Below are 72,089 nucleotides of genomic sequence, written 5' to 3'. Positions count from 1 at the left end.
GAACAGAAATTGTGCAGCGGCGGTGCAGTGGCAGCAGGAGGCCCCATTAGCTAAAGTGGTGCTTCAGGTTAAGAACAGTTTCAGGTTAAGAACGGACCTCCAGAACGAATTAAGTACTTAACCCGAGGTACCACTGTAATTATATTGTTGCATGCCACCCCAATCTCTGAGCAGTGCAAGATTCCAGGGGTTCCACGTGGTAACCCAGGGTTTGGTTTCCTCAGAATGAGGGACAGTAGAGAGTGTGGTGCCTTTATGATACACGGTTTATTTGCACATATTTACAACCTGAGCCTACGTTGGAGGGGCTCACAGCATTATCAGCCGAAGAAGATATTGCCACAGCCTTGGATTCCAGCAGAAATCAAGTATGTCTCTCCCTCAGAGGCTTCTCGTTTCTAGCTCTCACACCCATGGACTCTGGCTTTTGTCCTTCTAATTACCAGCTAGTTGAGGGGGGTCCACCCATCTGAACAGAGCCACTTCCTTTGTTACCTGAACAACCCATACATAGTCCATTATCAAGAAGCTGGCCTGGCTATTCCAGTAATTGGAAGGGACCCAGGCAGACAGCCCAACCCCTGTGCTCCCTCTCTTCAAACTCACAACAGTTTGTTTAACTTCTTGCTTTGTAAGTTGCCTTGAGCACAAACTGTGGGAAACTGGGCAAAAAATATTTAACAAGAATAAGTGAATAGATGTTTTGTATGCAGAAAGTCCCAAGATTGATCCTGGATTTCCCTCTTGGAAAAGATCTTATGTAAGGTTGCTTCATGTGGTGTTTCTGCAGATGTTTCTTTGGGCCTAGCCAGAATGAGTGAATATTTTAAAAATGGATTTTGATCAGTTAAAAAAAAAAAGTTGTTTTCTGTGTTTCTATTAAATGTTTTTAATTTTACCAATAAGAAATCTTTAAGGACTGGGTGTGGGGTGTCAGCATAGCCGTTTAGTTTGATAATAATGGACAATACGTTGAATTATTTAGTTTGTTGACTGAAGACACGCCTCTCTTAAATAAAGGATACCACCTTAAAAGAAGATAAAGCTAGTAGCTTTTGTATATGAAGAAAGGCAATTTGGGAGGAAGTAAAGAATCTGGGCCTATGGGATCAAACATATATGACGATGGTTTCCGCTATGCTGTTGATTTTGCCCCCTTTCTGTAGGGCTGATCGAAACATAGAGGTCTTCAAAGGATGCAAGCAGGTCCATGCATTCTGCTGCTAAAGTGCTCCCCTCAAAGGGAATGCTTTGCGGTAGCAAAAAAACTAGTTTGCTTTGTGGTAACAAAAAATAAAGCACATAAAAGATAATGGCAATATCTTCAAAGATGTTTATGGATGTTGAAGTACCCATTTTATCATATCTAGTCTTGCAACTAAAAGCACAAAATATCTTGCTGTAGTCAACAGGTTTTGCAAACGCTCAGTAGCTTGGGAAAGTAGCCATTAAAGATCTTGGACAGAAGATTAAAGATTTTGGGCAGAAGACTGTAGTAAAGACCGCCAAGGCTCTCTGAACCCTTGTAGACACTGTGCTGCCCCTCAGTTCTGCTGAACATGTGCATTTGTTAGAAATTAAGCTTTCGATTCTGCCAAATTATTTGATGTAAATACTGATCTGTCTGTGGTTGAGCATCTAATTGCTGCACTTTCCCTTTAATAATGAATGACTTGCCATGTTGTAATCCAGTTAAGTGTGCTGTTCTTTTACAAATCTGTTTGTGGTGGTGCTCGTTTATGTGTTAAGCCTGCTGTGTATCAGGTTTATGAGTCTCCTCCACAGAACTGCTGCATCAATGCATTCAGCTGGCAAAGGATTCTCTTCTTTTTTAAAAGATAGTGTTTTCTCAATTCTGTCAAAATTAAGGTTTCCATTTTACATGGAGACACATTGTGATTTAGATCCAACAGATTCAAGTTTTCCAATTAAATGAAGAATTTTATTACAGAGAAGATTGATAACTGAATGTTGAAAATTGTGAAATTCCTTTCATTTAATATATGAAGTCCGATCAATTGTCAGAAGGGTGGGGACTTGGTAGAGACTAGTATTTTATTTTATTTTTGAACAAAGCAGCAACCTTCTATGTTCTCCAACAGATTAAAATCCACATGGTTTTGGCAAGAAAGCTGGGGATTTAGTTTCTGTGCATGGGAACTCATTCCTAAACTTGATCCACACAACAGCACAATGAAAGCAATGGGTCCAAGATTTAGGAAGGTGGCAGTCCCCCTGAAAGATCAGGTGCGTGGTCTGTGGTTAATCCTGGATTCCACTCTGAATGCCTAGGTGGCCTCAGTGGCACAATGGACCTTTTCCAAGCTCCATCTCTAGCTGTTTCTAGGCAGGGATAACCTAGCCACAGTGATCACTCATCCACTAGTAAGTAACCTCCCATTTAGACTATTATAATTCTTTGTATGTGAGCTGCCCTTAAAGACAGCCTGGAGACTGCAGCTGTTGCAAAATGCAGCAGCCAGGATTTTAATAACAAGGTCCCATAACACTGGTCCTTAAGCATCTGCACTGGCTCCCTGTTTGTCAGCTTAGCCCGATTCATTATGCTGCTTTTAATATATAAAGCCTTGAATGGTTCAGGATCTGGTTACCTGAATGACCACCTTTCCCCATACTGCCCTGTCTGGGTTTTGAGACTAAGGTATCCCACCTGGTAGTACCATCACTGAAGGAAGTCAGAGGATCTATGTCTCCTATTGATGGAACCCTGTATGTTGGAACACCCTTCCCCCTAGTCTTGCTATGTTCAATGCCAGCTGAACACTTTTTCTTTTTCCTCCAGGCCACCTGAGGATTTTATGTATGTAACTGCCTAGTCATTAGATATCTGAGCCAGACAGCTGAATGGATTGTGTTGGAATGTACTGATAACTGAAACTGTATTATATTGGTTTATTATTTTTTAAAGTGTCGTAGCTCTGATATAATTTTGCTGCAACATTTCACTGAAGAATACTGGGAATTTTAATCAGAGGGTTCGACAAAATCACACAGCTAAAGTTCCCAGGATGTCTCAGGAGAAAGGTAAAGACTTGTGAAGGTTTGTACTGTAGATGTATCTTTGGAGACATCATTTCTGATCTTCCTTGGCTTGATTCCTCAGTTTAAATTTGCATTCTGGATTAGGTTGGTGGTGTGAGAATATATTAGGTGTCAGCTGCACAAAGGATCAACACTGTGGAATCTAGCTGTGGTACAAATTCAATACTGAGAGGCATGATGCTGAGCATGCATGAGTTTCCTAGATTTTAAAAAGATCTTATTGGAAAGGATTAAATGACCCCGAAAAAAGCTGCTTAATAAGAATGGCCTTTGTTTGAAGTGTTTTGGAGAATATCTTAGAAGGTATAATATTCAAATCAACCTGCAAGTGAGAGTAAACATATGAGCAGCAGATAATATCAAATAAAGGAAGATCAGGATATGCAGCTGATCAGGGTTTCCACAGAAATGGATATGTGATGGACAATGTATGATGTATTTAAAACAGTTGTAAAAATGCATTAAAAAAGAGAAAAAAGAATGGCCTTTGTATGTTAGTACTTCCTGCATGCCCCTGCTGCTTTCTATGGACAGCAATTTTTGCTTTCTAAGCTTTAATTCTGCATACTTATTGGTCTGCTTTTGGACTGCTGTATATATTTTCCAGCAAATTTGGATTCTCCAGGTGTGATTCTTATTTTTTAATTTAGTGACAGAGAAGATTCTATGACCAGTCTGTCTATCCCAGAGTCTGTCTCTGGGATAATCTTTCAAAGGCTGCTGCAGAGAACAGAGAAATCTATAACTATTGATGCCTTATTTAGCGGCATTTTAAATCTAGTGCACATGAAAGAGCTGCCGCATGGAGGGCGCCTTATATTGTGGCCCCTGATGCCAAGCCATTCATGTGTGGTGGCTCACCAAATGGACTGGAGAATTTTCTTCAGTTCCCTGACCTGCCTGGCAAGCTGCTGCAAACCAAGCACTTGCCACATGAAGAAAGTCACCACTGGGAGCAACTAAAATGAAACATAGCACAGCAGCCATTTTGTGTGTGCCAGCTCTTACACACTCCAAATTCTTATCACTGGTTAAATTTAACAGATGGAAAAAATGAACTTTTTCACTGTAAGGTAAAAAGGTAAAGGACCCCTGTAGTTGAGGTTGAATGAGCAAGAATGGCAGGGGCTTTCAGTCATGCCTGAGGGCAAAGACTTGAGGATATTTATTGTTACTACTGTATGTCTTGTAGGGACGCAGGTGGCGCTGTGGTCTAAACCACAGAGCCTAGGGCTTGCTAATCAGAAGGTTGGTGGTTCGAATCCCTGCGACGGGGTGAGCTCCTGTTGTTCGTCTCAGCTCCTGCCAACCTAGCATTTCGAAAGCATGTCAAAGTGCAAGTAGATAAATAGGCACCGTTCCGGGAAGATAAACAGCGTTTCCATGCGCTGCTCTGGTTTCGCTGGAAGCGGCTTAGTCATGCTGGCCACATGACCCGGAAAAACTGTCTGCGGACAAATGACGGCTTCCTCGGCCAGTAAAGCGAGATGAGCGCCGCAACTCCGGAGTCGTCTGCGACTGGACCTAAAGGTCAGGGGTACCTTTACCTTTTACTGTATGTCTAGACTCCTATCTCCCCCCTGCCCCTTTAGCTGATCCTGTCCTGGCAATTGATGGGTATATTAATTTTCTAGAGAAACAAAAGTTCACAAAGTCTTTATGCACCAATGTGCAGTTAGTGGCTCACATTATGGACTCAGCTACATTGGCCAAGAAAAATCGATTTATATGTGTTGTTTATGCATTCTAACACTATGACACCAGATGGCGTTGTGGAGTTCTGTGGTTGCCAACCTGATTTCTCATACAAAGTTTGCAACGTGTTGAACTGAAATGCTTTTTTGAGGTGTCTAGATCCAGCCTAAGGCTAGGTAGATTTTTTTATGCTGGAAGAGATGAGGGGTGAGTTTCATCACCCACGTGTACTAAAAAGAAAAGGCAAGCTCATGGGCTCGATCAAATTATAGTGCAGTCTCCTTATTTTCTTTATGATGTCTTCACTAGAAATGCAATATCTTCTCAGTAGTACCCTCGGAAATACTTATCAATAGCTAGTTTGTGGAAAAGTCATTGGCCAAGAGTAACATATTACAGTTCTCATTTGTTGCATTTTCATTTAAATTATGACTGTACTATAAATATATGCAAACAATTGTACCCATGAGCAAATTGGGCAGAGGAATCTTACACCAGCAGAACTCCAGTTGCTCAATTTCCTTCCCATTTTGGCCCCATTCAACACAAATCACAATGCCCAGAAGGTCCCCTTGGCCCTTTGGAGCGGCTTTTCAGCAGTGACATAGGGTGGAAAATGTTCCAAAACTGATTCCCTGCCATTGCTTTACTTTTCTGCAGTTTCTTTTTCCAAATTTCCAAAGTTCATCAGTAAAAACAAATGGATGCCAATCGCAAATACAGTATTAGGCAAGCTTTTTAATGGTTCTTGTATTTGAATTTGTTTAAAAACCAATAAATATTTGTTAAAAAGAAATATTAGGCCAGCTTGGCAGCTTCAACTTTTTTAAAAGCATTGTTTACTAAATACAAGTACAGTGGTACCTTGGGTTACATACGCTTCAGGTTACATACGCTTCAGGTTACAGACTCTGCTAACCCAGAAATAGTGCTTCAGGTTAAGAACTTTGCATCAGGATGAGAACAGAAATCGTGCTCTGGCGGCGCGGCAGCAGCAGGAGGCCCCATTAACTAAAGTGGTGCTTCAGGTTAAGAACAGTTTCAGGTTAAGTACGGACCTCCGGAACGAATTAAGTACTTAACCCGAGGTACCACTGTATAATAAACATGCTAAATTAGATGATACTCCTTGTAAATTATCGCAAATTGCCTAAGAATCTCCCCTCCCCCCCCCCCCCAATCTAAAATTGGTTGGAAAACCTGCATCACTACTTTTTCAGGTTGTGTGGCTTCAGGGTAGGGAGAGGGATGCTAAAGGATCACTTGCACAAGTTGCCTTCTGCTCAAACAGATTTGGATGCAACCCAAAAATGTGAAGATGTGGTTTATGTATAGTGGTGGGTCTTACTTTTTTTACATTACATTTTACATTGCATTTTGAGTTAGAAACAAGAGACTAAAGTGAAAGAGAGATAATAATCCTTTCTTGTACACTCCCTCTTCCCACGTTTCTTTGTCCCAATCAAAGTAAGCTGTTTGGCATATGGTAGCAGCCTTCCGTGTATATATCAGGGTAAACTAGACATGACAAGGCAGCCATGCCGATTATTCATGTGTCTTAACGGGGGATGAAAGTGCTTCAAGCCATGCTTAGTTTATCTAAAGATGTATGACCTTTTAAAAACTTCTTTCAGAGTGCCTTGCTACTTCACTAGTGGGGATTATAGTCTACCAACGCTCTGAGCAGCATTGATTTGGAGGGTGTGTGTGTGTCTCAAATCTGGCTCTGGTGACCCAGCTATTAAGAATTACGGTAAGCCTGCTTCAAACTGCTTCTTGGTCACACTGACACATAGAGTCAAGCTTCCACAGGCTTGGTTCAGAATGAGTTGGTTTCAAACCAACTAATTTGGGCACAACTGGACTGGGCTGAATTAGTTTATTGATGCCTAGCTTCATTTTCTTTGCTCCAGGTCTTGCCGCGCCTTCCTCCCAGTGATGGCATCTGAAACATCAGAAAGTAGGGTGTTCTTGGGCAACTGCAACAGCTGAATATTAAAACAGATACATAACATTGATCCAGTGCTTTTTCCCCCTTAAAAAATGTTTAGGGGTACTCTCATTTTCCTACTTATATTGAAATACTGCCTCACAATGAGGCCAAACTTAGATTCACAAAATGTTTAGGGTTATGCGCCCCCCCAGAAAAAAGCACTGCATTGATCTATATGTGAAGAAGTACATATGATGGATAATATTATCTTGTTACATTTCTGTGTGATGAGAGGTTTTAGGCGTCCCAGCGCATGCTCTGAATTTATGATTCCACTGAATGAATATTTTTCTAATGTTGTCCATTCTCTTTGTTTATAGCTCCTGAGTAAACAGTATTGTATTCTCAAATGTGTAGAGCTAAATGAGTGTTTTGTATCAGTAAGCACCAGGACCTGCCGTCCTCTTCATTTTGATCCACAGAGTGCTTCCAGACATACAAGTGGAACCTGCAATAAAATGTTGCAGTGCACTGCCACACTTAACAGGAGTGCTTCTGTACAGTGTGCTAGTCATTTGCTCTTCCAGGATACTATAGGCTATAATTTCATTTCATTTATTTATTTTATTTCATGAAATTTCTACATCACTTGATTGTAAAAAACAACCCTCAAAGCGCTTTGCAAAAAAAGCGCAAAAAAACAATAATATCAAGAAACATTCCCATAGATATCAAGAAGCATTCCCAATAATATCAAGAAACATAACCATATTTTAAAGCATACAAAAGTTAAAAATCAAAACAGATTAAAACCACCTCAACTTTCGAAAAAGTGTCTGAAGCGCTTCTTCCACTTTTCCTTTTCTAGTTGATATTCATACTTGAGCTTTTACGGGGCAGGATTGTGCTGTTTTTAAAAGTCTTTTTTGTACTTCTCAAAACTTGAGATTCCCTTGAACATGCTAATATCTCCCTCTTGTTTCTCTGGGATCCTGTTTTGGCTCCATTCATGCCAACACTCCACACTCGAGTTCATTATTAGAAGAGATATATAATTCTGTTGTGTCCTTACTTTGAGACTTGTCGTTTATTTGCCTAAGGGGGCTGTTCACCGGCCACAGTAGATGGCTGTTGTGAGCTGCTCCTTAGTTGTCCCTACGACAATAGGCAATCAAGAGAAAATCAGTTCTTTGATGTTCAGTCTCCTTATGCTGACAGTTCCAACATCTGAGCAAATGCATTTAGTACCAGCTGTAAATGTAACACATTAAAATTAAAAGCTATGCTCTGTGGAACATTGACTTTGAGCCATCTTTATAGTTAGGCATGAATGAAAAGAAATTATTCAAAAGCGTGCCCACTTAGGGCTTTCTCATGCAAGTGTGTCGTACCAGCAGACATGTTAATAAAGACATGCTTCCCTGAAATCAGTAGGCAGCACGAATTTCAGCTTTCTCCTTAAATTTTTAGAAATACAAAAGAGCTTGTAACACTGCAATGCCACCCACAAAATGCCGACTTATTCAATCACTTTCTGTGTTTATAATCATTCTTAATACATAATGAATGAAGTAATAAACTTGGCTTCCTTTCCATTTCCATTCTTTTATAAGCATGTTGCCTTGTTAAACTTGCATTCCTCTGCAAGTTCATTCTCCCTTTGTTTTAAGTGTCTTTCCATTAGACGATGACAGGATATGTTGCCATGCGTATATGAAGAAAGCAATAAGTTTTATGGATTCTTTAATTTTCTGCCCTGAATTTCATGTATTGTAATAAATTCTCATCCTAAACAACAGTTCAGGTCTAGGGTTTTATTTTTTTGTCACTCCTGTCTTTCTACTCAATTTTTTTTCTACCACTATGATTTCTGTCAGATATGGTTATATTTTTCTACCTGTAGCAAGTGACAGGTAAAAATGTGCTAGGCTAAAAATGTAAACATATCATATGTAAATATAAAAATATAAAAAATATCCCATTGTAAAGAAATCCCCCCTATCTGGTCCATTTTAAACCAGTTTTTATGGAGTGTTCTGGGCGCGGAAGAAAAGTTCCAGGCCCTGATTGGCTCAGCACTATCTGCTTTTCAGTATCCCGGCCTATGGGTGCTAAGCGCCCATACCTAAATCCAATTACTAGATTTCTCTGGCGGAAGTCAGGCACTTTAAATGTATGCTTTGTACACAGCCAGTTTTGTAACATATAGCTTTCTTGCTTCCTGTTCAGACCAGGAATTCTGATAGTGTTGCTGGTCTGCAATGCTGTAAGATTTAGCTCTTAAACAACAGCTTACTTATAGATTGGTTTGTTCTGTCTTTTGTATTCATAAACATTTAAGCTTCTCTGGCTTTTATACCTTAGAATGTGTGAAATGAAGGGTGCTGGGGGGAAAATAGCACTGCTTTAATTTGCTTTGATTTATGGTTTGAAAACAAAAGTCCCTCTATATAAATACAACTTGAGGTAAAATTATTCTAGCTTGTTCCTGCTGCTTGCAAAGCTCCTTCTATCCCCTCTTGGATCAGCAGGGATTTCCTAGACACATTTACACTCCTTAACTTCATATTGCAGCTCAAGCCTTCTCTTGGTAGATCTCTCAGTGGTGTGTGTGAGTCTGTATCTGTGAAGATGTACGTCTAAACGCATAGGCACACATTAACAGAAATTTGGTAACCTAACTGATACTGGGCTGTACCAGGATGTGAGTGGGAGGTTCACGTGATTGAATGCTCTTTTATACGGCCAAAAATAAAAATAAAATTCCTGCACATCACACATTAGGGAGATAGCTAGGTTAGACCCCCTACCCTTTGGCATCTAGTGGCTTTAATGTTTTTTTAAACAAAAAACGCTCACTGGAAGGACAGATCGTGAAGCTGAGGCTCCAATACTTTGGCCACCTCATGAGAAGAGAAGACTCCCTGGAAAAGACCCTGATGTTGGGAAAGATGGAGGGCACAAGGAGAAGGGGACGACAGAGGACGAGATGGTTGGACAGTGTTCTCGAAGCTACCAGCATGAGTTTGACCAAACTGCGGGAGGCAGTGGAAGATAGGAGTGCCTGGCGTGCTCTGGTCCATGGGGTCACGAAGAGTCGGACACGACTAAACAACTAAACAATAACAAACAAAAAACAAAACGGAGGTGTATTTAATCATGTGACCTCACCTGCACTCTGAACTAGTACAGCCTAGACTCTTCAATAAGGCGTAACTTTTGCCATTAAAAAATTGGAGATTCTCATTGTCCCCCAAGAAGGCCATGCAAAATTCCAAAATAATTCCAAAGACCTGAAAGGAAAGCTCTGGATAGCTATAGTATATGTGCGAGTGTATCTATATGTTGACTATGAAATGTATGAATTGGTCCACAGAGTGCATAAACATTTCATGCATTTCCCTATCATATCTGTGCTTCACAGAGCTGAGCTGGCAGAGGGCTGTTTCTGTTTGTCCTGCTTCAGATGCATTGGTAGAAGCCTCTGTCTTTGCTGCTCCAGCTACAACACTAGGCCCAAACCTCCCTTCATGGTAGTCTTCCCATCCTGAACAGGTGATACGTATTTCCAGGTGGCCTAAATCTCTCTACCTGAAGAGAAAAGGAAGGCTTGGCCTACAAGGGCATTCTCCTACAGGAGCCGCAGTAGAGACTTTGGAGAGACCAGTCACTTTGTCTCAGGGGGACATATGTACTTTCTTTCCGTACTTGCAGGGGTAGGGGAGATATAAAAATGAAGGTGAGCAAAACATCCTCTTCACTTGGCATATTATAAAGGATGCCGAGTGCAGGAGAGACACGAGGACGATAAAGAACTCTCATTTTACCTCCTCAGGGTGCCAGCTTGCCAGTGGTAACCTCGTGATGTGCTGATGTCATCCTCACAAAGCAACTACTTCTGAAGAGTCAGGTTTCCTCAGATTTTTTCTTACCATCTGAGAGAAAAGATAGAGGTGGAAAAGCGTTTGAAATGGAAAAAAATGTTAAGGTGTCTGTGTTTTACCCAAAGCCTTTGTAGAAGGTTATTAACTTCAAAAGAAACTAAATTTATCGTAATGTCTCCCCCCCCCCCCCGTGAGTCTGAAGAGAGCACTTGCTGGGAATGTCTGAGCCATCAAGGGCTTCGAGAAGGGTGTCCAAGTTGTGGGCTCCCATTGCTGCCTGCCGACTGATGTCTAAGACTCAGTAGGAAGAAGGTGAAATATACCCTTTGGTGGCTGATGGGATTCAAAAGCTGAAATATAATTATTATGCAGGCTCTCTGTACATAGGAAACAGGGAGATAATTTCAATTTTAATAACCACACTAACAGGGTTGCCGTACGTCCGGAAATTCCTGGACATATCCGGAATACTGCAGTCGGCAACACTGTCCGGGCGGAAATTGCTTAAATGTCCAGGAAAATCTGGACGTATGGCAGCCCATGTCAGCAGTGCCGTTTTTGCTGATTTCCCATAAAAATAGCTCAAAAATGGCAAAAAGGACAACCCTACACACTAAGCAAACTTGTTTCCACACCATAGCAAAGGCTTCAGTAATCCTCCACTTCTGCTTTCTCATCTAGAACTCTCCCTTAGAATGAAATGGACAAAGGGGCACAGAGGAACAGCTAATTTGTGACTGATATATATAGAATCTTTAGCACAAAGGCTGCCAACAGTCTGCTGTGTTAGAGAGTATAAAAGCTCAGTAGCATGTGTGTTGAAGGCATGTTTCTGTGTTGCCACCCTCTCATGTTAACAGAACAGGAAAGAATACCAAGAGGATAAAAGAACTCCTAGTGCCAGAAAGTTGGTTGTGGTAGTAAAAGGTAAAGGTAAAGGGACCCCTGACCATTAGGCCCAGTCGTGACTGACTCTGGGGTTGCGGCGCTCATCTCGCGTTATTGGCCGAGGGAGCCGGCGTACAGCTTCCAGGTCATGTGGCCAGCATGACTAAGCCACTTCTGGCGAACCAGAGCAGCGCACGTAAACACCGTTTACCTTCCCGCCGGAGCGGTACCTATTTATCTACTTGCACTTTGACGTGTTTTCGAACTGCTAGGTTGGCAGGAGTGGTTGTGGTAGTAGGGATCACCAATAAAGCCGTTTACCTGGTTCAAAGCCTGCTTCAATGATAGCATCTTTTAACTACTTTGCATATTAATTAGTGATTTATTTATGTTAAACATTCATTTTTACAGTGTGTGTATACACACACACACGTGTACAAGTGCATGTATAAGAAAATGACTTATTTCATATTTGCTGTACACATATATAGGCATGGAGTATGCGTTATGTATGTATGTATGTATTTAAAAAGCAGGGGAAATGATCCTGTGAAATAGCATGATATATTACTCAACGTGTAACAACAACAACAACAATTATATCATTTATACCCCTCCCATCTGGCTGGGTTTCCCCAGCCACTCTGGGCGTGGCTTCCAGTACATATAAAAACATAGTAAAATGTCAGACATTAGAAACTACCCGATACAGAGCTGTCTGCTAGCTGAGAATCGCTTTTCATTTGTATCTTAAAAACTCCAGTTACCTTGAAATCTTCTAGTCCTCTTTTCCCTTCTGCATGCTCCCTTCCCACCTGCCTTCAGCAGAGCTGAACATAACATGGCAATGCTGTGTGCGCAGGTGCCCTATTTGCCTAGGGAAGATGGGTGCGTAGACTGAAAATTCTGAAATAGTGGTAGAACTGTTGATGCAGTTTAACGGATATATATTCTGCATGGCTTAATAAAGGATTTTGGTCTTTCCTCCCTCTTCTGGGCTAACACGGCTGCCTTTACTTTTTATGTTCTGTAGTAACTACAATGGCATCATTCCAGGCTGATATTAGTTTAATGGAAAGTATGTTTGGCCTTAACCATACAAGGCATGGTCTTATAAAGTGCATCTGCACGCAGGCTTGACTCTTTTTTTTCCCCGGGTGGAAAAATAAGTCAAGTTAATTAGCATATAGTAGATACTTATTGTTAAGCAAGCATGCTTGTCCCCTCCTGCCGGGATTCGAGTTAAACAGGATGATTGATAAATTGTTATATTCACACAGTGTCATTCAGTAATATAATCATGCCTTTTGTAAATATTTAGTCAAGAGAGCCATCCAGCTGTTCCCAGCTTGGTTTCATCTTCTGTCAGCCAGCGCTGATTTATTTCTTGCGCTTCTTAAGCCTTGAGTAAGATCACATTTTTATGAACCTCTAAACAGCTATAATAATAGCAAAAGAGATATAGCTATAGTAGTAGCAGCAGAAGTAATTGGGCAGGTGGATATCCAAAACAAGAGGGCTGCAAAATGAGAATATGCAGCTGAATCTGTTAGCGTTTATAACAGCTAACAGGTCTGAGACAACACTTACACTGCCATATCTGCAATGGTCACCTGAAAGGGACTGTCACTTAAGCTGCCAAAGATTCATGCCTGTTTGTAAAATATGAGCTGGGGGGAAATAAACAAACCAAACTGGACCATCCACCGCAAGCCGCAAAGAACAAAGAACTGGCCCAGCACTGGTCAACCCACATTCACCAGGCTTGCCCACCCCAGAGCATCATTTGTCAAATTGTTTAGAAGATAAGATAGATTTGTAACATATATCATGAATCCCAGATTGGAGATGGGGGGGGGGGGGGAGAGGGAGGGAATGCCCAACCATGCATAACTGGGTGTATGGTCTCTTTTGCAGGATGTCAAGCCATATGTTTTTGGTATCAGACCAATATTTGGACAAGAAATAAAAAATGGAAATATCACTGTAATCCTATGTGTTCATCATCATCATCATCATCATCATCATCATATTTATTATTTATACCCCGCCCATTTGGCTGGGTTTCCCCAGCCACTCTGGGAGGCTTCCAACAAAAGATTAAAAATACATTAAAACATCCAGTCATTAAAAACTTCCCTAAACAGGGCTGCTTTTCTCAACACCCTAGAATACTTGCCTGTACAATAGAGTCCTTGCTTAGGTGAAGGAACAGGTTTCTAAAAAAATGTTTCTTGCTGCTCTGATGGTATACATTCTCTGTGCCCTAGTGGAGGGAGGGATGGAGGGAGGGGAGAGAGAGAGAGAGAGAGAGAGAGAGAGAGAGAGAGAGAGAGAGAGACTTGATTTGCATTGCGTATTATGGGCATAGGCCCTCTGAGGGAGTTGATGACTGTTTGCGAAGTCTGACTCATTCACAGTAAGGGGTCACCACAGTGACCTAAGCTCACAGCTCTTATTAGATACAGAAGCAAATATGTCATTTTGCTACAACTTAATTCCCAGCCTTTCCCTGCACTCTGGTCATTTCCCCCCGTTTTGTTAACTTCTAGTAAGCAACAGCATATAAATATCACAGTGCGTTATTTTTTTCCAGGAGCATCAATATTTTACAAAGGAAATTGGACACCATGAGATAGCATCGGAAATAGTGGAACAATTTTTTCCTATTCTGACTCATACCGACAATGTCTTCATATTAATTAGTCTGGAGAGTACTTAACCGAGAGATATTTTACAGTGAGCTACTGACCTCATGACTTCAGATTCATACCTTTAAGGGAGAAGTGTGAAGATTCCACTCCCTTTTTTTTGTGTTACCATATGATTTCTTCCCATTGGTAGGTTTTTCACATTTCTACAGCCCCCATTTTGCCATCTTGTCTGCTCAATCCTGTGCATGCCTACTCAGCAGTAAGCCCCATTGAGTTCAGTGAGACTAAACTCTGGTTCAGTGTGTATACAACTGCAGCCTTAATAACATTAAACCATCAATATAAAAATTGTTGGCTCTGGCTTTGGCCACCACTGGCATATGATGCCCCCACTGGATTACTTCCAAGGAAATGGGGCATCACAGCAGATATGGAAGCATAGCACTATTGGATTGTTTTGAAGAATATGCTGGAATGTGTCCAAATAACATGAGGGACAAAGAGCCAAAAGGCAGGGGTCCATGCTATTTTAAAACTAATATTATTGACGCTAATAGTCACTGATCAATGTAAACCAATGCGCTCCCTCTTCTCACCTTCATACATGCTCAATCATTTGGAGACATCAGGCCCCTTTGACCACTGCATTGTCTAGGTAACTATGAACTTTATTCCAAAATGCTACAAAACTTACTTGAGCAGTCTGAAAGAAGTTCAACCAAATCTTCAGTAAGGGAAGGAATAGCAAGGCTTTGATCCTTACTCAGATTACTCTGACTGATTGCTTTGTCAATGGAATATTCCTACTCCTTTCTTAATTCATATTGCTTTCTAAGTACTATGCTAATGTAGCAAAGGGGTGGGGAATCTCCCTTACCCCTGGGCCCACTTTGACAGGTAGGAGGGACTACCAACATCTGATTGACTCCTGTCCAAGTTCAAAGAGCACAGCTCTTCCCAAGTGTCCACCAACAAGCTGGTTGCAAGGCATTTGGAAAGTGCGATGCAAAGCGCTTTGCAAGCTCTGTGTTCAGTGCTTCTCAAAGAGTGAGCATAAAGCTTGCAAGGCGCTTTTTGCAGCACATCTCAAATGCCTGATAATCAGCTGGTTGCTGGCTGTGCAAGGGCCATTGCACACAGTGCCGATCAGCAGCCCCTTTTGGCCAAGCCCTTCCCTTCCCTGCTCCACATGTGATGTCAGGAGTAGGGCAGGTGGGCCAAAATAGCCTCACAAGCCAAATGGGGAGACCTGGGGGGGCATATTTGCCCCCCCGCCAGAGCTGCCCCACCCCTGCTGTACTGCACTTTCCTTTATGTCACTATGTCTTTCTTCAAATTAATTAATATTATTTATTATATGACGATAATATTTTCTGAATGAAGCTTTATATGTTAACTAACAATTGGATTTATTTCTCTTACAGCATGGGTAGGCAAACTAAGGCCTGGGGACTGGATCCGGACCAATCACCTTCTAAATCCGGCCCATGGACGGTCTGGGAATCAGTGAGTTTTTACATGAGTAGAATGTGTCCTTTAATTTAAAATGCATCTCTGGGTTATTTGTGGGGCATAGGAATTCATTCATTTTTTTCTTCTTCAAAATATAGCCCAGCCCCCCACAAGGTCTGAGGAATAGTGGACTGGCCCCCTGCTGAAAAAGTTTGCTGACCCCTGCCTTACAGTCTTCAGGCTATGGTCTTTATCACTGGTTATGCTCTACACCAGTGGCAGGGAACATTAGACCCAGGGGCCAAATATGGAGCTCCATGCCTCTTCCCCTGGCTCTCTATCTCCCCAGGCCCCTCACCAGTCCTTCCTCATATTCTAGTTCCTTGGATGGAGGACAGAGAGCTGTGTGAGAGTACAGGTAGAAACTAGCCTAGTAGAAAATTTACATGAATAGTTTCACTCACTTTGACGCCTGACCCCATCCACCACTGGCATGGGCTCCCCTGAAGGTTGCTGAGATGCCAGTGTGGCCCTCAGCTAACCCCACATCCTAAGCCACTGGGTTGATATAGCACAAATCTGAATCTGGGTTAGATAATCTCATTAAGAAAAAGCATATGAAATGGCAAGCTGACATCTTCAGTCCAAGCTTGTGATATGAAGATGCACTTTAAATTTTTTAAGTATATGCATCCATTCTTTCCTAATTCTCTCTCTTCCCCCATCCCATTTTCTCTGTGTTTTTATTCCTTGCATTTCTTTCTTACTCTCTTTATTCCCCTCCCCCCTTCTTGCTTCCATGTTCAGCTAGGAGACTCTGAGTGCAAGAACCATGGCAGTTGAAGCTGATTCAGTAGATATCAGCCTTTCCTGCAAAAGAATGTCCCCAAATGGTGTTTTCAGCTGATGGTGGAAATTAAAATTCATATAATATCCCCTAAGTCTTCATTAAAGGTCCCTGAGAACTATTGGCAAGAAGGTAGTGGTGGCTATAACCCAGTGTTCTGGCAACATTTCAACCTAGTTCTCTGTATTCTGCCGATTAAAAATTCCCTTGCTTCTGATTTTGGATAAGAGATTCATTTCTTAACTCAGTGGTGTAGCACTTGCTGATAAGCTTTAGCAGCTGCTACATTCCACTCTAGAAATAGCTGCATCTTGGCAGTAAGAGATCCTCAGATGCACATCATATTCAGTTCTTTGGAAACATTTAAGAGTGTTTTTAAAAACACAGAAATCAATTAGTTTTCACTGCTATTTTTAATATGTTTATGAATCTTGTTTTGCATGTTATAATAAATAATGAACACTGCATAAATGCACCAGGGTAATAACGCAACAGTTGCACAGGGAAGTTGCCAGCTAGAAGGAACAAATGCAGCAAGCTGATGGAAAATTTGAGAACTAATATAGGTGAAACATGCAGAAGATGGAACATACTTTACTCTCTGTTGCCCCACAGGGTAGGATCAAACCAAAAGGTGGAAACTGGAAGCAGATTTCAGATACACATTAGCAGAAACTCTCTAATGGCCTGATCTGTAGAACAGACTGATTTGGGAGGGTGTGGTTCCTTGTTTGAAAATCAGGTTGGACTCTGTGGCCCCCAAAGTCCTTTCCAATCCTAAAATTCTAAGGCTTGGAAGCTGAGTTCTTTCATCTCCATGAGTGGAGCTCTTTTCACAAGGCATTTCAGATGACACCAAGCTCAGAGGGGTAGCCAATGCCGCAGAAGACAGAATTGGGATGACCTTAACATATTGAACTGGGCAAAAACTAACAACATGAATTTCAATAGGGACAAATATAAGGTTTCGCACTTAGTCAGGAAGCACCAGATGCACACATATAAGATGGGGGACACCTGGATTGCCAGTAGAACATCTAGGGGTGCTGGTAGACCATAAGCTTAACATGAGCCGCAAAAAAAGTGAATGCTGTTCTAGGCTGCATCAGCAGAAGTGTCCTGATCAAGGGCAATAATGATATCACTCTATTCTGCCTTGGTCACACTATACCTGGAGTCCCGTGTCCAGTTCTGGGTGCCAAAATTTAAAAAGGAACGCATGTAGAGGAGGGTGACCAAGATGATCAAGGGTCTGGAATCCAAGCCTTATGAGGAATGGTTGAGGGAGCTGGATATGTTTAGCCTGGAAAAGAGAATGAGAGGAGATATGTCAGCCATCTTCCGATATCTAAAGGACTGTCACATAGAAGATGGAGCAAGCTTGTTTCCTACTGCTCCAGAGGATAGGAACTTTCTGACAGTAAGAGCTGTTGAACAGTGGAACAGACTCCCTCAGAAGGTGGTGGACTCTCCTTCCTTGGAGGTTTTTAACCAGAGGTTAGATGGCCATCTGTCATGGATGCTTTAGTTGAGATTCCTGCGTCAATCACAGGGGATTTCAACTCTACAATGCTATGATTTTATGACATTCCTGCTGCTGTCCCCTTAAAAACTGGTCTAGTAGGTTGTAGGACCCTTCTGAAGATTTGAGTAGAGACTACAAGAGAGAGTGGAATCAGCAAATGTTCCTGCCCCCACCCTGCCTTCTGCCTTCCTGGAAGGCACTCTGAGGACTAAAATCTCAAGAGAGTTTAGCATTCCAGCAAGGCATACTATACATATGACAATGTATTAATGGTTTCCATACTTTATACTAAGGGAGTACTGTATTGTAGTTAATTTGGGTTCCTTCTGTGATGAAAGACATGTTACCCCTCTTCATCCTGGCAAGATTACTGCAATGTGTCATATGTAGAGCTGCCCTTGAAGATAATTTGACGGCTTCAATTTGTACAGAACACAGTTTCAAAAATATGGTCCATCCACATTATGCTAATTTTAAATGAGCTCCATTGGTTACCTGTTTGTAGTAGTATTAGCTCCCATATCAACCGACCAGAGCTTTTAAGTTCATCTGCTGATGCTCTTCTGCTGATGTGAAATGATGAAATGATTACTAACAAGAGAAAGGGCTTTCTTAGCAGTAGTGCCCTGACTATGGCACCACCACTGCTATCATTTTGATGCTGAGGGAAAACATTTTTTTCTCATCCATGCACTTTAAAAGATTAAGGAGTTATTAATCTTAAGGTTTTATCTGTTGCTTTTACCCGCCCCCCCCGTGTGTCTGTATTGTCCTGTTCTTTTATGCTTTTACACTGCTCTGAAATCTAATATGATGAAGGGCAGTAAAATGTCTGCCAGTCATGTGACCAACTCACAAAATCTGGGTGCCCATCATTGACTCAGCAGCAGATCCCTGCATGATAGTTTTAACAGCATTAATTCAAACAGAGAACCTCATTATTGTGCTACCTCTGTCTTAGCACAGAGGCATTTTTTTAATTACATAAGCTTTTGTTAATTATGTTGGTGTAAATGTATACTTTATATTTGACTTTCTTCAGTAGTGTTTTATTCTGGGTTGTTTTATCTGATGCTTTAATGTGTTGTAAACTGCTTTGAAAATTTTCCTTAAAAATATAAAGTGGTACAGAAATGAAATCAATTACCATTCCCCTCATCCTGGAATTCCATAGCATTAACCTGGGGTGGGGGAGTGAGTCTCATTGTACCCATCTAAGTAGATATGTACAGGATTAAGTTGTATGGATGAATGTTAGTTAGTTACTGTATAAGTAAACCCTGTCCCCTTAATTTTATATCTGTATATAAACTTTTAATGCAAAATTGTGATTTGATTTAGCTTCCATTTCTAGAATTCATTGGGTTTTTGTTGTTGTTGTTGTTTTAAAAACAGCATTTAAATCTTACCTTCTTTTGTAGAGACAAATCTGTTGAAGAATTTAGCAGTAAGAGTTTGCTCCAATCTATAAACACGACAGGAAGACTATTTCCCCTCATTTGCTAAATATACAGCTCCGCACAGCCTGAGACATAAATAAGAATGTTGCCTAAGTAGGTCAGATTTGAGCTAGGGCTTTTCAAAAGACATGAAAGCACACACCATGAATATACACTTCAAAGACAGAGCCCATTTTGTGTGCACATTTTGTTCCAGAGAAGTTTTCCATCTGTTTTAATGTCATGGCTGTGCCACAGTGGCATGTCCTCAGACTCTGGATCTCTGACAACTCCTAGACTTTACTTTTTCATCTGGCAGGTAAAGGAGATAATTGGGAGACCTTTGGTGCAGGGCTGGAGGAGGGGCAAATCCTCCGTACTGAATAAAGATGAAGGACACACTTCCGTAGTACTTTGTTGTTAGATTTAATTTGATTGGACACTAGGAGCTAAAAGGCAGGCGTGTGCTTTTGAAAGGTGCCTTCAATAGCCAGCCTGAAATTAAAAGGCTGATAGTGTTTGGAGAAGTTAGCAAAGTCCTGTTCACCTCATCATCCGTGGCAGTGTAGTTCTGAACGCAGGGTTTTGACAGCTTTAGTTCCCCCTTTCATCAGAAATAGTGCAACATGATCTGTCTGTCACTTTTCCGAACGATGCATTGCTAACTTCTTCATGTCTCTCTGAAAGAGGAGGAAGGTTCCCCACTTAATGTGTCACTCAAGCCTCCCACCCATCCTCCTACATCGAAGCTGGTGTAACGGGGGGCGGGGGGGGGAATTACACAAGCTAAAGACAGTGCTCATTTTGATGTTGCGCTAACTGAGATTTTGTCCAAGGCAAAAGAAAAGAAAAAAAAGATACAAGTGTTGTTTTGTTAAAAAAAATCTGCATTTTACTTTTTTTTGGGGGTGGGGCAATACTCTGATATATATTAATAAGTAACAATAGTGTATGGATGAGTAAGTTACACTTAGGACTTAACATGTTTCACTCCTGTGTGCTTTGATGCAGCTGATGGTAGATGCAATGGCAGGCATGCCGGAATAACAACAGGGAATGATGGACCCATTGCCCTCTCCTCTCTTCCTGTGCACACATGGCTCCATGAAGAAGCATCACACCACGGGCGGCATCTTCAGCCCTCCCATATCCGCAGCTGACCCAATCCCTCCTCTCTGTCAAGGAATGTGATCCAAGAGCTCACATTCATGGACCAACCAAAGGATAGGTCAAAAGAAGACACAAGTGTCCAAACCATTCATTCCTTGCGGTGGCCTTGTGTGGTGTCTGCTCAAAAACTCACTGATGGGAAGAGGGGAAGTTCTGTTTTGCCCCATGGCAGCCTCTTGACCAATGGTCTTTGCGCCCAGGTGGATTAGATAAGACTACAAGTGCTAAACGATTTGTCTGTGACGCTGGCATAACATTTCTGCACAGCTAGCGTAACATCACATTTTGTGATGCTGTTCTTTTTGTGCCTGTGCCGTGAGTTAAGCATTTATAGGCTAGCGCCGCCAGCTGATCATGAACTGAGCCTTTTCAGTGGAACTTACTCTGAGGTAAGTCCATCTGATGCTCTTCCTCTTGTCCTTCAGGAAACTTTTTCCAGTTTCAAAAAACTTTAGATGGAGATGGAAGGTGAATATTTTGTACTGCTGCATGTTCTTTTAACCCACCCCCCTTGCTGTGATTATGTTCATTTATGTAAGATAAGATTGCATTGGCTTTGATTTTATGGCTTGCTGCAATTGAGAGGTAGAAAGACAGAGCATGTGTAGAAACAAAATAGACGAATACCAATATTATACTATGCTAATAAATAAAATGCAAGACACTTTAATGTTTCTTCTGTCTAGGTATGGAATTTTCTGAACATCTTGATATTGAGCTCATTTACACATATATTTTCTAATCCCTGCCTTGATAATATTGATGAGAAACAAGTTATTTTCTACAGGTTGCACTTAAATATGAATAATGTAAACTTATGATTATTATTGTTTGCCGTGCTATTTTTCTAGAAAAAGAGGTGCTGGAACTCACCATGAACACCTCCTTTGTCCTTTTATAATGACAATGGTGCCCACGTGAGAAGTGCCAGAACTGAGTTCCGGTGAGTTCCAGATTAAAAAAGCCCGGGTTGTTGGCATCCATCTGCTTTGAGAGACAACAAAATGCGCCTTTAAAGGTGAAGTCAAACTGTGACCTCCCCGGGGTTCAGTGTGTATGGAGGTTCTGAGCTGTTCAGATGACAACGCCGTCCCCAGCCTCACTAATGTGGTCGAAAGGAGAACAGAACAATATGTTTGGCACCAACCTGGCTGCAGGAGTTGCCAGAAGGAGGTGTACAAGGTGCCATCCAACTGTCTTAGGGACTCCACCCCAGATTTGTGTAGGGCTTACTCCTAAGCCTTTTCTTCTCCCAAAGATATCATGCAAGGCAGCAGAAGTTTAGGATTAGAGTTACCTTCTCCTATAAGGGCTACCTTCCCAGGTTGATGAGCCCCATCAGCCCCTCACTTCTTTCTACAGCAAATGAAGAGAACTGCCTTCTTGACCGTTGGATCCACTATAGGTCTTGTCTGCTCAATCTGCCAGAGCCTTTCTTCTCATGCAGGAGAAATCTCTAACTCACAAAGGGCTTGAGACCCATTGGGGCTCTAACTTAAAGGGTTTGAGACCCCACTGAGACCTAGTTTAGCCGGCCAATCAAAGCCATTTCCTAGGGTGTGGCCACTGTTGCATGCTGACAGCTTCTAGGAGCCACAGGTGAGACCTGAGTGCAGAGTGGGAACCAAAGATGGACAAACAACCTCAGAAGGAGCATGAAGTGTCCCTCACCAGAGGTATTATCCCCCCCCCAACATCCTATACACCTCACCCTTATGATACACTTCAGGTTTGCTACAGTAAATGCATACATACAACAATACATATAATGTATACAAATACTTGACTAACCGTGCATGTAAATTTCAAGGGAAATTACAATTACATAATAAAACAACTCAAATAGGTATAATAATACAAATAAACACCCAAGGCAGAGACCTAAGATACATATTTTCCCCATCCAGTTAAAAAAGCTTGTTGAAACAAAAATGTCTTCAACTGTTTCCTGAAAGTACAAATTGTGGGCAATTGTCATATCTCAATAGTGATGCTGTTTCATAAAATTGGCAGATACTCATGCTTATACTATTATGGTGTGGAAATATGGTACCACATGGGGCTTGTCTCTTTTATGCACATTAAACATACAATATGCATATTTTTGAAGAATTTTGCATGTAATATTGCTTTTAAATAGTTGCATTTTTTAAAAAATTAAAATTTTTAAATTGAGGATGCCCTGGGAGCTATTATGGTACAAAGTCTGAATCACAAACTAAACCAATGTCATTATCCAAAGTTTCTTTCCAAGGAGAAAGCTTGTATGTATGAATGAATAAAAATGGCATCTCTCATCCAGTTTATTACATTAAACCGAGTCCATCAGAATATTTTTCATGTTCCAGAGAAAGTCAGACTCATACACACACACACACACACACACACACACACAGAGATTCTTGTGGGCACTCTTTTAGTCTACTGCACATTTTAAAAATGATTAATCATATTGACCTATTGATTAATTACTGAAGTTCTTATTCTTACTGCAAAACTTCTATATCATAGAACCAAAGATATGTAGAGTTGGGTCATCTAGTCCAACCCCCTGCAATGCAGGAATCTTTTGCCCTACATGGGGCTCAGACTCATGGCCCTGAGATTAAGATGAACGTCTGTCTTCCAGTTCCCTTTCATATTGCCTGAGCACATGGACTCTCTCTGTGAAATCTTTATTGCTAGACAACGTGCCGCTTTTATTACAAAGCCTGACCCTGCTGTATGTAGAAAGCACACACAAGAACTTTTGTGTCTCTGAAGTTATGCTTAAGCTTTGAATCTCACCTAAAGGAATGGAGATTGAGAGAATGGCATTGTCTATATAGAAATAGTTCACTTGTTCTCTAGGAAGAATGGCTGTTGTGTCATAATGGAATCCTAGTGGCTTAAGTGGATGCCTCAGTTCTCAACATATTTAAATAAAATGTGGTGCTTTCCTCTATCTTACTGTACAACAAAGCAGAATGCCCTGTTTTTATTACTTTCAGGAATGCCTGAAGAATCATCTGTAAAAAGAGCAGAGCCAACAAAGCCAAGTGCCTGAGGGCCGAGACATCCCCACTTGACTCTCCTGAAGTAATTGTCTGCAAAGTAAGATATCCGAATGCCATGTTCCTGCTTCAGGTACAAATCTTTTCTTTGCTTTCCATTCCCTATCTACTTTAGTAATTGGAATGGGAAAGAAATAAGCTTCTTGTGTTCAAACAATACATCAATTGCATCACCACAACTATCAAAGGGTTTGAGTTTTGAGAGAGTCGGCTGATCACTTCTAGTTTCCATTCATTTCTACAGGAACAGAATCAGCACCTCACAGTATCAAACCAGGCATCTTATATCCTGATTTATACACATCAAAGACTGGAGGGGGAGGGAACCTTGCACACTGCTGCCATTATAAAATGTTTTCAAGTTCTCTGGGACAGCTAGGCTCTTTAAATCAAAAAGATAAATGCATGGCCCGTCCAACTTAAATTTAGGAACAACACAACAAAGCGAGGTCATAAATAAGTGCAATGCAAGGAAATGATGATTTAAGATGCTGAAATGCTAAGATGCTTACTTATGTCATACAGTTTTACCTTGATGGTTTAGGTAACTGCATTTTATGGTTGTGCAAGCATGTTTGGTTTAATAAGTGTAATTATGAAATCGGAAATACAGCAAACCTGATTAATGATCAATTTTTGTTATATTGGGTCTGGAAGCACACTTGCAGTCCAATCCTCGGGATATTTCCTCAAAACTAAGTCCCACTGAGTGCCTATGTCCCGGACAAGTGCATATTTACACACTTACCTCAGTGTAAGTCTAACTGAACTTAACAGGACTTTCTTCTGTGTAGACGTGTCCAGAGTGGCACAAATTGGTTTCATGGGTAGATTAAGTCACACCAAAGCCCTGGTTGCCTAAATAGCAGGTCAAATTCTAATCACTGTAAGACTGTAAATTAGCAGCACACAGCCAGTGCTTTAAGTTCTTCTGCAGAGATTCTTTTTTGTTCCACTGTTGGAGGATGCTCGCTATGTGGGATAGAGCCTTCTCTGTGGTGGTGCCCTGATTGTGGAATGCCTTCCAAATCACAAGTACAAGTAGTGTGAATTTTGTTATCCAGAACGGCATTTTAAATACATGCTCTGTTGTACTGTATTTAGAATTGCATATTTATTATTGCATATTTGATTTATGCTCTGTATCTGCCCTGTTGGTTGAATAGATTTAAGGGAGGGATAAGTATTTTAAATAAATAAATAAATATGATAAAATCAAATATTTGTCGCATCTCTTGGGGTTTGAGTATGTTACTGTAGCATAGTATGGAAACATTGAAGATGTCTTCTAACAATTGGTGGTACCCTTTGTTTATAGAGATGAAAACCCCAAACTACTAATTCTGTTTGGCCCAATCATTTTGAAATTTTGGTTTTTGTTTGAGGCAAATAATTCCCACCTACCTCCTGGTGCATTTAGTCACCTGCAAATAGAATCGCATATGCATATAGCTTGAGCAACAATTCTGCCCAGAAGCATTTATTCTTTTTGGCAGGAGCACAGTGGCATCCAGATGTTTATTCAGTTCACTGCCTTAGGAAGCAGAAGTTGCACCTGGGAGAAACTGAAAGGCAACCTCAAAAAAAAAAAAAAAAAAAGTATTGGGCAGGAGAAAAGAAAAATAATTTCACTTGTATGCCCTTGGTTGGACTCCAGTTGTTTAGTTGAGGGGTTTCCAAATGCTGCAGTGGCAACTTCATCTTCCCAAGACAACTTTAACTTTATCAGTTCCATTAATATAAGACCCAATGCACATGGGGGTCATATCCATTGCCGCTGTTTCACTAGCACGGTAGACATCCACTTGAAAAACAGAACTTCCCCTTCCTCTTCAGTCCCCTAGACAGCCTCAAAATCTGCTCCAGAATGTTGGAGGACTCTCTGGAGCAGATTCTGAGGGCACACGAGGAGAAAGTGGAAGGGGAAATCTGATTGCACAAGTGGAACTCTATGTGTACAGCATGGGCTACAGTCCGTGATGTTATAAGTGTGGTTACTAGTACGGGAGTGCAGAGTTTTAGGACTAGGGTTGGCTTTTAGTTTCATAGCTTCCGAGCATAGCACACATTGAAGTCATTTCTGCAGAGCGAAACTTCTACCTCAAATTTTGCTTTGGGCAAAAAAATGGTGGCAACTGGTAAGTCTTCCTCATGTGTGAATCCGCCCAGAAACAATGGTTATTTACCACCCCAAATTGCAAAACCTCAGTGAAATGAATAATTCAGTTTCCCCAAATAAGAAATATATACCCATTCAATTTTGAACCTCAACAGCTTTGGCCCTCATCTCCTCCTGAATGGAAATCTCTTTTCTTATTTTAAGTAAAATAGGCAACCATTCGTACTGCTGTTATATTAGTATCAAGTCCCCAACTTGCATATTGTGAAGGCTTTAAAAATGTACTTTTGACTAATTTTGAGCATTTCAAGCACTGAACGCAATTTATATATTATGGAGCTGTAAATAAAACAGAAATGAACATTGTGTTTCTGAAATTGCTAGCAGGCAGCATGAAAGCATTGTATTAAAATGGGCACTAAGAATATAGTATACCTAGGCCAGGAAGTCTGCACTGAAAGGTAATATTAATAATAGCTCGGCTGCAATTGAGTTAGCATGGGCTCATGCTGTTCCCCCTATTGCCGAAGTCAGATATGTGGGTGTGTTCCTTCAACATACATCAGCAAAGCATAATGTAAGACTGTGGTGTCTTTAGCAATGAAACAAATCAAACTGAGATGTAATATCCATATATATATAATGGATAATTTTGGAATGCTATCTTTAATTCCAATTTCTGTAATAGAATAGAAACTTTTGGGCCAATGAAGAATGGGGCAATAGTTAAGGGACAATTCATGCAATGGACACCTCAGGTAACTGATTCTGGAGGTCATGAAACATTGTTGGTTATTTAACTTAATTATTATTGTATGTTTACTCTAATGGAGGGGCATTTACAGGACTTTCTGCCTGTAAAGGCACACTTGATTGTTTGTGTGTTCCTTTCCCCCTCAATTTCTCAAACTGGCAGTGTGATTCCCTACCCACTTTCCCTGCCAACGGTGCAGTTTGAATCATAGCTCAGTCAGACCAGAACGACTGTACTCAACTGTGTGAAAATTCAGTTCGCAAGCATTCTTCTGCCTAGCCGGGAAACAGGCCTATGTACAAATGGTGAGTCATCCTGTTAACTAAGAAAAGCACACATCAGCTGTTCTAGGGTTAAGCTCCACTCACCCGCAAAAGCCACACACGCCTGGTCCCACTTGCCCCATGCCCAACTCCACCAGTCCTTTTCTTTGATGAATGCTTTGCCCACAAATGTACCTGCTACAGCTCAATGATATGGTTGGCAGGTTTTAATCTGGAGACCACCAGTATAGCACCTTTATGCTTTGTGACAATTTTGTTATTTAGCTCACACCTGAGCATATTAAAACTATCAATGTTAAAAAACAGCATTCACTGTGAACACAACTTGTTTAACACAGCTATAAAGATGGCTTGTGTAAGTCAGACCAATTCAAGCTTTTCTTTTTATTACAGGAGATAATAATAATAGTAGTAGTAGTGGTAGTAGGAAATCAGCCCTGAGTGCTCACTGGAAGGACAGATCCTGAAGCTGAGGCTCTAATACTTTGGCCACCATGAGAAGAGAAGACTCCCTAGAAAAGACCCTGATGCTGGGAAAGATGGAGGGCACAAGGAGAAGGGGACGACAGAGGACAAGATGGTTGTACAGTGTTCTTGAAGCTACCAGCATGAGTTTGACCAAACTGCAGGAGGCAGTGGAAGACAGGAGTGCCTGGCGTGCTCTGATCCATGGGGTCATGAAGAGTTGGACACGACTAAACGACTAAACAACAAAGTGGTAGTAGTAGTAGTAGCAGCAGCAGCAGCAGCAGCAGCAGCAGTACTCCACCCATCTGACTTGGTTTCCCCAGCTACTCTGGGCGGCTTCCAGCAGATATAAGAACACAATAAAACATCAAACATTAAAAACTTCCCGATACAGGGCTGCCTTCAGATGTCTCCTAAAAGTTGCATAGATATTTATCTTCTTGACATCTGATAGGAGGGCATTCCACAGGGTGGGAACCACTACCAAGAAGGCCCTCTGCATATTGGTTCAAGATAGGGAATTGGGAGTAGGGATGTATAAGAATTGTATGGATGCCTGGCCTATCTCAGAAGGACATCAGAAAGATTGAAGGATACATTTCCTTCCTATTTTAAGAAGTTTAGTTGTGTTGCATTGGGGTAAGGAAAATCAGTTCTAGGTCCTATTCTAGTCAAAACGGATGACAAAGTGGGAATATTTGCCATTTTCTGATACAATAGGAAATGAATAATTTTCCCCCACATGTCTCCTCTCTCCTAGTCTTGTCATCTTCTCCTTTTGGCTGGGGAAGGAATAGACAGGAGGTACAGTGTATGCACCATCTCCCACCGCAGCAGGAAATCTGAAGGTCCAGCATGGATTACTTATATGTAACTGCTTCCCAGACTGCTTTCAAACCTTTAGACACAGTTTGTCTTTTGCTATAGATCAGACAGCTTAAACAGCAGCCAGTTGTGATGATCTACAGGTATGGTTAGCATGGTTTTTCCCACAGAGAAGTGCTTTCTGTGTAACGTATTTGTCATGTTTGAAGTGGCCTCAGGAGGTTGAACAATTGTCTTTTTCAGCCTTTTTCATGTGAATGCATCACTCATGCCAAACAGCCTTCGTCAGATGAGCAGTGATGGGATGCAGTACTGAAGAATTAGGTTTACTCCTGTTGCTGATTCAATACTTTATTTAAGCAGTGCAAAACGCTTATTCCAGCTCTGTGCCCATCCATATGCACAAAGGAGGTGGCAATCACAACATTAAAGAAATGAGAAATATTATGTAAGTTAGTTGGGGCAGCTTGGGCTGCTTGTTGGAGGGTTGGGGCGGGAAGGTGTTTATGGGTTATTAGGTTGCTGCCAACTGTGACTTATTGAAAAATAAATAAAGGTAAAGAAATAAATTGCTTAAAAGGAGGTGAATAATGGCAGTCCTTTGGTTTTATAATGTGATGTTATTTGAATTGGATATGTAACTGATTCAGACAAAATATGTATTTATGCATTAAGGTTTTTTGAAATTCCTAGTACAGTTTTTAATGAGATGCAGGAAAAAACAAACCATAACTGCAATCTTTTATTTCCAGACTGTTTGTGACAGACGTTCAGCACACCCTGCACTGAAAATGATTCATGTTAAGCATAGACTGTACTCAGAAAGGAGCCTAATCAACAGTTTCAGGAATAAGCAGTGCCTTAGCTCAAAAATGCTGATGCATGAATGAGCATAATTTGCTATGCGCAGAGTTAGTGCTTAGGGTACCATCACAATACGGCAACTGCATCCGATCAAATTCAGCGCCATTCACAAGTATGTTATGTTGTTAAACCCCAGTGTATATTCATTTCCAGGTTGCTGCAACCCCCCCCCCCCATTTCTAGTTCCTCTAGATGGGATGCTTACAGCCAAATTCATCATGGGTACAATCCAAAAGTGCATTGGCAGCCAACGTGGTTGGGAACCTCTAAGGCCCTGGCCTACTGTTGATCAGAGATGATAAGGAGGGGGTAAGCCCAAGCCCATTGCTGCTTCTGGATGTCACTCTGATTTGAAAGTGGGAGGGTGCTCTGTCAGTCCCTGTATCACTGCAGCAGATCCCAGGGAATCTTCCATTTTCCAGTGAGATGGATGCCTGGTGGCAATGGAAGTGGTTGAGTGCCTTTTCCTCATAGAGCTGATAGGCTGCCGTAAGAAAAAGGGAGCCCCTGTGATGCCTCAGGGCTGGCTAGGATAATCTGTCACTTTATTGGAAAATGGCATTTATGTTATAATTAAATATATTCTTGCATCTTTGCTTTAATTTGGTTACTAAATGAGAAATACCAGAACCTACTTATTATCATCAATGTTTTATTTTGATTTGAGAAGGTATTGTGATGATATTTGAGAACTACAGATATATTAAAAAACGCTGTGAAAATGCTTTTTAAAAACATTTAAAAATATATATTGAGTTTGCCATTAGCTCACCATGGCCATCTAGAGTCACATTTGTACATTGAATTTAAAACACACTAAAACATTATATTAAATCTCTCCAATGCTGTTTTTTCTTATTGTTTTCCTGAAGTTTGGATGGCATGGAGTCACTTGGCTTATGCTCGATCACCTGGCTTCAGAAGATCTTTCTGATAGTGATTTCTAGCTGCTGCAAATGGAGTAAATAAATACGTCCATGAAACTGCTAGTAGATCATGGGTGGAATTCAACACCATGCTAAGTTGACCATTCCATTAGAGCAAGCATTTCTGCTTACCTGATGAAACAATCTCCCCTCGGCCCCCACCCCATTCTGGCAGTTCTCACCTTGTCTCCCACCTGGGCAGATTTTGGGTGGACACGGGGGGTGGGGGTGGGGAGGTGGGAAAATCTTGTTCAGCTAGCGTGACTCACTGCCCTCATTTCTGTTAGCAAAACAACTTATTTGAATCTGGGTCCTGAACACCTCCTGCCCCCACCCACAAGGCAACAAATTAGTTGCAGGGTTTCTGTTATGTACTGAAGTTCTCACCCTGGGCCAGCAGGGGGATACTGTAGATAGTTATGCAAATAAGGGATCGAAAGTGACGTTCAGTGGTTGGATAGTTTTAGAAAATTGTTACAGTTACATTGTACTGGAGCTCTATATAAGCAGGCTGGCCGAACCCTTCAGTTCAGTTCTGTCCTGGCCTGTGAATAAACAAGAGCTGTTTGAAGAATTGCTGTGTTGTCTGATATGTCCACCCACAACTTAACAGTTTCTCTCTTTGTTAGATGCATCCACTGGAATAAGGTGGCCAAAAGATTGCTTCAGCTTTGCTTGCTGTTCTTTGCCTTATTTGGGGATGATTACTCTGAGATCTTCTCTTTTTAGGCTTTTTAACCAGCAGTGATAGCGATGATGACTGTCAGGCCGCAGGTCCCGTTGAGCAAGGCACTCTGTATCAAAACACAAAAGAAGTCTACATTTTTGCCACACAGCCATCACCTGTGTTTCTGTTGCTTCTTTGCAAACACAATGTCAGCATCACAAACAAAAGGACTTTATTTGTACAGCCTCTCATTTCATGTCTAAGATTTCAGTGTCTGTATTATCGCTGCTGCCATATGCACTGAAGGCTTCTTCCTCCCTTCCGTTATTCTCCAGGGAATCTGGCATAATAAAACTCTCAACTCAATCAAGGAAAACCCAACATGTGGCGTGCAAAGAGAGAGTACCAGGATGAAGAAAGGAGCAAGCAAATAAACAAGCGGGCCCTTGTGTTTTCAGACTAATAACACATTTGCTGCCGAGTTTCAGTCTTTTTTGGTGCATGCCTAGTTCCCCTTGTACATCTTTGCTCTGTGATTTGTTTCCTTCTGTTGCACAGCCCTGGAGGTTTAGCTGCTACCAAGGGGTGCTGCTGGGACATCAGCAGGTGTCAGAATAATTGGAATAAAATTTCTTTAGAAGATAGCACTTTGTAGAGAAAGAACACCCGCACCTTTTTTTTTATAGATTGACAGCAGGTTTTTTTTATTTTTAAAAAAGTACTTTTCAAGGCCATTAGTACTGGCAAGTGTTTCTTTCTCTTAAATATAAACTGAAGCTCTCTCTCTGTTTATATATATATATGTACATGCATAATATATACACATGCATAGTGTGTGTTTGTGGCTGGTATGGACACTGATTCTAAGAGAAGCCCTGGCAAGCTTTTAACTTCAAAATATGCATTTCCCTGCAACACAGAACGCATTTTGTGCTTTTACATGTCTTATATTTGTTCCTTTTTTATTGCTGCAAAATACCTCACTTCTAAAATGCTACCTCTCAAGATTAAACAGCCTCTAAAAATATCAGCACCAGACTGCAGAAATGGTGGTTGGAATACATCAAGATTTCCTGGCATTCAAGGTTAGGTTCCTGCTCTCACAGTAGCCCTATTTAGGTTTTCAATTTACATTCGTGTCAGCAAACATGCGAGGATTAGCAGGCATGCACAGTGTTGTTGCTGTACTGTACCTTTATACGGACAGTGCTTGATAGAAAGGGAGAACTATCCAATAGTCTTGTTATGATGTGATGCTAAACTACGGTTTATTATTATGTGAATGAGCACTGGGATTTTGCTTCTGTTTTTCAGTTCATAAACCATAGTTAAGGAAAATAGCTTGTTTTGCTAAACCATAATTAAGACAACCACAGTTTAGGGTTCAGGCAATTTTGTAGTCATGGGAGATGTGAAGAGGGAAGGGGGAATCACACAAGCTCAAGCTTTGTGCATATAAATCTAACCTATAGTTTTGTGTTATGTCTGACCCAAGCTATTGTCAGTGACCAGGCGATGACTGTAGAGGAAGAGCAAGGGTGCATAGTCATTGGTCCTCCAGATATTGCTTGACTACAGTTCCCATCATCCCTGATCATTGGCCATGGTGATTGGAGCTGATGTGATTTGGAGTCCAACAGCAACTGGAGGGTCACAGTCCCCATCCTCCGCTGTAGAACAAGTAGTGACTAGGTAGAACTATACATTGCAAAGAACGTGAACGACAATCCTGGACTGAGTTTCCTCTCATCTATACTGTCTAGTTCAATTTATCATGTATCCTGATGCTGTTAGCACAGTATATGCTTTCCCATACCCACTCCTAGGGCCAGCCCACCCATGAGGCGAGATTAAGCAACTGCCTTGGGATCCACAGGGGCAGCAGGTCCCAATGTAGATGTAGATGTTCACTTACCCCTTCTTCCCTGGAATGGAGGGAAGCACCATTTTGTGATTTGCCTCAAATGCCAAATGTCTTGGGGTGGCCCTGCCCACTCCACATTATTGGCTTCTGCTGGAGGGGGAAAGGAGAATGGTTATAATGGCATCACAACAAGACCATCTCTGGCACCTGTACTAGAACGGGTTGCGGGATAGCAGAGAAGGCGTGAGAGTTAGCACTAGGCAGGCTTACAATGGCTGAGTGACCAGCAGCACCCAGCTAAGTTACAGGCCATGACAACACTGGGAATGATCGGATCCCAAACACCTGAATGATGTGGAGTAAACAACTTGTATCTGCTTCTTGATGCCTTCCAGTAAGGAGCATTCCCCTCCCAACATGCATTGACAGCCAGAAGCAATGAACCACCTCACAAGTTGCTGCTGTGAATAAAACAACTTTTTATATTTGTACATAGATGATGTCAGGTGAGTCTTGGTAGTTGCTGATGTATGTATGACAGAATATAAGAATTAAGAATTACCATGCAGCAATTTACACTTTTTAAAAAAACCAAAACATTGTCACTAATACGACTATGCCACTGCTGCTGAATCATGACCTTCAAATACTTTCATGTTCTGACACTAACATAATGAGCACATGAACACTAATGTTCACATTGTGTCTCATTTTGGAATGCTAGCTGCCCCTGGCAAACACTTGTCCAGAACTGGTAACCATCAAAAGCAAGATATAGAAATCTCTTCCTGTACTGCAGTTCTTTATGTGTTTATATTTTCAGATTATCCTAGCATTTATCCTGTTTATAGGTGTCGAAATAAACTGGGCTGAAGCAAGGGACTAAGCTGTAAAATGTCACAAGAGCCCCAGAAAGAAAATCCACCCAAAGTAGTTCTTTTCTTCTTGAGGACAACCTAAAACAACTTTTCTGATTACCTGACAGTCCATTTAATCCCCAGGAAACATTCCTTTGTTACAGTTTCAAGGAGAATTACTTGAAATAATCCTTTGTACAATGTTCCCAGCTCTATTTTAGTTTCAAATCATGTCCCTCTTCTCTTTGAATTTGTTAAAAAAAAAAGAGGGAGAGAAAGAGGGAGAGGGAGAGGGAGAGAGAGACATCTAATCAATGCCTATGTGGAAATGCTGAATCTAAGTTTGAGTTTTTCTAGAATGGGTTCCCTTTTGTGTCCTGACCCTTGTTAAAGAGGCTAAGAGACTTCAGGAGCTGGACAAGAATAAAAATTGAACATTATAATTAAACCGTACTGACCTAATCATATTTCCTGGAAGTTTGAGGGACAGAATCCTTCATGCCTGGCTCCACAATGTTAGTATGTATTGTGGCATATTGTTTTAACTATGTCTCCAGTTCAGAAGAATTTCCAGAAGAAAGATGAATTAAATAATGAGAGATGGCTAATTTCTGTCTGACATCTTTCTCTCAAAGAAAGTGTAATCTAGAAAACAGCTAAGGACTTTTCCCAATGATCAGCTTATTATGTAGGGTTGTTTGTTGCTCCTTTGTTGTGTCAGATCTAGACATATTTTAGAGGACATGTGTTGCTTTTCTCCAGTCACCAAACTGACAAGATATGATTGCTGGGAAATGTGATTCTTTCTCTAGTTAGTGAGGCCATCTCAATCTAATGTGGCCACCAAAATGTGACTGTGTGACTAGCATGAGCAGCTACTGAATAATGCCTATGGCAATCCTGTTAAGACACACAGCTCCCCTCTCCCCACCATTCAACTCCTTACCATATTCTGAGCATAACATCAGTGTTCAGCCTTCAAAGAATGCAGGGGCACTATTTCAGATTTAATTTAGGAGGGGAAAATATATTTCTGTTGACAGGGTCAAAAATAAAGCAAGGTTCCAAATCCTGTTCTTGGGCTTATTCAAGATTAAATTGCAAACAAAGAAAAGAAAGAAAACAGTAATGAATTCTAAGAGCTATAATTGTGATTACCTTCATATTTCTCAATAACAAGATACATAGGCAACCCTGAGAAATAATATATGCAGTCTGAAAACCAAGTGTAGGTAATTCTGGGCACCACAGCTCTTGACACCACAGTTCAAGAAGGATATTGGCAAGAGGAGCATGTGCAGAAGAGGGCAGCCAAGATGATCAAGGTCTGGAAACCAAGCTTTATGAGGAATGGTTGAGGGAGTTGGGTATGTTTAGCCTGGATAAGAGTAGACTGAGAGGAGAGATGCTAGCCATTTTCAAATATCTGAAGGGCTGTCACATAGAAGATGGAGCAACCTTGTTTTCTCCTGCTTCAGAAGGTAGGGCCTGAACCAATGGATTCAAATTACAAACATGAAAATTCTGACTAAACATTAGGAAGAGCTTTCTGCTGGTAAGAGCTGTTCAATAGTGAAATGGACTACTTCAGAAGACGGTGGACTGTCCTTCATTGGAAGTTTTAAAACAGAGATTAGATGACCATCTGCCAGAGATTCGTCAGCTGCGACTTCTGCATTGCATGGGGTTAGACCCTTGAGGTCCCTTCCAATTCTATAATTCTATGATTCCATCCTTAAATGGCACCCCAAGTAAGAGTCCTTTTTGCAGAGGAGCAGAAATAGACTAGTCTTCTCAAGACAAAGAGCAGAAAAATCCCTTGTCAGCCTGATAGTAAGGAATTTGCTTTGCGACTTTAGCAGGATGTTATTTACTGCGAAGCCACACTTCTCCCCATCATCATTTCACTTGGCTGGATACTGTCAACTGGAAGCCAATAAAAGAAGCCATTGGGCGCATGTCCTGAACAAGGCCACAGGCATGGGTGAGAATTATCTTTTTTAAGCCTTTTGTCTGAAGTACTGCAAGAATGATGTGTAGGCTGTCAAATAAGGCAACTTCTTCCTAAAGAGAGCTATGTTACGATAGGGTTGTTGAGCTTTTTTTTTTAGGACCCCAAAGTTGTTGAGCTTGCCTAAGATCCAGGACAAAGCACCACATTTCAGAATCTGACCCCCCCCCACATCAATTCTCCCATTGGCAGCCCTACGTTAAGAAAAAGATCCAGCTATTTTGAAAATGCTCAATCATTCTTAATCTGTATCTATGAGAAATCATTGGGGGGGGGGCACATGAAGTGGGATAGTCTGAAGGGGGATTGTTGGTGTGTTCAGTTTAATATGCTTACAGCATACCCTCCAACATTTCTCCGATGAAAATAGAGACGTCCCCTCCAGCATTTCTCCAGTGGAAATAGTGACGTCTTATTCCATACCCTTCAACATTTCTCTGATGAAAATAGGGACATCCTAAGGAAAAGTGGGACATTCCAGGATCAAATCAGAAACTGGGGTGGCTTCTGTAAATCTATGGCTGCCCCTGAAAAATAGGGACACTTGGAGGGTCTGTCACAGTCTTCCCCATTATCAGGAACCCTGATTGTGTAAGGGTCTCCATCACAGGGAGGACTGCATCCATGTTTAGCCGAACGCACTTAGACTCCCCCTCCAAACTTTCCTGCTCAACACAAGAAGGGTATGTGTGGAGTGGGTGGGGCCAGCACACATGACTCCATGACCCTCTCCACAGATATAATGTAAAAATACCTCAGTAAAAGCTAATAAGTTCCTCAGCATTAATATTCTGTCTATCACATTGGTACTCCATTGTAAGTAGATGGGTGTGTGCATAAATGTTTTCTTATCACGCTGCGATAAACAAGGAGAGAGCAGGAATGGTTCAGTTTCATGGTTGAGTGGGGATCTGAACCTAGGCTTTTTTTTTGTTTGGCTCTCTGTTTAGACTGCAGTTCTATATCCACTTACCTGGGAGTAAGTCCTATGGAACTCAGTGAGATTTGCTTCTGAGAGGACATGTAGAAGATTGCATGCTAAGTCCTGCAACATATGATCACAATGTCTGTGGACCAGATTTGTGAGTTAAATCTCACATTCTTTTGGTGGTGGTGGTGGTGAGTCATTCTCCTCTGACTGGAAGCAGATTCCAGTGGTGAAATTACTTAACAGGGAACTTCCAGGAACTATACCAGTTCACTGCTTAGTCACTCCACCTATTCTCTCCCCTTCCTCCTCCACCTCCTTAAAAAAATGTATTGCTTTTTTGCCTCAAGAGAAAGAAATCCCTTTTGATCTTTAAATAGCTGCACAAGGTGAAATGACAGGGTAATGCTAAAAATATATTATGGAGACATGAATAGTGACTCCACTGTTAAGGTCATGTTGAGATTTGAACTTTGAGTAGGACTTAAATCTCTCTGTTTCACACAATGCTGATTGAATTTAGCCTCCCGATTTAGAACAAGAGACACTCAGAGGACAATTGCGTTTCCCATGTAATTGTACTTAGAGCAATAAACACTTACTTTTGTGGAAGAAACATCTTCAAAATATACCCTTAAACAAACAAACAAACGAATCTCTTTTAACCAAGAAGCTAATTCTTCTTCTTCTTTTTTAACTAAGGAAATAAAATGCCATCCCCTTTATTGAAAACAATGTTTCCAAGCTATATGAACAGTTTCCTTATCCTGACAGTGGCTGTCCCCATTCATTCCAATGGAAGAAACAGATGCACACGGGTTTTCCTTTGTGGATCAGCTTCCTCCTTTGAAATGAATGAGGATGGAACTTCCGGGGTGGCGCCATCGGTAATGGCGGACTCCCTCTGATCCGGAGGGACTGGCTCCATGGAAAATGGGTCTGTTCTGCTACGGCGAAGCGGGGACCCTTCAAAAAATCACAGGCAGAGGAAGCCTGTGACCATGGGACTCGGCGGGCACCTTTTGCGCCCCCCCAATCCGTAAAGGAACCCAACTACGGGCTCCGGAGCGAAGAGGGGTTAGTGGCGCGGTGCTGAGAGTCAACTGCTTCTTCCGTGGAGCGAAGCCGCACAGCCGTTGCCGGAGAGCGCTACCTTTTCCCTGGGACAATTCGGTTACAAAAACAACTACCCGTGAGCAGATCAAATTTGGACAGTTGGACTTTAAACAACGATCTGTGAGTAGAAGGGAAAATTGGATTAGAAATTCTTCTTAATTTGGCACTGAAGCGGGAAGGTCTAAACAGGAAGTCAGCCTTCCGTTTCTTGTAGATAGATTAAAGCAAAGACATGGCAAACTAGAGTTCAGAAAATCGTTTGTAAAGGATCAACTTTCATCATCTAAAACTACTGAACCCCCTTCGGAAGCAGGAGAAGAGGGGGGATTTTTTCTGGATGGTTTAAACTTGCAGGAGAGAGTGTAAAGAAAAGTAATTTTCCACCGTCTTGAACCTGGGAGCGGGATGTCAGGACAGACATTTTTAGGAAGTTCATTGACTATAGACAAATGTTTTTGACAGATAGTTAAAAGAAGAGAAACATAGTGATTCCATTGTTCTCTTTCGCATTTTAAAGGAACAAATACTGACAAAATATCTGAAAAAGGAAACTTTGTTGTTAGATCTGCTGTTAAAAAAAAGAAAAGAAAAGAGACTTAAGGACCTCGGACATAAGATTACCAGGTTAATGAGCTAAATGGATGAGACAGAAAGGACTGACAAACCCGGGACCAGGAGGAAGAGACGTTGGAGGAAGATTGGAATAAATTTTTTAAAAAAATTTCTATTTAGGATTGTCTTGTAAAATTAATGAGTATTAGAAAAATGTTGGAACGAAACTATTTGGCTTTAGCAGAAATGTTAAAAAGAACTATGCAAGAATATGTTATGGTTATGAGAAATTGGTATAAATAAGATTTAAGCTTTAAGTTTTAGGGTCTTTTATAGTAAGATAAGGTTAAAATAGATTAAGGTAATTTAATGACAGAATATTATGAAAAATGGGAAGGATTTGCTGTTATAATTAATAACTGGAATACAAAAAAGGGAGGTTTGAGGAGGTCGATGAAATAAGGCAATGACACTTAAGGATTTGGGAATATTGGATCTGTTTTTAATTGTTTGTGGTTTACTTTTGTTTTTTGGATTTTGATGTGTTTTGTCTTTGTTTTTGTTTTTTATTGATTTGTATGGTTTGACTGCTGTTTGCTTTTCCCTTGTTTTTTTCTTCTTCTTTGTTTCTTTGTGTTTTTTTTGTAACTTTAAAATGCTTAATAAATATCATTTAAAAAAATAAAAATGAAATGAATGATGATGCAGTTGTGGGTGGGGCGGCTCCCTGCATACGCATAGCCCAAATAAGGTCAGAAGGATAAATACGATATATCAAGCATATTGAGGATGGAACAGAGCTTCAGAAATGAGTCATAAGTACATATTCATAATGATTATCACAAGGCGCATTGAGCACCATTTGGTGGAAAAGATGGATACAAATTTAACAAAGAATAAGCAAGTAACATTACCATAGCCAATGATGATGGAGTATGCTCTAGTAGAGGGATGGGGATCCCCCCCTTTTTTCTGCTGGTGGCTGGTTGCTTGGTGGGCCTGGCCAGCTCTTCTCTGTCTCCTTCCTGTTCCCACACTTCCTCTTTGCCCAGCTGTGAAAGGACAAGTTGCTTTTCTCACATGCCTAAACCAACTGCTAGTAAAGAGCTTCCTCCCCAGCCTTCTCTCACTGCTCCATCCATTTTGGCCTTCCCCCATTTTTCCTCTCCCTTAGGGCTTCACTGCAACATGCATGAAATTATGCCAAAAGGTTTCCCACGCTTGCTCTGCCATTAAGACACATGCTTAGTGGGAATATGTGCAGTGTGTTGACTCCATTACAGATTTGGATATTAGGCGACCTTGAGAGGGGGGAAACAGAAGGAAAAGGGTAGGGGGAAATGAACTGAAAGGCTGAGTAGATCACATAAGGGCATATGAAGGTTGTGCAACAGGCTGTTAGGTTCTCCTGGTGTGGAGGGAATTCCTATCCAGCCCTGAATTTTAAGCCCAAGACAAGGAAACTGGAGGCCAAGCAACTTTTTTTTTAATGCCCCCCAACCTGCCCTCAGACAAGCATCTGTTTAAAGACCTAGTTCATGGAACTAGGAAATTATAGCATGGAAATTACAGCATGGAAATTATAGCAAGAGGTATTTAATGTGCAAAGCACCAAATATTTGTGTGAAGTTGCTAGCCCATTATCCTTGTATCTTTAACCAGGGAGGATTTCACTTGCAGAAATGGCTCTTGACAAAGTTAAGTGGCCCTATATATTGTTTGGGAAATTGCCCCTATTTTGTGCGCTTCTTGTTCCAGTAATGGAACCCATGAGCAGAAGATAATTGCAGCAGCCTCATCTGTCAAATAATATTAGAAGTCAACAGCTATAATCTCAGCCACTTGCTTTACACAGCTTTTCTCTGTATTCGCTGTTCAAATTGTCAGTTGTTACCCATAAGTGTCCCCATTTGCTGTAGCTGATAAAAGTAAAAAGATTTAAGTAAATCAGTGAGGAGGGCAGCGAAAGTGTCTCGGGCAACGGCTCTTAGCACCGTAGCACAGTAAATCATATGACAACTGCATACTGGGCATGAAAAATTACAGGTTGAACACAGTGTCACTTGGGGCTATTATTGGAAAAGCAGCACAAAGCACACTAGCTGGGTTAGGAAGGTTTCAGGGAAAGATGCTGATTCCCCCCCCCCCCCCAGTTTGGTTTGAACAAAATTCACCCAGCAAGACCAAGGTGATCTTGGCTCAGCATCAAACTATCAGACCTTCCTTGCTCAGGGTCTTCCACATGGGGGAAAGAGAGGGCAGCAAATACTTGATGGAAAGGGGACAGCATGTGTGTTAAGACAATGTGACAAAGAGGAGATGGCAGTAAAAGGTTTTTTAAGATTCTCATTTCATTTATATTTATTCTCTTACATTTATATCCCTTATTTCTTCCATTATAGAACCCAAGGTGGCACGCAGGCAGTTTCCAGGATGCCTCCTATCCAGTTGCTGACCAGGCCTAGATCTGCTTAGTTTTAGCAAAAGGATGGCCTCATGTGCTTTCAGACTATACTATGAGACAATTCCATATTTACCTCCCAATTCCACTTATTCTACTCACCACAAACATTTATATAAACATATATACTCCATGGAGATAGAATAGGATTTGGGGTGGGGGGCAGGGTCAGTATAACACTGTGATGCCAGGGTGGAGTGTGGGTGTGGTTTAGGATACACTCTCAGTACATGTGAAACTATAGTAAGGCCCAAAAGAACTGGCCAACACCTAGCATGAATTTCACTCTGTAACATTTCCAAGATTGGGAGATGCTCTTGGCATAGGCCTGCTGTTGGCATCCAGTCTCTTTGAGCATCTTTCAAAGGATGCCTACATGGGATTGTACTCATGCACCTGCCTGTCCCCCCCTTCCACAACTTTTTATCTTGCACAGCAACCCTGCACAGGTAACTTTGCCTGACCCTTTTTGTCTATTTCCTACCTGTCTTCTCCTTCTGTGCCAACTGTGTGCTGAATTGCACACTCCTGATCTGCTCATGGGCTCTGGCTTACCAGGATAGGTACTTAGTTTGGCTTACCCTATTTGGGTATATGCAACATGAGTGATGTTTTGTGACTCTAGCATTTTCCACTTTCACTGTTGCTGTAATAATTAATTCGTCACCAAAGATTGGTTAGTCATCCATGGATTGCTTCCTACATTCACTGGCCAGGCTGGAGCCTGCATCTGCGTTGCCTTACTTGGAACTGTTGCCATGAAGGACAGTGCAGGCATTTGAATGATGCCATTTGTTCAAGTTTAATGTTCTATATTATGAACTATACTTCATGATGATAATAGCTGGAAGCATTGATTTTGCTTTCTGTTACTTATCACAAGCTCATACACTTTGCTTTGCATTATTGACTTTCGTGGATCGTTTCAGGCATCATCTCTTCTGAAGATGTGCAAATCAATGTTGGTTGTGAAAAGTATGTGCTCTCTTAGACATCCATGCAGGCTTGCACCATCACAAAAGTCACCTAATGTGGTCCATGTCAGATTTCTCATATAATTGCTGAGCAGGTCTGCTAACAGAGGGCAATGCTGGAGCATGTCAGCAGCGGTGTGGAAAAGTTCACTTAATTGTTTCTCTGGGTCAAACTTTTTGGATGACTGCATGCATTTTTATGAAGATAATTAGCTTTCCAGACTGTTAAGTTGGTGCAGCACCTCAGCAATTGCAGTGTCACATATAGTTCAGATAGGACACCCATACACAAAGTGTCAGCAGCCGTGTTACTTCGCACTGTCAGATCCAAGGTGGCATCCAGGAATACATTTCTGAATTTTTGCATCTACTAATGAAGCCCAGTTATGTCAAGGTCATGTCATGTCAAAGGACCTTTTGACGGGCTCAGTGCATCTTATTAGGCAGTAGGACATCATTCTCTGTTCAAGTTCAAGGTCAGAGTCAGGGTTTTTGAAGCAAGTAACCATCCCACCCCACCTTTCACTGCTCCTCTTTGGCCACTTTGATAATGTTGCATTGCATCCATTCTTGAACAAACTTCTGTGTTGGTTTTGGCCCGAACCCATGATGCTTAGGGTGTGCAAGAACATTGTTTTTGTTATAAGATTCATTCACTTCATTACTAACTCATTTGATTTTCATTTATTTCATTAATCATTCATTCTAATTCATTTCTCACCAAATTCATTTTCTTCTTTCCCCTTATTTTTATTTAAATTGTTTTTAATAATAGTGGGGCCCTTTCCTGGCTGCCATCGCCTCACATCTCTGAATATTCAGAATATTACAGTGTTCTTGAACATTCTGGATAAAAAGGTGTCCCACACTCAAAAAGGACAGAAGGATGGGCAGTGGATATGTTGTTTTTAAATATGTGGATGGATTCTCCAGTGATGGAGAATGCTTGGACAACTTTCTTGCCTGGAATGCTGAAGTCTGCTGACTTGAAGATTCTCCTAAACTATTTTATTCAATTGCATGAACATGAATCCTCATACAAACAAGCCTGAAATACTGTGTATTCTGGGCTCAGTATTTGCCACTGAAGAATACCGTGTGGTCAAAACACATTTGGCAACTTAAAATGTTTCTTATCTATATCAGGTTGTTGAGTTATATTCTGTTCTGCCTTGGAATTTTGTGTGTGCTTTAAAAACCTTTATAATTCACTGTCACCTTAAATGACTAATGAACACCAATATATTCAGTAGAAATTGCACTTCCATTGATGGTCCTGAGTTCTACATGGTTACATACACTGGTGGCCATTTTCTCCTGGAATGTCCTGGAACATATTTGTGGTCTTATGGAGCCTACTCCTTGCTTGATGAAGTCATCATCTGCAATCTAGCTACAAACAATGCTAAATGAAACTTCACTCTCTCCAAGCACAAAAGTTGGTACACATCTACTGTTACTTGAGGCTAGTTTCACTGCTAGCCATTTTCCTGCCTCCAGCTTTCTCTGTGTGCCGTTAAAAATAAGTTGTGGTCCAAAGGAGGAATGATTTTCATTTTAGCTGCAAAAAATGGCTTTACATGAACCCTTGGTTTGCAAACACACCGGATAAAAGCAGCTTAGAAACACATGCACAGTGTTAAGACAGAGCTGACCCGTTTGCTCCTATGCAACACAGCTCATTTCAAATTCATGTTCATGTTGAAAAGTAATTTCTGAAGGATGTTTCTTCTTTCAGACTGGAACCCCAGCCGGCCACTGGTGATCCCATTAAAAATACTAAGCCAACATGGTTTGAAGGTACAGAATCTCATAGCTGTGATAATAGTTCTCTATTAGAAGGTGGTAGAATGGACTGTGCCACTTTGGATTGCATATGTGTATGCTAGTTTAAAACTATTCCCTTATACTCACCACAAGTGTGGTGTAGTGGTTAAGAGCGGTAGATTTGTAAACTGGGGAACCAGGTTTGCGTCTCCTCTCCTCCACATGCAGCTGCTGGGTGACCTTAGGCTAGTCACACTTCTTTGAAGTCTCTCAGCCCCACTCACCTCACAGAGTGTTTGTTGTGGGGGAGGAAGGGAAAGGAGAATGTTAGCCGCTTTGAGACTCCTTCGGGTAGTGATAAAGCGGGATATCAAATCCAAACTCCTCCACCATCCAAACCTGCCATCCAAAGTGCTACAGACTGTTTTTCTACTTCATTCTGCTGTGTATGTTGACCTTACTTCAAAACACAAATGGAATCAACGAAAGAGCAATCTTGACTGTAACTTCATTAAAACAAGCACAACAACAAACAATTCACTGAGGTAGAAAACAGAGAATATGGGAACTTGGATACTGAAATCGAGTCCTTATAGGAGTCTTTCATGTAGAAAATTCATATTTAAAAATCATTTGTCATCATTTATTAGCCTGAAATTTGATTAATATCTCATAGCACTTTATAAAACATTTTTTACTAGAGTGACTACATAGGGTAGATTAGAAAACAAAAACAAATCAGGGGAATTTAAAAATATGCAACATGATGAGCTGCACAACCTGTTTAGCTAAATGAGAATTTTAAGGATTCCACATATGCCAAAATATAATTGATATCTGTCAAGTATTTAATGAGGCTTAGAGAAAAAAATTGTTTATAATTTCCGAGAAATATGCAATTAGATGTTCACATCACTAAGAATACAATCTACTGATGCTTACATTTATCTTTTTTGTTACAGAGTTCATTTCCCCGCTTTTGGACAAGGGAAAGGGAATGGTTAGAAATTGCTACAAGGGTTAAATAAGTACAGGGGTTACATGGAAAATACTATGTATATCAAATATAGTTATATGGCATTAGCAAGAGGGCATTCTCTAAGCTGTGTATTCTTAAACATGGAAACTTTTTTTGGCTGACACAATTAAGGCTTTCCAGATAAGCTAGTAAAACCACAGAGGAGCACCAGTATATGCTTGAGCTGCACCGAATTCTTCTGTTTGATTGTACAAAGCATGCCATCAGCATGATTGAAAATAATTTATTTTCTTTGTGCACCCAATTTTGAGCATCATTACTTCAAATTTTTCACTTAAAATGAAGTCTTTGAAAATCAAGCCCATTTAACTTAAATGCTTTAAACATAAATCAATGGACCTATGAAATAGTTTTGCCCCGTCTCTCATCAATAGCTCCCTCAATATGGTCTGACTTGATCCTTCTACTTCCCAGCAGGATTTATTTGTAGAAAATAAAGAGAAAGCACACTGGCTCAGCCTATTTGCTGATCAGTTTGGGATGTCTGGGCTTCCATGTCATGTGACATATCAGTTATCTTTCCCAGAAGCTAATTTTGGAATTGAGTCCTAAAACTCCTACTCAGACAAAACTAAAGTTGTACAGAAATCACTGTTTAAGCCTATGATGCTGCTTACAGCCAATGGAAACTACTTCACACAAAATGTGCTCAAACTTGAGACGGATTATTTATCATGTACTGAAGTCAATTTTTGTGTGTAAGCTGCTTTTGAGAATACTTCAGCAGGTATCAAGATCATGATAAATATTTCAAATTGGGGACCCCACAGTTTGTGTCACCTTGAAACATACATAATATGGGTTCAACTAAAGATGTGGGAGAAGGTCGATTCAGTACATATTTAAAGGTGACTCTACCTAATTCACACTTTCAGGAACTGTGGGAGGAATTCAGCGTGGCGTTTTTGAAATCGTTTCCTCAGTGCAAGTATTTCAGCTTGCCAGATGGAGCAATCCAGTCTCCACCTCCCCTGCTGTTCTGGAAGTTCTCCTGACCTCCCCAGACCTAACAGGAGAGGTACAAGAGATGCACAGGGACAGGAGGAGGAGGAGGAAAGTCCCATTGCGTTAGTGGGGGTCTTTGCATGGGCTCATAGCGGGACTCATTAGTTGAATCTGGCCCATAATGCAAACCAAAAACACAGCCATCCTTTGAAATTCACATTTCTCTGAATTTTGCAGCACAGTCCTCCAACCAAGTAATGTTCACAAAAAAGCAAATATTTGTGAAAATATAATACACAAAAGGATTATATTAGGGAAAATACAATTATCAGGGAAACAATGCTTTGCAAAAATGTGCATATTAGGTAAAATTGCATGCAAAAATGTGTGCATTCGAAGAAATTCAAACTAAGATGGCGATGAATTGAACTTTTAATTTCCCACCTCAAACTGATGTAAAAATGTGGAGAAATGAATTTAAGATTAGAAAAATAAGAAGGTGACAGAAACTGAAATGGACATAACTGTCTAACTCTAGATTTAACACCCACACCCACCCTAATTGAATTTTAAACACACAAAATGGATGTGTTAATTAAGCCTCTCTGTTGCTTTATACACACCTGGAAAGGCAGATAATGTGTGTGATCAGTGATTTTTTTCTGGGGGATACTCAAGGATACGTAGTACTGGCATGTCTTTTTAAGAAGAGAAGCACTGTGTGTGATCTTTACAAAATGTGTAATATATAATATACATGGTCACAACCAAGGGTGCCAATATTTTTATCTCTTGTTTCTGTAAATAAAATGTCAGGTGTGAAGGGATTTTGACTTCACGATTAAACTGGAACCTGAACCTCAGTCTTTTAGTATTATCTATTGTTTTGTCCTTGCGTCTCAAGTGTGTAGCATTTGGAGAGGAATTGTGCTGCCTTTTCCTTCCCATTATGTGTTTATTGTTCCCTGTTATTTTTTTTGCAGCGCCACATGCATTGATTTACAACAATTGATTTATGGCTTGGCTAACTTGTCAGGAGGAGCAGGTAATGTACAGTACATTTTGCTGAGCAATGTTTTGAAGTCTCTTTTGGTCTACATATGATTACCTACTTTCTTTAAGGCATTACAAACAGCACTTGCCAAACGAGGAAGGCAGTAGTCTACTGGAACTTCCATTCTGAGGAAGCGTAAGCCCCATAATATGAGAAAATGACAACACCAGAAAAGCTGATAAAGAAAACTGTAGCAGAAAATGAAACTCAGTATAAATTTATTTATATCATGTTGGCCTTTCCTTAATTCTTCCAAGCTTTAATTTTGTTTTAACAAAACACACACAGATGCCTAGAGGTTTTTATATCAGTGTTCATATTCTGCTGTCTTTTCTGACTAGTATGTGAATATTCTAAATGAATCTCAAATGTCAACTGTCTGACAACTTTCTGTAGCCCAGTTTTGAGTTGTTGGCTATAGTGACTATGAAATTTTGGTGATGTTCTTTGTTTTCCCCCAAATACCAAAATGTGTTTAGAAACAGAGAATGTACCCCCTTCCCCCACAAAGTAACATTATACATGTGCTTATCTCCAGTACATCCCATATGTCATCTTTTGTCACATTGGGATCCACTCCATGTACCTCCATGTGCATAGCGCATAGCGATCTTTAGCTTGAGTGCAGACTTGATCCCAACTTCAGCCTTGATATACATACCAACAGTCAGTAGTACCATTTATTCTGCTGGCACAGATGTGTGCGCAGTTTGTAGGAAGATATTTCATGCCTTTTTTTATACCGGTCTGTAGGGTTTTGGGGTTCATGCGGTTGCAAGGTTAGCACAGCAAAAGCTATAATGCTGTAGCACAAATTCTGCCTGTGTGGTCACAGTTGCCACGATTGTAGAAACAAGAGAACGGCCATGCTTTACCAATTACCGTATTTTTTGCACGATAACATTCACTTTTTTCCTCCTAGAAAGTAAGGGGAAATGTCTGTGCGTGTTATGGAGCGAATGCCTACGGGTGGCGGGGGGGATCTGCTGCAGTCGTGAGCAGAGGATCCATGGTTCCCCTTCCTTCCCTCCTCTGTGGCTCGCTTTGAAACAGCAAAGCGGGAGAAGAGCTGCTGAGTGGGGAGGAGAGAGGGACAGAGAGCCTGCTTGCTTTAAAGGAGCAAAGCGGGAGAGGAGAGGAGCCGCTTACACGAGTGTAAGCGGCTCCTGTCCGGTTGGTTCCTTTAAAGCAAGCAGGCTCTCTGTCCCTCTCTCCTCCCCACTCAGGTTGCTAAATAGCCGCAAAGTTTTTCAGCTCGCTAAGCCGGGGATGATCGGAGAGGAGGGAGAAAAGCAGAGCCTGCTTGCTTTAAAGGAGCAAAGCGGGAGAGGAGAGGAGCCTTCTCCCCTTATACCCCTCTTCTGCATTATTAGCAGCATCCTTCTCCACACACCCCACGCGTGCTCCTTGTCCCTTGAGTGCTTTTCCTTCCATCCCCACTTAAAACGTGGTTACAAAGCACGGATCCACATGGATCCTCAGGATTTTTGCATTGGGCTACTCCAAACTCACTGTCAGATCACATGTCTGTGGCCACAGCATGAACCACAAAAATCATACATCCACTGGTTCATTTAGAATATTTTTTTCCTTATTTTCCTCCTCTAAAAACTACGTGCGTGTTATGGTCGGGTGTGTGTTATAGAGCAAAAAATACGGTACATGAAGCAGGAGTATAATTTGTAGCCTTTCACTACTGGTATGTTATTAGATGAATTATATTTGGGTGGTTTATAATGAAATATGCTTGTATTTGAAAGGCATTCTTTATTTGTTGGTAGTGTGATATTTAAATGTAAATAGGAAAGCATTTTAAATTATAGTAGTAATAGTAATAATAGATGATAATAATACAAGAACTGGATCGTGTGCACATTTCATACTTCCTTGTTTATGTTTCTGTACTCATGCATTTTTCTTTAAAACATATTCTGTTTAGCAATCTTCTTGGGGAAAGAACTTTTTTTTTTTTTAAGCATCTGATCTTCTAGGGTTGGGGTCATTTCTTTGTTACAATCAATAAATTAACTTTAATTTCCTGAGCAATTTCTTGAGCATTAAAGACAAAAGTCATCATTAGAGAGGGTTAGGAAGAAGAAGAAGAATGATTTGGATAATCAACCACCCCTGGACACCGGCTACTGAGTCTTTAATATCAGGAGAAAATGGTACTTTTGCACATTAAAAGAAAAAGTAAATAGGGATGAAAGGGAAATAAAAGGCCACCTAATTAGCTTTGTTCATTTCTAGTGATTGCATGAAGCAAAAGAAGGCGTGAGTCGAAACTCTGCGAATTACTCAAATGTGAATGAAGAGCTCTGATAAAACCCAACTTTGTGGTAAGCATTTTAATGGACCTTTAATTAGCTTTTCTGGAAAGCTTACTGATGATATGCTGGAATAATGATCCCATATGCTTGAAAACGTCTAGTCATTAGCCAGCATGGTGGCTGAACATACTAATGCATTTGCCTTTTAGACATTTCAGGAACAGCTTCTGCTGCTTCTGCTAGTGAGGTCAGTTTTTGTGTCATTAAATCACAAGCAGTGGTCTTTGGTCTGACTCATTTTCTTAGTCAAGGTGCAAATGCCAATTCCTGGCTGAGAAAGAGACTCAGAATGGGTTGGCCAAAGTCCACATGGGCACAGGGCAAGAGCAAAAGGTCACTTCCTCCACTGAGGCTGGACTTTACAGAAACACAAGAAGTGAGACCGTAGAGTGTGGTGACTGATTGCCATCTCTCAAGAAAAAGATTGGGATTATGAACACACCTTGATGACTCTGTTTTCTAATTCTTTCCAAAGAGCTCTTTTCAAAACATTAGATGGGAAGAAATGTCTTCAACAACATTAAGTGTGTTGCTGAGAACACCATTTAAAAGAGGGAATGAGTAGAAATGCTTGAGGAATTTGATCTTTGCAAATCCTGGAATAAATTGACCTACCTCTCCTCCTGATCTGTGAAGATTGCAAATTCATTGTCAACAGGCTTTCATACTTTGAATGTTCTGACACTGTCCATAGCTCAAAAAATGTATCAAGATATGTTTTTAAACACAGTTTTTAATGTACCTCGTTACCCTGGCTTTTGACACTTCAGATGTATATTTTAAGGAACCACCCTATTCTTAGGATTGTAATTTGTTTTTAACTGCTTTTAATGCTGTATCTTAAAATGTTGTGAGCCACCTAGGGACCTTTGGGTGAAAGGTGGATTAACAACAATGACCGCTCCCCGCTTAAAACGGGGGGCGCCCTTTGCGTGGACGCGCGCAGCCCCTAGGTCTGGAGCGGCTCCAACAGCATAGGCTTGGTTTGCCTTCCTTCAGGTGGGATACCTGGAGGTCTCTGCCTACCTCAGTCAGTTGTCCAATCCCACCTGGGGGAAGCGTTGCCAAGGAGACCAGGCCAGGTAGGGGAGGGATTACCTGCCCACACAATAGAGGGAGGATCTTACCTGGGAATCCTCACTTGGCTCCAGAGCTTCTCCCACCCTACCCACCCTCAGTTAATGTCTTATTTGCAGGTTAACTTTTCTTCACAGGTTTTGCAGGTTAACTTTTCTTCACAGGTATGCGGGCGCTGCTACGTTAAGGTCGCTGTTAAAGGGCCGGAAAGGAATTTCCCTGCATTGGCAGGTTTCGCCTTTCCCGTAGCAAAACGTCACAACTTTGGCGGTATCAGGCCTTGGGCGGAATCCTTTAGTTCATTTTCCTCTTTGCGGCGGCGATACCAGGGTTCCCCGTTAAAGGGGTTTCTGAAGGGAGGCTTTGACCGTACGCCGAAAGGTCGTCATTGCTCTCCCCTGCGGCGGCGGCGTAACGGGGGCGGCTATCTCTGCTTGAACATATGTTCTCCAGAGCCGGCCCATCCCCCCCCCACACTGGATAACCCTGATGCTCCCTAGGTCCCCAGCTGGGAACTGGGGAGGGAGAACGCCCAATGCCTGAGCCAAGGTCTACCCACATTTGAAATTTAATAAAGTTGTGGCCAATTTAATCCCATAGCACGTTGTCATGAGTCGTTATTCCACATGACGGGGGGACCGCGCGGGATCTGGGGACTCCGCCTGTCCACGCAATAACAACAATTATTATTTTGTGGAGAAATACATGCATATTTTTAGGGGAAATGGGTTTAAAATAGTGTTTAAATATTATTTAGATATAAATTTAAATATAGATTTTTTTAAAAAAAATGTAGATTAAGATGGATACAGGACAGAACAGATTGCTGAGTACAGTGGTACCTCAGGCTACATATGCTTCAGGTTACAGACGCTTCAGGTTACAGACTCCGCTAACCCAGAAATAGTACCTCGGGTTAAGAACTTTGCTTCAGGATGAAAACAGAAATCGTGCTCCGGCGGCTCAGTGGCAGCGGGAGGTCCCATTAGCTAAAGTGGTGCTTCAGGTTAAGAACTGTTTCAGGTTAAGAACGGACCTCCAGAATGAATTAAGTACTTAACCCAAGGTACCACTGTACATGTAAAAGCAACACAGACCAGGAATGAATTAACCCCCCCCCCCCCGGTTTGAGACATTTTGCTGCTTAGGTGAAAAACAAGGAAGCCACTTATTCGCCACTTTGCCTTGCACCTGCTCATTCAAACATCATTGCAATGCAGTCATGGCAATGCGGGGATTCACTTGGGTTTGGAAGTTACAGCTGGTGCAGAATGCAGCAGCTAGTTTGTTGTGGACTGGAATACCCCATCAACAATGTAAAACACCTCTGCTGAGGGAACTGTACTGGCTGCCAATATGCGACTGGGGAATCTGCATAACAGTGACTGTACACAGGGGTCAGGGGGATATACCATTTGCAAAGTACCAACTGGCTGGTCCATCTTTGTAGAGACTTGGCAGATCAATCCTGTACCTGTCAGCTCACAAGTAAGCCCCACTGAGTTTAGTAAGTGTGCATAGGGTGATAGCTGGGAAGCCACACGCGGTAGCTTCCTGCACAATCAGGCCAATTTATGTGGGAAGTATCTTAGAAACATTACAGATCCTCCACTACTCTGTAGCTACCATGCTGAAATATCTTCTTCTTTTTTTTTTTTTTTTAAGAGAAAGGATATCAGGTCAGGTCCAGGTCACATGTGATTGTTGTTTGGAAGCACCAAATATCTAGATAACTTTGATTCTATTGTAAGAAATAATGTTATGGTGGATATCAGAAACGTTTAAATGGGATTATATACTAGGCATTTTCCTATTTATTTATAGTAAATGAAATACTTTTGCAGAACAGCTTATAAAAATAGGCATGCAAGTGACATCTTAATTTTCCTTAGAAAAATAAGATATGTTGTTAAAATGGCTATAGCTGTTGTTGGGCTTACATATTAACCACAACAAATCCCCTTAAAATGCACTACACTTTTGCAATATAATATTGAATATATCCCCTAGGGAATCTCTTTGCCTCCCTGCTAAAATGTGAAGATACGCCCTTGTTCAGCAGTCTCTGTGTAGTCAATAACATTTGAATTGGCCTTCAGAAGTAGGCCAATCCAGTCCTACTTCACAGCATTTAAATGGGTTTTCATTCTATTCTGTGTGCTGTTTTTATTAAGAAACATCAGGGAAATGTTCGGTAGCATCTAGAGATGAGTGTGCCAGAACTTGTGACTATAGAGAAATGCCATAACGTTATACACATCCTGCTTTTGTGTTCCTTGTACAGCCAGAACACCCATTGATTACATATGTCTCGTCCAATATTCCACTACATATACCTCATCCAAGTTTTTTTATTACATATTGTTTCACTTGTCTCTAGCTTTTTAATGTATTTCTTCTCTTTGCCACGACTTTTTCTTTATTTCTTACTTCCTCATTACCCAACCTAATTTTTACTTTAAAAAAATTCCACTGTGCTTTTCAGTTCTAAGCAATTCTCTTCCTTTCCAGAGACCTTGATTTAGCTTCCTGCCCTTCTTTCTATCTTCATCTCCATTAATTTCCCATTCTTTCCATTCCTATCCTGCTAAGCACCTTCTGCTATTTCTACTTCTATTATCTAATCTGCAGTCAGAGATATTAGTAATGGCAGAGACAAATTAGGATGCGCTAATGAGGAAGAGAAGCCATTTTTAGCTACATTCTTAAAAGCAAGGACCTAAATGAAAAGCAGGAAATTTATCTCTTCATAGCCAAAGAGTGGGTGTAGAAATATCCTTTCTCACAAGAGCCACTAAAGCAGCCTTCTCCAATCTGGAGCTCTCCACGTGATTTGGACAACAATTCCCACCTGTCCCAGCCAGTGATTGGACAGTGTTGAAGGATGATGGAAGGGAGTTGCAGTCCAGTAGCATCTGGAGGGCCACTAAACAATGGGATGCTGTGCTCTGTTTTACAGCCCCACCAACTCTTCTGTCCACCAAGAGCAAAATCACAGGCCAAGAACAGAAAAAACAAGAGCAGGGGGATTCAAGTCCCCTGCCTTAGGAAACAAATGGAAAATGGCTTCTATTCACCAACCTTCTGGGTGCCACCTACTTTTGTCACTCACCTGGAAAAGTGAGACACCCCTTCCCTCCCCCAACTCTGCCTCTCTTTGCTGCTCTACACAGTGGCAGCTTTTCAATCATAGTCATGTGTGGGGAGAGGGGATTTTAACCTTTGCCCCCAGTGTAGTTCTGGTTGAAATTGAGCCTCTCTGTGCCTGCTATTTGCAATGGGAGAAACCTTCTGTCATTGGTGCTGGAGGAAGCTGTCCTACCATTGCAAATAGCTGCTACAAAGAGGCCTGGTTCCATTTGGAACCATGCCATGGTGAAAGGATTAAAAACAGACACACACTTTCCAAGTCATTGTCTTGATCTGGCTCCCTCTAGGCCAGATATATGTTAAATGACAACAGCAACCACACAAGGTGAATAACTTTGCTTACTTTGAGAGCCAGTGTGGTGTAGTGGTTAAGAGCGATAGACTCGTAATCTGGGGAACCAGGTTCGCGTCTCCGCTCCTCCACATGCAGCTGCTGGGTGACCTTGGGCTAGTCACACTTCTTTGAAGTCTCTCAGCCCCACTCACCTCACAGAGAGTTTGTTGTGGGGGAGGAAGGGAAAGGAGAATGTTAGCCGCTTTGAGACTCCTGAAGGGGAGTGATAAAGCGGGATATCAAATCCAAACTCTTCTTCTTCTTCTACCTCCGAGTGTGTATGTTTCTTTCCTTGAAACTAAGACCCATTGAATTCAGTGAAACATGCTTCCAAGTTGAGGACTCGTTACTCTTCTGAATTGGAACACTTGGCCAAAGGTTGGTATTACTCAGGACTTTTTGTCTGCCAAAACTGACAGGAACTCTGTTCCGGCACCTCTCAGGTGGGTGCCATTGCCATTATAAGAGAACAAGCGAGGCATTCATGGTGAGTTCCAGCACCTCTTTTTCTAGAAAAAATAGCACTGATACTATGCTTCAGCTTATAAAGAGAGATGAAGATTGAATTTATCTTGCCTGAATTATTGCCTAAATTAAAAGAATACTCTTAGACATGTAGGCTAAGATATGTAGCTAATATGGAACAAAATGGCTAGATCCATTTTCCTCATCCTTTTCAGATACATCAATTGCAACAGCCAGCAGTGAGGGATACCATGCTATTTTGTGATGTTCCCTGGGGATGCCTGAGTCCATAAACCAATTAATGGATTACAGGCATCATGACTATCCATACATGTAATTTTTTCATCTGTGACAGATGCAATATTGATCATATTCTTCATTGTAATGTTTAATGACAATCTTCATTGAATAATTAATTGCAGTAAAATTTAATACAAGCTACCCACACTCTAGAGGTTGAGAAATATTCTTCATCTAGTTTAACCATTTCAGGCCATGGGCTCTGACCCTGTGTGCAGAATTCCATACGGAAACACCATGTCTGCGTCTAGGGTGTTGGTAGCCATCAGGAGCAGTAGAAAAAAATGCTAGATTTGTCGGGCAGGAAGTGGATGGGAGGTAAAGAGGCAGAAGCAGAGACCAAAGAGGCTAGAATAGAAAAGCTGGTTGCAGACTTTGAACTGCTTTTGGCAAATAACTTGTCTGATGTTGCTTGTGCATAGAACAGGGATGCATAAGTTGCAGGAGTGGCAAAACATCACAAGACAGTGATGGGACAAGTGAAGTGGACTATTGTCTGAACCAGCCCCTTGACCAGCAGTAAAACTAGAAGGTTTGTAAAGCCATAACTGGTGAGCTATATTTAGTTTGGCTTCCTGCAAATCAGGCAGGCCTGTCATAAAGCTTGAGGTCTGGATACCTCCCACCCCACCCCGCCACACATTTCTTCATTAGAAAGTGTCCCACTCAGAATATCCAAATGTATTATAGAATTTCTCTGAAGCCACACTCACACCATGCATTTAAAGTGGTATGATCAGTGCTGGATTTATGTATAAGCTAAACAAGCTATAGTTTAGGGCCCCACTCTCTTGGGAACCCCCCAAACAATTAAAAGGGAAAAAACCTGGATGTACATTTCCAAAATATAAGATAAAAAACAAATAAAATAAAACCTATATTCAGCAACAGTGGCAAATGGCTTTAGATACCTGTTAGGTCCATAAATTACTATATAGCATATATTAAACACAAAAAACAGTGACAATTTGTTGTTGACAAAGGACAGCTGGACTTATAAAGGGCCCCATTACCTGCAGTTGCTTAGGGCCTCATCAAACCGAAATCTGGCCCTGGCTATGATACCCCTTTAAACAGTCATGGCTTCCTCCAATGAATTCTGGAAAGCAGTTGTTTGTTAAAGATTCTGAGAGTTTGTTAGGAGGCTACAGTAAGTAGAGTTCTTTGTGAACAGGGACTGACTGTGAAACCACTCCAGAAATTGTAGCTCTGTAATGTGAATAAGGGTTTCCTAATAACTCTCAGAACCTTTAACAAACCACAGCTCTCAGAATTATTTGGGGGAAGCCAGGACAATTCAGAGGGGTACACTAGTGCTTTCAATGTATGGGGTGAATGTGACCCAAATTTAAATAAAAGTAGTTTGGGCATTAGGTGTGAAAGATGCTCAAAGGGGAAATGCTCTGTGACAATTTTGCTCTGTTCAGAGGACAAATCTAAGCCTGATTTCTACGTAGCAAAAACTGACTCAGACAGTTTAGTTCCCTCTAACAACAGACACATTAAGAAGGGGTGTTAGTTCTCCTTTGCAACAGCGCACAGAAAAGAAATTGTGTTCAAGGATGAGTCTTCAGGCAAATACATTTCCTTTACTTAATAAAACTAAATCAGATGTTACAGAAAAGACAATAAACAAGGTTAATAGAATAAAAACCTTATAAAATACTAGCATTACAAAGCTACAATATTGATTATTGATGCAGACCTGAGAAACTCTAATTAAATCATAATTACCTGGATCAGCAAGGCTAAAATGGGACAGCAAGAAAAAGCTTATATGCATTTCCCCAATGAAAGACAGAGAGATGCTCAAAGGAAGGGATATTTATACTATTTTTCCCTCTTTGAGTGAGACATTTTTTTCTAACCCTTTTCAATTATCAAGAAAAACAATACTACATTCCACAAAATTTTCAACTTCGTGAAAAGATTTGATAAATTGCATGGCCCAAATACATATATGGCAACTTCTGCCATAATTTTGATTAATCCTAGTTTACTATCATCAAAGCAAAATAATGTTAGCAACATCTAACAGAACTACATCAAAGACAAATGATTATTATTTTTTAAAAAGTATATCTGGTTAGTCATATTGTGAAAACCTAAATTATAAAAGCATACTAAAAGTATCAATGTTGAAAATTGCATTTGCTGTGAACACGACCTGTTTAACTAATCTATAAATGCAGATTAATTAAGTCAGGCCAATTCAATGTTTTCTTTTTATAACAGAAGACATAACCATATTGGTTCAAGACAGGGAATGGGGAGTAGAGATGTACCAGTCTGGTATGCAAGTCTGGCCTGTATCCAAGGGACGTTCTAAAAATAAAAAAAATGTGTTTTATTTCCACTTTAATATGTTTAACTACATTGCACTGGGATAGGGAAAATCAGTTACAGGGCTTGTTACAGGTGCCTCTGGAACCAGCCAAAGTGGGAATATTGGCCATAGTTCCCAATGTGTGACCACTATTTCCCTCTCAGTTTCCCCTTTGGACACTTCATGGCACTGCTTGCTGACTCGAGTTGTTGTTGATTCTTCTAAAAACAAACAAGTAATGTTAATTACAGGCAAGTGAAATACCACAGAATTAGGAAAACCGCTTTTTTGTCTTTAAGTTAGTAAAGGAACGTTGCATGAGAACAAGTTGCTTCAAATGATTTTTTATGCTCCTGTGTCTAATGTTGATTTGGCACTTAAGCTTCTGAATCTACAACAACACTATTCTGGGGAGATAAAGTGTAGATATAGACTAGATGTGGGTAAGGGAGACCTTCAAATCCCAGCCTCAGCCATGAAACTCATTTGGGTGTCTTTGGATCAATCAATAGCTTGCAGCCTATGTTCATTACAGATTCTTGTCTGAGTGGATAAAATGGGACAATCCCATTATGCCACTCTCAGGATGGCAATAAATGTTATACATAAATATGTGAAAATAAAAAGTAGGTTCCGAAAAACTATTTAATTTTCAATTTCTTTCTGCAAAGAATACTTTCAGGCAGAGACAGCACAGTCTGCATTTTGCTCATCTGTGGATTTGTCACACAAGCTTGCAATCTGGCATTTGGTTAAATTTGGCACCCCGAGAATATCAGCTTTCATACTGATAAAAACAAGTTTCTACTCTTTTGTGGGGAAAAGATGAAGCTTTGAATTGTGGCAAGCCCATTCCTTGCTAAACAAGGCAGAATGTTTGAAAGCCAAAACATTTCAAGGAGAGTTAATGCAAATAAACAACATGTATGCAATTTCATTTCATTTCCACAGTTCTATGTTTATTGTCAAACTTAGATGTCCTGGGTGCAGAATTTGGAATTATTTTGACACAGAACTCATCCATCCTCCAGGGTAGATTTCAGCTGATCTATCCTGATATTACCATAATAAAGGACAAAAGTGGAAAGGACCTAACAGAAGCAGAAGACATCAAGAAGAGGTGGCAAGAATACACAGAGGAATTATACCAGAAAGATATGGATATCTCATACACCTCAGGTAGTGTGGTTGTTGACCTTGAGCCAGACATCCTGGAGAGTGAAGTCAAATGGGCCTTAGAAAGCACTGCTAATAACAAGGCCAGTGGAAGTGATGACATTCCAGCTGAACTATTTAAATTTTTAAAAGATGATGCTGTTAAGGTGCTACACTCAATATGCCAGCAAGTTTGGAAAACTCAGCAGTGGCCGGAGGATTGGAGAAGATCAGTCTACATCCCAATCCCAAAGAAGGACAGTGCCAAAGAATGCTCCAACTACCACACAATTGCACTCATTTCACATGCTAGCAAGGTTATGCTTAAAATTCTACAAGGCAGGCTTAAGCAGTATGTGGACCGAGAACTCCCAGAAGTGCAAGCTGGATTTAGAAGAGGCAGAGGAACCAGAGACCAAATTGCAAACATGCACTGGATTATGGAGAAAGGTAGAGAGTTCCAGAAACATATCTACTTCTGCTTCATTGACTATGCAAAAGCCTTTGACTGTGTCGACCACAGCAAACTATGGCAAGTTCTTAAAGAAATGGGAGTGCCTGATCACCTCATCTGTCTCCTGAGAAATCTCTATGCGGGACAAGAAGCTACAGTTAGAACTGGATATGGAACAACTGATTGGCTCAAAATTGGGAAAGGAGTACGACAAGGCTGTATATTGTCTCCAAGCTTATTTAACTTATATGCATCATGCGAAAGGCTGGGCTGGATGAATCCCAAACTGGAATTAAGTCTGCCAGAAGAAATATCAACAACCTCAGATATGCAGATGACACAACTTTGATGGCAGAAAGTGAGGAGGAATGAAAGAACCTCTTAATGAGGGTGAAAGAGGAGAGTACAAAATATGGTCTGAAGCTCAACATCAAAAAAACTAAGATCATGGTCACTGGTCCCAACACCTCCTGGCAAATAGAAGGGGAAGAAATGGAGGCAGTGAGAGATTTTACTTTCTTGGGCTCCATGATCACTGCAGATGGTGACAGCAGTCACAAAATTAAAAGATGCCTGCTTCTTGGGAGAAAAGCAATGACAAACCTAGACAGCATCTTAAAAAGCAAAGAAATCACTTTGCCGACAAAGGTCCGCATAGCTAAAGCTATAGTTTCCCCAGAAGTGATGTATGTAAGTGAGAGCTGGACCATAAAGAAGGCTGATCGTTGAAGAATTGATGCTTTTGAATTATGGTGCTGGAGGAGACTCTTGAGAGTCCCATGGACTGCAAGAAGATCAAACCTATCCATTCTTAAGGAAATCAGCCCTGAGTGCTCACTGGAAGGACAGATCCTGAAGCTGAGGCTCCAGTACTTTGGCCACCTCATGAGAAGAGAAGACTCCCTGGAAAAGACCCTGATGTTGGGAAAGATGGAGGGCACAAGGAGAAGGGGACGACAGAGGACGAGATGGTTGGCCAGAGTTCTCGAAGCTACTAACATGAGTTTGACCAAACTGTGCGAGGCAGTGGAAGACAGAAGTGCCTGGTATGCTCTGATCCATGGGGTCACGAAGAGTCGGACATGACTAAATGACTAAACAACAACATCCTGATATTACAAAGTGAAGGACAAAATGGTGGTTTTCCTTCCAGATGTTATGGGATATTCAGAAATTTTGCTAATCAGCAGGAGCATCTTGAACAATCTCATACATCTGAGCATGTAGTCAAAAACGAACTGATTGACACAAGCCATGCTCAAGGGATGATCATACGAATTGAGTAAGGTCTTCTCAGTAAGTGTCTTATTACTGAAGATGCATAATCATTCTCAATGCTCGGTTTGTGCTACAGGACAGTGAATGAATGGAGCCAATGGAAATGGCAATAGGCTACTTATGTGACTTAGAGAAATATTTTAAAATATATAGACTAACCTGCTCTAACTGCTCACAGCTAAAAATAAAAAAAGTTGTTTTGGCAGAATTAAGGCAGCCCACTTTGAAGTAGGTTGACTTCACAGTCATGGATTTTTGGAACATTTCTCAAATACTGGGTAATCCCCGCTTATGCAGGGGTTCTGTTCCTGGCTGCTGTGCACGTAAGTGGGATAAACACACAAGTCTGTTCCAGCCATTATGCCCCCCACTCTACCCTATTACACTCCTGCTCCGCCCCATTCCACCCCCACCCTGCTCTGTTTTGGTGGTGAAAACAGTGCGCATGTCAATGGCTGTGTGCATGCTGATTGTGCACAAGTGGGGAGAGGTCTGTATACACGTAGTTCGTTTTATTATAAAAATAAATTATCTATCACTTTATCATGCAAACTGCTTTATATACCACCTTTATCCTCAGAACAAATTGTGTTTTTTTAAAAAAAAAGGGTTTTCCATTTGGTAGGTGGGTGTATTTGCTTACCTTAATAGTGTGTTGTTGTTTAAGATGGAAGATAAACATGCACAAAATCCACATATATCTGAGTCCGATTTTAGAGTACTTTTTCCAGCAAGAGAATTCAGTGTTAGATATACAAAGGTGGTGTAGCTAGCCTCTTGGCAAGTGCTCTACAAGTTATCCAAAATATATCATGTCCTAAACTAAGCATAAAGCAGCTGCAGAGGCAGAGATTTTTTTAAATATTAAGTGGTATATAAATGCTTTTAAATAAATGTGTATTAGAAATATATACAATGTAGGCTCGATTGTATACCAGGATGGTGAATCTGTGGCCCTCTAGATGTTGCTGACTCCTACTCCCATCAGCCTCAGCTAGTTTGGCCAGTGTTGAGGGGCGATGGCAACTGCATATGCAATAACTAGGCTTATAAGCCCTCTTGTTCCTTCCCAGGGATTCCACAAATTCTCGGCTAGCTGTTATTAGTTTTATCTTTTTGCGCATGCTGGTTTCTTTCAGTTCATTATTGTTAATTCACACTGCAGCATTGGTCCATAGCTGTCAACTTACAGATTTGAAAATAAGGGACCTGCAGCCTTGAAAATAAGGGACCAGCAGCCAAAATAAGGGACCTGCAGCCTCACCTGTTCCAGGCACTCCAGTCTTCCTGTCCTCCTGCAGTCTAGTCAAATTCATGCTGGTAGCTCTGAGAACACTGTCTAACCAACTTTGTAACCAGAGGTTCAACTGAATAGAATCTGAATCACATGCACCACAAGGCCTATGCAGCCTCAACTTAAGATGGCTCCCCGGCCTGGCTTTGCACTGCAAAGTTTGCAGCAGCACATGCAACAAAATGGCATCCAGCATTCAAAAAACCCCTCAGCTTGCATTAACTAGCCACACACAAGGCATGCAAGCTCCACCCCCCCAGTCGTTCTTAGACTTCTTATTGGGTGAGCAACACAGCCAAGCAACACAGTTGGAGCCTCCCTCCTTACTGGCCGGCAGGGAGGGAGGGAGAGGAGCTGCTTCCTTTGAAATTTAAGGGACATCATTTAAGGGACATCCATCAATAAGGGACAGCAGCGGGACATGGCGCTGGAATAAGGGACTGTCCCTTCAAATAAGGGACACTTGACAGCTATGGCATTGGTCACCCCCCAAAAACCACATGGCATTTATTTACCTGCTTCATCATGGGATTAACTGAAACATTTGCATTACACCTACTTTTTCCTATGGCTTCCATTGTTAAAAGCATCCCTGCTTAGGCTGACTGTGCTCTTAGATAGAAAGGGTGTTTTCAACTGCTATTCCTCAATTCCTAGACCACTCCCATATTCTCATTAGTGTTTCTGATGCTTCTGTAGGCATAACTATTCAAAACGCAGATATGCATTTGTTTGCAGGGATTTATTTGCAAATAATGTTGTGCATTTCCTTTGCTTTGCTTCTCCTGAGGCCTTATTAAACTTTCCACAAGAAGCTACCTTCACTCTCTGGTCAACAGAAACCTCAATAACAAGGCAAAGGCTTATTGCCTACAGTCCTGAGAACAAACAACACAATTTATGAAATTGTTTCTTTCACCTGCGACAATTCTGAAGATGGAAATAGTAGTGGCCTTTGAACGCATGGCTTCTACAAGATCCAGCTACTGTGAAGGAGAAAGAATATTTTCAAATGCCCCCCTCAAGTTGTAGAAAAACCAAAGCTGCAGGTGAAATAGCATTACATGATCTTAGCTTTGTTATTTTCAGTTGTCTCAAACCTCTTAGCCACAAAACATTATTACTTGGTTCCATAATTATGTGGCATCTATTTCACCTAAAATAAAATACTAATATGTCCCTCCTCTTTTCTGTTTGGTGGAGACAAATGGTGGGAAAATAATCATCAATAAATATGGATGCTTCCATGCCAATTTCTGTTACCACATGTTTTCCCCACCTCTAGTTACCTTAGGGCAAGCCCTATGATGCCAGGTAGAAAGCCATTTATTTTTCTTTATGTCTCACTGTGATCCCTTAGACTGAGTGACAGGGCCTTTCTGTCTACTTTTTGTCTTCCAGACTCAAATGCAGAGAAGCATTCTGATTGGCTGAATTACCATTTTCCCAACTCTGAGACACATCAAAGTGATTTTAAAAAAATAAGATTTTCTAACAAAAGGATTTAACGAGTCCTTAAGATCAGCCTCCATACCCAAAGATTGGAAAGGGGCCAATGTAACATCCATCACAGGCCAGACTGCTTAAAATCTGTTCTAGTAAAACTGGTGGAAAGCATGATTAAAGATAGAATTACCAACTGAAGCAGAACCTGCACGGCTTGCTGTCTCACTAACCTTTCAGAGTTATCTGAGAGTTTCAATGATTGTATAGATAGAGGTGATCACGTTGACATTGTGTACTTAGACTTTCTGAAAGCTTTTGACAAAGAAAGTTCAGCAGTCATGGGACAAGAGAAGAGGACCTTTTATGGACCATGAACTGGGGAAGTAACAGGAAACAGAGAGTAGGTGTAAATGGACAATTCCCTCGGTGGAGGGATGTAGAAAGTAGACTCCTCCAAAGACTGGTATTGCTTTTAACTCGTTTTAACTCAAAATGCTTTTAACTCGTTTATTAAACATCTAGAGTCAGGGGTGAGCAGCGAGGTAGCCAAGTTTCCCAATGATACCAAATTTTGCAAGGTGGTTAAAACAAAAAGGGAATGTGAGGAGTTCCAAAAGGATTCCCCAAACTGAATGAACAGGCAGTAGAACGGCAAATGCAGAGGTCAATGAATATGTTGACCCACTATATGGGTCCATTTGGTACTTCCATAGCCTCAACTTTGCTGCTGCTCCATCATCATCCAGCTAAGCTGTATCAATGTTTATGTTAATGACAAGGCATATTGTTGATATAATAAACCTTTTTTGGCAGACGTGTGGAGTAAAAATGATTCTAATTTAAAAACCCCCACACATTTCAATATTTGAAAGATGTCCTCCTATAACTGTTGATATGCTTGTCATCCTTATTCCCTCACTGTTCCCCCGTCCCCCTTTAAGCCAATAAGAACTATGGCTAAAAGCTCTAGAAACAAAAAGAGGCATCCTGCCAATACATTCAATATTTTTTATCCAATTTGGGCTCCAAACATCTCAACAAAAGAATTGGAAATGCCTAAAGCTAATGTAGCAAAGCAGGCTTTAATTTTCTCCCCACATCTCTGCTTTGCTGATGTTTGGCACAACTCTTGTCTGGAGTCACTAACACGCCTTGTCCCTTCTACCCTTAGCATAACGAGTAATCTAAATTTAGATGTTTTTAATGTTTTCAATGCTTTCATTTTTTTGTTGTATTATCTTGCTGTTTTGTTGTTCGCCATCCAGGGCTCCTTTGGGAAGAAGGCTAGGATATAAACAACAGCAGCAACTGGGAAGTACTTCATGACCAATGAATATCACCATCTGGCTCAAACATTTATTTTTCTTAATTTAACCCTCAATTTGCCACTTTGCAAAGATCCAAACCCAGAAGCTCACTTTCCCCCCATTTGTCCTTGAAGGCTGCCTGTTCGTGACAAAGGGATTAACTGACTTATTTACCACAAACAGGAGCCACAGTTTTTCATGCCACCATTTGTGTGGATGGCTAATTTTAAGATGGCTGTATGCTTCAGCACATTGTTGAGGTTAACCAGGGAAGAGCAATGTAGAGAGCTATGCACACATAGGATGTGCGGATTAAGAAGATCCGGGTTTATCGCTCAGTTGAAGGAAGCCATTATCTGATTGTTTCATTGTGTATTTATATTGGGTTGGATCTAGACTTAGGTTGCAAGCCTAACCTCACTTCCTGGGAGTAAGCCCATTGAATTTCAAAGGAGTTATTTCTAAATACACATAGTAAGGATTGTGCTGTAGGCCATGGCTTTGTGTAGAGCCATTAAAATCAATGGAACTTAAGGCAGTTAGGACTAACTTCCCACTGATTTATGTGAGTCTACCCTGAGCATGGCTCCAATCCATTGTTTTAGTGATAAACACAAGGGTGGTTGAATTATATATCAGGAAATGTCATTCATTAATTAGCTGAATTGTGGTTATATCAACTATAAGTTGATGTCCTGGGATTTTGTTTTGTTTTGTTTTGTTTTTACAGATTTTAGGTCTTGATAGAAGGGACTTGAAGAAGGGGAAACGGTATAATAAAATACAAGTCACATCAATAGAGGACAAAGTGAGAGCACCTGCCACTCTGCTAGCTGAAGTTGGTGAAGGGTAGAGAAAATAGAAGAAGGAATGATTGACACTGGCGTACAAACACATATCCTGACAAGGCATAGCAATATAGTTCAAGAGCAAAGTTATAGCCTGTGACGAGATGAAAGGATACAGCCTTTAAAAGTAAAACGCTTTGTGAACATAACCTCCCTGTATAGAGCCACAAGCCTCTGAGGATCAACAGTCTGTTTACCATCCCCCTCAGCTCCCCACTTCTTCCCACACATCCAAATCAAGGCAGAAGACAGGTTCAGACAAGGTTAGAGTGTCTGACTTTCTGGCTAGAGTTGTGCTTTCTTGAAGCTTAATGAAGTGGCGTCAAGGTGCAAAAGATAGACTTTGTTCATAGATTTCCTCCACAATCTTTCTTTAGCCAGTGTTGTGTACCCCAGGTGATATCATTTGCTTCTTAGAAATGGGTTTGATAATGGAGATAATCAATGTAATTAGAATGCATGAAAACTGACATCTTCTCTTGTATATGCAAAACACAGAATCAGAGAATCAGGCCAATACATGTATTTCACTGCTCACATGAGATAGTCAACATCCTTAGAAGCCAAACTTTCATTTAAAAATAAAACAATCTTAGAGTTGGAAGGGTTCCAAGGGTCATCTAGTCCAACCCCCTGCAATGCAGGAATCTCAGCTAAAGCATCCATGACAGGTGGCCATCCAACCTCTGCTTAAAAACCTCAAGGAAGGAAAGCCCACCACCTCTCGTGGGAATCTACCACCTCTTGTGAGCATCTCAGTCAGTCAAGGATTTGGAGCTGCTCACATGAAAGTTTACCTCTTTGCTTTGAAATTGGCTTGATTCCCTAAACCACAGTTAAAGCTTCTGAAATCAAGACAAAGTAAAAAAAATACCCATCCACCACATTAATTTATTTACACAGTTCTGGGGACTTTGTAGTTAGCCAATGCTAAGGAGCATCTGGAGGCCACTTCCACCTAATCTTTCCTCATAGGTTTAGCAGTGAAAATATATGCCCAGGCTGATCTCTGACACAACTAAAACTGTGTACGTAACTGATCTCTAGAACAATCTAATCACAGGACACTGACTGCAAATGCTGGAGAAATCCGTGCTTGCTCTTAGGCCTAATACGGTTTGCCAAAAGGCACTGAATATATCAAAAATCATCCTGTTTAATTTATGATGTGTGAGTTTCAAATAACCTATATAAAAATTTATGTTGTATATCAGGATGTCCAATCAAGATTGAAATATGTCTGGGGAAGTTCCAAATAAATTGACTCCTTCAGAGTTTTATCCCGGGCTACCATGTGATTGGATTTTATAAGTTTAACATTGTGAAATAACACTTTGGAGAGAGCACAACTGTAATAACTGTCCATACCTTTTATAGGGCTTCTATGCTGCTCCCTTCTACATAAAACAAAAGGGCAGAATCAGTTAATGGCTGTCCTCTGTGTAATGCCAAAACATTACAGCTGGGCTTGTCCAGAAACAAGGGGCTTGGTGGGTTATGTGCACAGTCTTCTCACAAATAAGCTCAGACTTGTGCACACAATAAAGAATATAACACTTGAGATGTGAAAAGCACGATGACTTGGCATGAGAACGGAAGGCCTCAGCCTTCAGCGAGCAGCCAGGTTAACATCCATGCGTGTGCTACCCCAAATGGCAAAGTCCCAGGCTGAATCTAGACACATTAAAGAAGCGTTTCAGTTTAAAGCGTTCTCAATTTAAACAGGGAAAACATGTAGAGAAAAACGGGACTCCATGTCGCCATCTGGTGGCACAATGTTATTTGACACATGCAACGCATATAAATAGCTTTTTCTAGTTGAGTTCTCAGCGTTAACCAGTCTAGTTGGGTTAACTCAGCGTTAACCAGTCTAGTTGAGTTCTCAGCGTTAACCAGGAGATTTTGCTACACATTTTGAAGCACCGTAAATTTCAGTGATGTAATTTTACTCCTCTTCAGTCTGCGATGGCCTTCAGCATCTCAGTTGTGTATCATGGAGATGTCAGATATGTGTTCAGTTCACCGTAATCTGTAATACATGATGAAAGAGAATGCAGGGGTGACACGCCAGCTCCTGAGACTGCAACCCTTAACAAAGATATTTGTTCCAAAGTCATCCGCAACTTGCTACAATTTTTTTTTTTTAAAGGAGGTAGAAGTATGTATGAGCAGATCTGCTGCCAATTTAGTTGGCAGATTCACTGGCAATACTTTTGTTTAGTCACAGTTTATTTGGAAGCCTGACAGCTGACAGAACACAAATACACTTGGAAAAACTGGAGATTTCCATAAATGCTTTCTTGTACCATAAATGCTTTTTTGCAGTTCACTTAGGGTGCTTCCAGATGGGGGCTTAATTTGCAAATGGGATTTTGAGATGTTGCAAATGGGTAGTTGTTAACAGGCTTTTCCCCCCTTAAAAAACAACAACCAAACTTATTGGATTTCCCCCAGAAAGGGTAAATCTGGATTAAATTGAGGTCAGGGAATATAGGGACAGGGAATATAGATGCCAATGATGTGTAGATACTGCAAAAAAAAACTTGGTAATAATGACTTATTACAAGGTTTTGAAGAAATACATTATAGAGGACATTTCTTTCAGAAATAATGGAATGTTCTATCTGTTTGATTTTAAAACAATGAAAAAATATTTAACCCTTATAATTACCTCCAAAGATGACCAGCAGAAAGGCAAACAAACTATTACTGATGATATCAGAACTATATTTTTTGGGCGTGGGCTATTGGGTTATTGATTTTATTTTGATTATGTATTTTGTGGTTTTATATTTTGATTTTATTCTGTGAACCACCCTGAGACCTCCAGGTATAGGGCAGTATATAAATTATATAAATAATAAATAAATGCCTGGGGAACTATGATCCCACAACAAACACCCAGCATTGATGATCATAGTTCTGAAAGGGTGGAATGATCCTGGAAGTCTGTGCATCTGTACCTGTTTGTCACCTGGCTCCACCTCCAATATGTACCAGTTTCCTATCCAGTGGCTGCACTGCTGTGCAGTGGAAATAGGTTGTGGAGCAGTCAACAGCTGCTGGAACAAGGGTTCCAGGGAAGAGGGGGAGGCCAGGCTAGAACAGCAGCAACCCAAAAGACCTGGGAACATGGAGGCCTGAACATAGCCAATCTGGAAAAGAGGACAGAGAAACCCTTCCACGCGAGCTGGCCCAAGAGCAAAAACAACTCACGAACACTTTGCCTACCCTGGCTCCACTGAGACTCCCTCTGCCAGGTAAGACAGGAGCTGGAGAACCAATGTGGTTCATTTTTAGAGTGCTGGATTCAAATCTCCACTCAGCCATGAAGCCCACTGGGTGACTTTGGTCCAGACACACTCTCCTAGCCTAACCTACACCACAGTTGGTAAAGCACGAGACTCTTAATCTCAGAGTCATGAATTCAAGCCCCATGTTGGGCGAAAGCATTCTGCGTTGCAGGGGGCTAGACTAGATGGCTCTCATGGTCCCTTCCAATGCTACAATTCTATGATTCTCTATGGCATGCTCCTGCTGCTGTGAGTTCCTGGCACATGCCCTGTAACAGCATCCAGTCAATCCGGCACTGAAGCAGGATTGTCTGTCACACCCAAACACTCCTAGTAGCCACGTTTTCTCAGATGTTTGTCCCATTGATTTCAGTGGGGATTTCTTCCAAGCAAGTAGGTTTAGGATTAATATCTCAATGATAACTACTAAAACATTGCTCTGTGTAGCCACAAAGATAAGGATGGTCTGCTAGCCCCACTCACCTGCCCTTCAACCTGCTGTTCGCACTTGCAATAAGCTTGAGGCTACGGCACTTTGTGGGGTATACAGAGTGGGATCTTGGCCCTCAATCCCTTCCTCTCTTCACAAAGTGACCCTCCAGCAAAACTAGTTAAGCTACAAGATAGTCTTCAAATTGGGTGAACTGGATCCCGTGCTTCAGGCTGAAATTAGTATGTTAATATGTGAGAATGGAAAAGCTGAAATTGCAGGAATCATACAGGAGAGAAAGTTACCTACACCATCCAATTTTTACTTTATTTAGATAACCTGGATCTGAGCCACACTTTTAGGAATTCATTTGATCATAGTGACAAGCAATATAAGTTCCTCCGCCCTTTGCCGATTGAGGAAATTACTTGAGGGCTCAAGGATTTGTGGGTGACTCATGCTACAAAAAGTCAAAGATTCGCAATATATAATGGGGCAGGTCTGACAGATGAAAACACTGCGATGACAGCATGTTCCCTCTGTCTCTTGCTCTGTGCCCCTTCCTTTTATCCCTTTGGCAATGAATTATTAGCCAATATCAAATAATTAAAGAGGAAATAATAAAAAAAGGATTTTCCACATGCAGATACATACATGCACAGCTAATTTTGTATTTATATCAGCTCTGCTACTGGAACACTACTGCCATTTTAAAAGAATTGTGTTGATGATGGAAGATTCTTGGCTAATCCCTTGTTGTGGTTATGCAAGTTTATACTGGTTGTATTAGCTCTGACAAGAAAGGCATATAGAATAAAAATAAACAAATAAATATAAAATTGACTGTCATTCCAATGATTCCCTTCATATAAGCTTTTCCTCTCTATAGCATCTTAGTTAATGAAAACATATGTTGATTTCATTCCCATTACAGTATAATATTGATGGTGGTGACAAAGCCTGGTAGCCCACAAAGATTAGGGGAAGATGTGTGATCCAAGGAAAATTTTCATTTGGTGTTTTACAAGAGTGGAAGGATTGTCTTTTCTATATTGCTATGAGTTGTTTATGAATGCAAGAGCTACATAACCACAAGCTGATTGGGGCATGGGCTTCTTGACACCCAATGCTCTCTGGTCCAATAGGACAAAAGGGTTGAAGTCTCATTCACAAACAGCTTGTCTACATATCCTCCCATTGGCCTTTGCAGAAGAAACCAGAGTTCATTATGGACTGAAAGGGCCTTCAGCTTCTCATGTTCTTTCCACCAGCAGAACAAAAGGCATATGGTGATATCATCTTCCAAACAGCAGCATATCACAGGAACCCAAGCAACCGTCACGCAATAAAGGTAAGAAAGAAGATTGAGAGAGAGAGGTCAGGATATCAACTAGAGCTAAGAAGATGGACAATGAGGACTGTTTGATGATGACCTGAAATGTGTGGGCAATGCTTATATTCTTGCCTGAAATCATCATAGGCTACACCAGCAGCAAGTGTGAGCATGGAAGAGAAGGTAAGAATTCCATAGCAAGGATGGGGAACTTCTGGCTAGTGGATCAAATTTGGCCCACCAGGACATTTACCCCAAAGTACGGCCAACTGTTAGGCATCTGAGGTCACATGTGATGTCAAGTGTGGGACAGGTAGCAACATGGCTAGAAAGCAAGACCAACACTGTAGGAAGCAATACTGAACTCCTTGCAGGTCAGCTAAAGTATTAGAAGGTGTGGTAGATCATGAGTTTTTATATTCTGCTAGCTAAGTTAACTTTGCTGCTTCATTCAGCCATTAATACACCCATGGTTGCTGCCAGGCAGCACTGTAATGATTCAAAATCATTCAGATTTCAAATGGGGTTGAGCAGGTCCAGTGTCAGCATTGTAAATTAACTTGGAAAACAGTGAGCGTAGTTGTCGTTGCAGTCAAGAACAATAAAACAGAAGGTCACATAATAAATTAAGTAGAGAAAGAAGTCAGCAACTCCGATCTACAGGGCAATGCCTCTGATGGTTTTGGTGCTTTTTTGCAGGATGAGGGGAGCAGAAAGAGCATAAATATATAGAGTACAAATAATCTATCAGGGAAAGACCACTGTGGCTCAGTGGTGGAGACAGACAGCAGCAAAATAGACCAACAATATGGTTTGGTAAAAGGCAACTTCCTCTCTTTGTTAGCCACTTTCCAGATTTAAACAGCCCCCTATAGATAGAGACTAATGTATTTTACAGCTCCCCCACCCTTTAAGCAACCAAATCATTCAATATAATTCAATATAATTCAACACACACACCTGCCCCAAACCCAGGTGAATTAATCAAATCCGCATCTGTTTGACCCTCTGTTTGACTGGGGACCCTGACAATGCCAGGAGTTCTGCTTGTGTTGAAGCAAATAGGAGTAGGAGCCATCTGCAGACCTTCCCTTCACACAGGTGTCAAGAGTCTGGGCTGAATCAGGATTGGCTTGATTCAGCAGGCTCTCCTTGTGCTCTTATGTTCTTAATTTAATGCTAGTATGAAACTGGGCGGCTCACCCTCTGATATCATTACAAATAAAAATAGGTAAATTTTCAAAAGGTTATTCCAGCCCTCCTGCCCTTTCACATTTTGCTCAAGAGCTTAGACCATAATCAGGAAATAAATCTAGTTGTCACAACTGTGACAGCTCTTTGAGTCAAAGTCTTGAACAGCTTAATTGGGGGGAATGATCCAATTTTAAGATTCATAGGCAGCATGACATCCTTGCACAGTAAATTCTTTCAGGAAAGACCATGAATAAATTGAATACATTTATGGAATAGTGATGGATTTCAGAACATTGCTTGTTAAGACACCATGTACCTTCAAATTCTTCCTTGTAATAACAAAAGAAAACCCATGTTGCAAGACATTTTTAAAGTCCACTCATTTAGATAGCCCTGCGCACATACAAGTAACCTTGTCCGTTCAGTTAGCAACTTGCCAATATAATCTTCTCCCAGGCATTTGAGTGATACCTTCTCCTTCCCCTTTGTAGCAGTTGGTGATATATTATATCCCCCTTTGGGGGCTGCCCCTGGTAGTCCAGGAATCTCTGGCCCTCCATAAGTTGTTGAACTTCAGCTCCCCCTGACTCCAGCCAGCATGGCCCATGATCTGAGATGATGGGAGTTGGAGTTCAACAACATCTGGAGAGCAGTAGGTTCCCTGTCCCTGTTTTAAAGCTTTAAGTGAGTGGTGGCTAATCTGTGGCCCTCTAGATGTTGCTGAACTCCAGCTCCCACCATCCCTGACCATGGACCATGCTGGATGGAGATGATGGCAGCTTGAGTTAGCGTCCAACATCTGGCAGTTCACCAATCAGCTACCCCTGATTTTAGTATTGTTAACTTTCATTTTACAGACAGGACCCCAGGTTAGTGGGGCAGTGTCCCCTTCACCCCTAATGGACCAGCCTCCACTGCATATAGTCATCCTAGGGTCTGGCTGTCACTGGGGAAGGGTTGTAGCTCAGTGGTGGAGCATTTGCATTGCATGCAGAAGGCCCTAGGTGACATCTCTTGTGTATCCAGGCAAGGCTGGGAGAGAATTCTGTCTGAAAGCCAGGAGAGCATCTGCCAGTCAGTGCCAACAGCATGGAGTTAGATAGGCACAAATGCTCTGGCTCAGTAGAATGCTTCTTATGTCCCTGACCTTCATAGTGGAAAACACTGCAGGGACTTTCCACCGGTTCACGATGAACCTTACTATCTGTTACTTATTGGGAACATAAACAGCACAATCCTATGCATGTTGTCTACTCAGGCATAAGCATGCCTTCATTCAGCAGAACTGACTGCCAGGCAAATGTGTATAGGATTGGAACCTAACTAAAACAACATGCAAGATGAAAGCAGTTTCATGCTGACGTCAAGCAAAGTGGGCTGAGTTCATCTGGATTCTTACAGAATTATTTGTCAAGATAATTTTTACGCCCGAGTTTGAGATGAATGCCAGGAATCGTTCCATGGCTCAGAGCAGTATTAAGCGGTAAAACATTAGATCAATGTGGTAAGGAGGGAAAAGCTGGAGAAAGCATTCAGCTTCAAGTAATGGAATCTATATGGAATAGAAGTTAAAAACAGGGATACTGTTTCTGTTTATGCTCTTGTTCTATTCTGTGTAACCTTACCCACCCCACTGTAGTTGCTGCAACTCATGTGTAAAATACATTTTGTATACCACATCTGTTTCTCTGTCTATGGCTCTAATGCTAAAGGGTCAGGTGGCAGAAGATGGAAAAGACCTCTGCTTGAAACCAGGGATGAGGGAGGAATTTGGTGAATTCCACTTCCAAGGCAGACTCACCTGATCTGCACCTGTCAGACCAATGAGTGAATCAGATGTGGGTGTACTTTGAAATCTGCATTCCTACTGGATTCCATGCAAAGGGGTTCAAGAGCTGCTGACCACCTTCATTTAAAAAAAATAAAATAAAAAAATATTCTGCAGATAGTAACTGCCTAGGATTTCAGCCATATTTTCAAGCACACAACCTAGTTGC

The sequence above is a fragment of the Podarcis pityusensis genome (assembly GCF_964106645.2).
Source record: "Podarcis pityusensis genome assembly, chromosome: 3".
In the NCBI taxonomy this organism is placed as follows: Eukaryota; Metazoa; Chordata; class Lepidosauria; order Squamata; family Lacertidae; genus Podarcis; species Podarcis pityusensis.
Note: the sequence above shows the minus strand (reverse complement) of the source record.